Genomic DNA, 71612 nt, shown 5'->3' with positions numbered 1-71612 from the left:
CATCAAAAAGTGATTCTACCCTCCCAAAGCGTCTGCCACCAGCTGTAATAAGCATTGAATTGAATGTAAACTGGTTATTGCCCATCTGGTTCTGAATTACAAGGAGTAGAAATTGTGAATGAAATAACTGGATAATGTATGGAGATAATTAAAATGAAAATTAATTTAATAATTAAAGTTTATTTTTCTTTCACACTCAGGCCTCATCAGAAAAACACACCATCTGCACCATTAAGAAGAGAATGTTCCTATTGTTTTCCAAACACACAACTGGCCCATCATGAGAATTGAAATGCCCTTCATACAAGGGCTTTCTGGGTGGTTGTGATGAAGTGTGAGATGTATTTATTCATGTCTTTGCCACGCAAGAATGAAACAAATAAGCCATTGTTACTGAGACAATGATAGGCTATCCAGGCATTCAATAGAGAGACATGAATAGTGCTGGATAATACACGACAGGAGAATTTGGATATGACAATCTGCTGTAAGACAATCTGCTGTTCCTGGTAGGTTATAATGTAAACTGCTAAGGTATTAAAAATAGGTGTGTTTAGAATTTCTAGCGGTACTTCCTAAACTCCTAAACTTCCTAAACTAAACTATGGGGGTTTGCTTCTGTGGCAGAGGGATGAGGGTCTGTGTTCTAGGGCTTCCTAAAGTTTTTTAGTTTTCTGTAACATACTGGAAAAGGTAGGATGGCTTTTCTTGTGTACACCTTCTGAAATCCTCTCTCGTTACAGACATTCACACTGATAACAGTGTGTAGCCATCTGGGATAACAGAAGGCGTTTTCAAATCTAGAAACCAGATGTATTTGAAGTTCTTATCAGGAGAGAATTGTTTGAGCTGGGATGAAGAGAGAACCAGAGCTGTTCAATCCAGATTTATTTTGTCTTGCTGTTACAGAACATGTAATAGTACTCAGTATTTTACAGGATATAGTGGTCAGTACTGCAGAAGCATTGCTGGGTTATAATATCTTTTGGACAAAATTCCAAATCAGTTGCCTTCAGCAAGAAGGCAGGGTTTTCTTTGGTTGCAGATAAGCTAGAAACAAACTTGGTGCATAATGAATTGTGACATGTTAGCTTGATTTTTGCAATCTAGTTATTTTTAGGTGGAATATATCTACGAAGGCATTTGCCATTAATAATACAGAAAATGACACAAGCAGCACAGGCAGCATCGTCTGACGATGCATTGCACTGAGAATCAGGACATGCAGGCTCCATGGTGACTGCAGATAATGGCAGTGGTGTGAGGGGATGTCGTGTAATTTTTCAGGTGCTGTCACACCACTTGTGTGCAGGATAGTATGGCACTGCTCGTTAGATTAACCCTGCACTGCCATGGTACTAATGGTGTAGCAGAATCATGAAGACTACCCTGTGCTAATTTCCTCCCTTTAGTTATGGATGCATCTTGTATCAAATGATTCTGAATAGCTATGCCTTTTCATGGTAAAAGCAGTAAAAAAGCCAAAATTTTTCGCTTGAGACAGGAAGCGTCCAGAAGATAAAGGAACAAACATGTTCTTCATCTTTCAGAAGGGAGAAAGAAAATTCCCTTAACAAAGTCCACCAGGGTTGCTGCACAAACATCATTAGCAAAACCAGATTCCTGGCTATCAGTTAGACAGATTTGCTCTTTCTACAGTATTGTTTCTGTAATTGCAATGGAGTGGAGGGGTTGGGTTTGATTTTTAATATCAAGGTAAAAGAACATTAGATTTTTAAAATTAAATTTACAATTCAGTGTTGTACTTGAAGCAAACAGGAAATCTTATGAGAGAGGGATAGTGGCTTCATGCTTCTATGTGTAATGTCTGCATGCATGATGCACAAAGGCCGTTAATCTACTCAAGTGTCTTGGAGACTCATTTCTCCAGAACAAGCTCTCAGACTTTTTTCCCCTGGACATATGTGTGCTTCCCAAGTGTCAGGGTCACAGTCTGTGCTTATAAAGTCCTTAACAGCAAAAAAGTGAGTCCTTCAAGAGAGGGAAGTTATATAACTAAATATCTATAATTAAACTGAGCTATCACACCAACAATGATACTGCACGAAACATGAGCTGAAACTGTAAACTTGGCAAGAAAAGCATGGGGATGGCGTGGAATTTAGAATTTCTCCTCCCTGCATCTCTGGTTGAAACGTGGCTCAAGTCAGAGACAGCTAAAGGTTATTTTTAGCTCAGGAGTATTTGATGGATCTTTGGACATAAATACTTGTCCAGATCTTATTGTGGTCAGTAAGAGCTTTTCCATTTACTTCAACATCTTCAAATGATGCTACTGGTTGTTAGATGCACATGCAGCTCAATATGTCCCATACCAATTATCTCATTTACTGGCAGTTTAAGCAGAAAGGTTACAAAGGCTGCCCCTCTCACTTGCAGAATTACTTGTGCAATCACAGCTCAAGTGTAGTAACGTATTAAAACTTAACTTGTGGACCATTTTCATGCTTGTTCCATGAATAAATGCTTCATACTATGGACAGTCTCCAGACAAAGCTACAGCCCATCCCTATGTTCACCAAACTCCTGTTTTAATATTCACCTGCTCTGCAGTTTGTAGAGTTGCTGTCTAAACAGATAGGTCCTGCAGGGATAAAGGAAACGTGTTCATATCTGAGAATCCTGGCAGTTGGATCTATTTCATTCTGAAATCTCTTTGTGATCCTAATCTTTAATTAAACTTGTGAGAGGCAAAGGAGAACCAGTATGCTAGACGAAGGCAGAACGACAATAGTATTTGGAAAGTGGTTAGTGAGGCAGGATAGAAGTTTATGGGTTTGTTTACTTTAGATGTACCTGCTGTAATGGCATTTGCAAGGAGAGAGGTGCCAGGAGTTAAGTAACATCACAGGTAATCTCACCAGACAAGCCTCTTCATTATATTTTACTCATTAGCTTTTCTTCTCCCAAAAGCTGAAGTATATATAGATGAAGAATGACTTGCTTTAGTCAATTAAAAGTGTCTATGCAAAGTTGCAGGAACGTGTACGAAATGTACTACATCAGTGTCAGAAAATCCCCAAATACTCAGACTCCCAGTCTGTGATTTCTTTGCTGTAAGAGTGGTCTCCCTCCCACAGGAAAAGCCTGGGAGGGCAGCTGGACCCCACAGAATGACCTGCAGGTGACCAGAGCTGTGCTTCACTAGGCCACTTCGGGAAGTAAATTCTAGAGCAGGTTTGCTGTTGACATTCGCTTCTTCCCCTTTATGCTGGAACAACGATGTTTGTGATTGGAACTCCAGATCACAACTTGTCTGCTATGGCAGGTGGAGGGAGGTGGTATCTAAAGCAAAGAGTCTGAATCATTTAGTAACTTTTAACTTTTGCCATCCATGAAGTAGCACCCAACATAGTTTGCAAGGGATAGGTATAATGCAGGCTCTCCCTGAAACATTGCTCAAAACGCAGATACCTGAATATTGCCATTTGTCTTAAGGCATTATGGAGTACCAAACGTATTTTAATAATCCAGCTTATCTCTGGTGTGTGCGCAGACTCACACAGGTTAGACCCATATTGCATAAAATATTAATGTGCAAATGTCTTAATGAACCAAAATTCATAAGCCCAGAACTTAACCTCGGGGAAAAGGTGTGAGGCTGTATCTTAACTCAGAACCTAACTGAAAATTTAAAATTGGTAAATAGTTCTTGTCTTCACAATCCAATTATCAAAGTTTAAAAACTTAGTAAATTAATCCCCACATCCTAAAGTCTGTGTTTGAAATCTTATACCTTAAGCACAGATAAAACAACAGAATGACTCAACACAATAATTGTAGAGGCGCAGACTCTTTCCCCCTATAATAGTGTTTTAAGGGGAGGCAAAATAGCCCCATATAGCCAAATGCAAAATTATTTTTCCAAACCAGTGGTTTGAAAGCCTTACTCCCCAGAGGTACACAGCTGTTGTTTTCCAAAACAACTTGAATACACTTGTTTTAATCCCCTCTGCTAGAAGAGGAGAGAAGTTCTTCATGAGGGAAGAAACAGTAGTCTTGCAATGTTATTAGAATTATGCACACCCTCCTCTAGTATATTAATTTATACTACACAGTGAAGGAGAAGTATTGAACATTTTGCTCAGCTTTCTGATGTTTTTTTTGGCTGAGTAAAAGAAAAATGAAGCAGTTTGAAAAAAGTAATTGCAACCTGTGTCTCTATATACCCATTCCCCATCCTTGAGAACATGTTAGTGCTTCCATACAGTGAACCAGTTATTAACTGTTGCAAAAATCCTGAGTTTTACAGAGAGCAAACTCACAGATTGCAGCACTACAGAAATTAAGCTCATCCTTTTTTTTCTTTACAAGGCCATTTTTAATTGACATTGTTAAAGCTCAGGCCCCCAGAAGTAAAGCACTTTCTCAAAGGGGCTAAGCAAATTATTTAATAACCATTTACAATATGGTTACTTTCTCCTTTTCAGTTTACTTATATTAATTTTTTTGCTACGCTACTTTCCTCTTCATCCTGTTGCTGAACTTCATGGTAGATCACTTGGAGCCAGCCAACCAGCATCTTTGCAGCAGCAGCGTTGTGAAAAGAGCATCGGCCACCCAGCAGAAGTACTCCACAGCAGCATTTCCACAGCTGGATTTGGAGGAGAAGCCTGCAAAGCCTAACATTACCTCTAGCTGCTCTGCAGTCAGGGTCTAGGCACTGACAAGGAAGCAGTGTTGGGTTTTGTCCAGCGATGTTATTCTTTGTTCAGAAGACTTGGAAGGGAAGAAGGAAGAGGTTAGGGGATGGTTCTAGTCACAGTTCCTTGCCACTTCCACTCTCGGTTAAGACAACGTACCGGTGTTCCTCAGGGTTACAGTGCCTTGTTGCCATGTCTCTGCTAGAGAGTAAATTTTATCTCATAAGTAAACAAAACAGTTGAGGAAAAACCTGCATAAATACTCACCTTCTGAATTGCTAAGATGGAAAGACCTAGTAGTAAAAATGCCACTTTTATATATTTCATTTTGACAGTTCATGACCGTAGCCTGTTATTCCTGTCTGTTACTTTGGGGTAACATCCTTTGCCTGTTTGGGGTGAACAAATCAGCTGTGCAAATTTCTATGTCTTACGTAAAAAAAGAGTCAGGAAAGGACCCAAACTTTTGGTGTCCTCTATGCAGCTTCAGGCATCTGCTCCTGTGTATGCCTAAGACCTTAAAAAGCTCTCATATGCTTCTATGGACTGGACACTGCTGATACTTCATTGGATTGCTCCCTTGTAGATGTTAAGTCATTCAGGTATAAATCAAATTGCATCTATTTAAATTTCTGGCTTGTTTCTGTAGGTGCCTGTTCCAAAGCCAAAGGAAATAAATGGAAATCTTCTTACTGATACTGAAAGGCTCTGGGTCAGGCCTTGAAATATGCTTATCAGTGCAGTCACTTTATTTTGACAAGGATATGTCAAGAACTTAAAGTACTCCTGTATCTCTTACTATTGAAATTAACTTGTTACTTCATTCATACTGGGCCACCTGATTCCAGAGGGAAGCTGTGCTCTTTACTGGAATGAAGATAAACAGCAGGGGTTTGGTGCTGCTCCTGGTGCAGGAGCTAGGTGGTTTGTATCTCCTTAAGGAAGCAGGGGATGGCTGGCTGAGCCCACATGTATCTGGATTGAGTTGTTTTTCCACAGCAGCCAGTTCCTCATGATGTCAGGATGTTCACCCAGCAGCGAATTATAAGGGTGTGGGATCAGTGTGACTCCTGTCCTGCCTCTGGAGCAACAGCTTCTTCTAGATGCAAGAGCCGGATAAGCTAAATTTCACCTGGACGACAGAATAAACCTGAATCATTTCTGGGTCCAAACATCAAAAGGTCAAGTTGCTAAAATCCTCCCCCCAGTCGTGAGAGCTGTGGCAGCTAATTGTTCCATGGAGCTGAAGAAAATTCCTTCCATCTTTGCCATACTCAGCTGCAGAAAATTGCTGCTCATTCAGCTGCAAGTATCTGACAGGCAGGCAGACAGCACCTCAGGGACAGAAGGCTTTAAAGCAAAGTATAGCTATGTATCAATGGCACGTTCATGAGAAAATCCACACTCCAGATCTCCTAGTAGCATCACGTAGTCCACGTAATGTAAAAGCCCCAAATAAAAGGAGCCCCTGGGTATGAAAAAGTTTCTTTGGAGGAAGAGATTAAAATATTCCTGGATATAAACCTACTGGAGTCCAGCAAACAACACCCAATTCAGGGGGCAGTAATGGACGTGCCACAAATTCCCATTGACCCGAGAGGGTCTGTGATCCACAAGGTCAAATGCAGCAGGTACATTTTAAGTAGAAAAGGAGAGAAAATGTAAAGGCAAGTTCAAACTGTGTTTGAATTCAAACACAAAAGGACATAACAGCTAGTGAATTTCAACAGGATTTCTGTGACTGTAGCCTTTAGACTCCTTTGGAAGCCTGATGAATAACTATCCCCCAAAAGTGGGCTCACATGCAAGTAACTTGCTTAAGTAAATATCTTTAAATCAGGTCTGCTCAACTCTGTTCAGAAGGCACATGTTCAGTGGCAGAACGTTTCAGAACATAACTAACTATGCAGCTACGGAGGGTTTTTAATTAGAAACAGTACAATGCTGTCACATGGATGTTTTCTTTAAACCTTTCCAAGATGTTTCTCTTCCATATGCCTTGCAAGTATACCAGCTCAGGGCATAGGTGCTTATTTTAAGAGCCTGTTCATATAAGGTGGGTAGGGAATTGAGAAGTATAAGACAAAAAAAAAAAGATTGAAAAACACAGAACAAAACCAAGGGTATCTCACAAGTCTCTATCCTGTGAATCTGAAAGCACAGTGAGCATTTGTGATCTATCGGGATCTTTGGGAAGAAGTTCTCTGGTCCTGTGCTCCAACTGAGCAGTGCCCTTTCTATGTTAGGCAGCAGCAGACCCTGGGAAAGCATTGCAGGCTTCCGCTGCAGGCACAGCTCCTCCCGCAGCAGGCATTTCCAGTGCTAATTGTCATGAAGGACACACAAGTGTTTTTAACATACGAACCACAGCTTCGAGGTGAAGTGCTGCTGCCAATGAAATAAGTGGAGAAATGAGTTCTGCCATTCACTGTAACAGCAGTGGGATTTCTCCCAAGCCTTTAGTATCTCTTTGTAGCTATATATGTTCCTGTATATTATTGCTGCAATACCAGCATCTATTGTAATCCCTGATCTCCACTTAAAAAGCTTTCTTGAATGTTTTCCTTCAATACACGTTTCATCTAAATCTGGAAACATATCTGATAGAAATTCACAGGATGATATTTAAAACCATTTGAAGTTACTGGGGCTGACTAGTTTATTCCCAGAAAGAATGTCGAGCTAAGATTTTCTCCCCTTCATGAATACCACAGAAATTCACAATGAATTAAACTCAACCTCTGATATGCAGCACGACTTGAATGGCTTTGCCAAGGAAAGTGTTGTGCATGCTTTATATAAAATCAGTAGTAATTTTGAGGATAATTTAATGATAATCACTTGGTAACCACTAAGATTTTAGCTGAATTAAGGAAAGTTTAATCCTTCAGATGATACCACTATGAATTTGGGTAAGTTTTTTGCTACTGCTGTGGTCCTCCCTCTGACTTAAGATTTACATCCTCATGCTGTTTGCTGGAGTGGTTTGGAGGAATAAGAGTGGAAATATCTCCCTTGAGAGTCACCCAGCAAAATCCCCTAAAGCAGAATGAGGTGCCTCATCATTGACAACACAAAGGCAAAGAATATGCTGCTCCCTAAATCAGTGCTGGGGACATTCACCATCTACAGGATGCAAAAGAACACAAGGAAGATGACTTTTACATTGCCTTAAAATAGTTGGTAGCAAAGGCAATGCAGCTGAAGCAGCACCAGCCCTCAGCAAATACTGTGAGTGGCCTTTAGCATTTTAAAAACAAGATGGTGAAGGAAAATGTGCAGAAAAGTAAAACTCATTTGGTTCACTGTCTGTAGGGATAGAGCACCACTGCTTGAGGTGCTTCTGTGAATGACCAGGAATAAAAGGAGATTTAAACAGAAATGTTTTGCAGCTCTATCAAAGTTCTCCAGCCTACTCTTTTGTTCGTTATTTTCATTTTCTGCCTGTTGTGCGTGCATAATTCATATTCTAGCTTGCTCCTCAAAACCACTCCTATTCCTTCCTGGAGATCTCTCTCCCTCTTATCGCCCATCTTCTTTCACATACATAGTCATAGCACAGAGTACTAGAGAAGATTTCCTCAAAGACTTCAGAGATTTTTTTGCCTCTGACACAACTTTCTGTTCTTCTGCCTTTCTATTGTCCCAAAAAAGCTGTTTGCATCCTTTGGCAGAAGTAGGGAGGCTTGCACCTTTCTAGAAAACACCTAAGCATTGTCAAATAAAGCACCTAAGCTTTGAGCATCTTGTAGTGATGGGGAGAACACATTTTATATCAACATTCCTGTTTCTGGGTTCTGGGTGACTACCAAGGGTTGCAGTTGCACACTCTGCATTTCAGGGAACAGGCAGCCTGAAAGCAGAGCTCCTGTTGACTGAATTTTCCCCACCATATGGAACAGAAGGACAAAGGCAGGAGCAGCCTATGAATAGCTATCCACTCATCTTCCTGCTGAAAAAAGCTCCTGGCTGGATGTCTGAGGGGATGACATAGACAACAGAAGAAAGAAAACCCTTATCAGCAGGTCTCCAGCCAGCTGGTATTTCTGGTTTTGAACAACTGCCCCAAAGCGGCCAGAACAACCCTTCTATTTCAATGTTTCACGCTCCCCTGTGCGCATTTTGTATCTTGATGAAGTCCCACATCCCCAGCACAGCCATACACAGGCTGCAAGTCAGGACCGAAGCATCCTGGAAGTGTTCTCGATCTCAGAGTGGAAAGTGGTGGGAACATGGACAGACGGCAGTTGCAGGCATGGTGGCTCACAGCGGCCCAGAGGCTCTGCGACTCGTCCCCAGCCGGATTTGGTGGTTATCCTCTCTTGCTGCTGCTGCCAAAACCAGCTGCACAGGAGCGCTGCTGATGAGCTCAGCACAGCCGGGGAGGCAGGTACCAGCACCCCCAGCGCTCCCTGCACGCAGTGACGACACCAGCCCCACTCCAACTCCAGCAAAACACAAGCTGGAGGTGCACAAGAGCCAGTGTTCAAAGTACATTCCCTGTGGGTTAAAAGGAACTTGAGGGATGATGTTCCTTATGTGCGCACCTGGTTTGTTCCCAGCACTCGTTCTTCGCTTCCTCTGTGGTCTGGCAGTACTGAAGGATTCTGCTTTTTGAGTTCATCAACCTAATCAGCTCTGGGGGACTCGCATGATTTTCTGAATGTAGAGTGAACAGTTTTGGGGGTTGTTTGCTGTCGCTTAGAGGATTACCAAATATATTCAGGTTTATTCAGATGCTCAGGTCTTTGTCAAGGCTGTGAAGCCTTGTAACTTATCTGGAATTTCCAGAGGTCCCGCAGTACCCTGGAAAGGATTTCCAATGAGGTTGAGTGTTGTCTGGAAACCCCAACTGCATTTGCTGCATGTGCCAGTCAGCTCTCCGGGCAGGGCATGTGCAATTAAAACTCAGTCTCTGCAAGAGGTGCTGAATAAAACTATCATAATTCATTTCTCTTTTATTTTCAGGGACCTAAAGAAAACAAAGGGCTTAATTCAACTTTGGAAGGCAAAACATTCCATTGACTTTAGGGGGGAGCAGAGCTGGAATTAAAGTGGAATTTTTAAACTGCTGTGGACCAGATGTTTTGAGTTACAGCTACAATAGCTTCTGCAGGATAATATCTGCAAAGTCCTTTTGGGATCTTTTGCAATGAGAGATACTATATGCACACTGATACTAATTATCCTGCCATTGTGAGGGCATATCAATGTTTCAAAATTTCAGATGTCTCATGTTAACATCATGGCTCTTAAAAGGCGATTTACATTTAAAAACAAGTGGGTTTGGTTTCAGTCCTGAGAAGTACAGAGCAATAACTTCGCTTAAAAGGAGACCTACTGAAGCATCAGTCCAAGGAAAGAAAGCAGCTTGACGTAATCGTTGAACTAATCCTCACACATTCCTCACAGACCCTTTCCCTTGGGTCTGTGAACATGAAAGGTTTTCGTAACTCTGCCTGTACATAATTGCTTGCAGTGCTGTAAGCTTCTAAATGAAGTGGTGTCCCAAGCTTTTTCATCAAGTAGCGAGGTTTTATTCATAAATACTGTAATCACCTTGGGTTTTCTTCATTAGCTCTAAAGCTTCAGATAGTTTAAAAAAGTATGTCAGCACTAAATGCACTTTCCAGACTTGTAGTAACAGGCAAATTCTCTAAAATGTCTTTTACAGCAGACTTGGTTCCATTAGAGATCAATACTCCTCCCGTAAATCCAGCCTATTTTCCTAACTCTAAAGATCCCTTAAAATTTGGCATTCATGCTTGTGCAGGCGCTGGGTCAATATTTCACCTTCTTGCTGAAACCACATGTTTTACCACAGTGCCACCCGGTGGGGGTCCAGAAATGGCACCGGCCTTTTGGAGAAATGAGGATCACAGCGCTGCCTTCCGGGCAGGGAGGAACTGGGGGCGTTGAAGAGATTAGGTTTTTCAGTACTGCCTACAAGCTTAGCATATGGAAAAAGTAAACACATTATTGCAAAGAAAGCAGCAGAATGATGGCACAGGGAATACTTGAAAAATATTGTGCAGCCATTACAGGAAAGAGAAAGAAACGATACACAGGATACAGACAAACATTTACAAGTGTTACAGCTTAACATAATATCTCTATTCAATTAAGATGTGCATAAAACATCACATTTATATTGTGCTAACAGAAAGGGAAGTCAAGCATGCAAGCTTAAGTTATTACTTGTGACGCTCTGTACTCAGTGTCAGGTTCTGATGGGAGTAGGCTGGCCGTAGATACAGTGCCCATAGGGCTGCAGGCTGCCTGGAGTATCATTTGATTATTCCTGGTTCAGAGCTGGAACTCAAAAGCACAACTGAAATATGAATAGTAATAGGTGAGTAAAATCTCACTTTCATTCATCTTGAAGTTTGGATACAAAGCCTGCAATGGCATTGATGATTTCAGTTTTCAGCCCTAGGATGCTTCTTGTTTCTGACCACAGGATGAGTGCACCCATGTTTGCATTTTCATTCAAATCAGACCACCTCTGAACCAAGTTTCCCTGTCATTCTCACTTAATCCCTTCTGGTTTGCTTCACAGAGTAGTTTCTGAAAGGCAGTGGTGATTACTTTCCAATAAAATTAAACCAGAAGATGTGTTACAGAAACACCTCTTATGTGCTCCAGCTGCCAATTTATTAGTCCATAGAGGGTCTCCTAGATCTAGTCCATAGTGAAAAACCCCAAATATGTGTAATATGGATGTTGCAGTCTCAGCACCAGCCAGTAGAATTTGCAGTTCGACCCCAACTGCACTGCATTACTTTGTAACATAGAAATAATCTGGAGAACAGCACTGCCTTCTGCATTTCCAAACTCCAGTATTGCATCATGATAAACAAATAGCCTTGCTTGTTCTTGTGAATCACGACAGACACTTAGTTCATTACACCTACATTTGCAGCATGCCGGTGCCTGAATTTTCTCAGCTATGCTTTCAAGGGAAAAAGAATGATTTTGTCACATATTCAATAATGGAAGCTCCATATATCTGTCCCACCTCACACGACACTATTGTTCCTCTCATCTTCGCTATGAAAACTCATCTGTCAAGCAGATATATTCAAGTCTTTTTTCGTGCAATTCTGGGTCACACAACAACAAAAAAAAGTCAGTTCATAGGATATTTTCTCCCATTTGCTATTACTCCTTTCTGTAGAAGCCATACTGGGAAGCATTACCTAAGAATGAAAACATTAGTCTAATATTGAGGATATTGTGCTTCATTTTACAACCCTGTTGCAGATGTCTTGTGTAACTTGGCACTAATATGCTACTGTCTGCCTCAAATCAGTATGTGTAGAGTACTACTTGCATAGTAGTAAGAAGTGTAGAAGTACTAGTTGCATACCACTCCAGAATAAATCTGTTCATGATGGAGGTCTTAGAAGTATATCTGCAGCTGGTTTGAGAGATCACTTTGGTCCTTCCAAAGATCTTTCAGATAAAAGGAAAAAGCCAAGTTCATGCATTCAACTGGAGCACCTTTGTGATTTTGGGGATTAATATGATTTCTGTTTCTTTTCAACAGAACTCAGACTTACCAGGAGGTGCATCTGAGCACTAGTTGATTGATTTTTCTAGTTTCTGCTGCTATACAAAATAAAAGGGAAATTGTCATCTCGAATACAGACTCAGACCCAGCTGAATTCTCACATACCCATCCTAGGACCTGCCTGCAAAATTGTCCTTCTGTGCTAGAAAATCTGTGAGCAGTCTAAATAACGTGGGAACCCCCCTCTCTGAACAAACCTGCCAGCTCATTTTTCATTACTTCTGCTTACTGTCGTAGGTAGGAAAACTGGGATCAACTGCAGTTTCCTGCAACAATGTTAGTGTTTGTGGTCCAGAGAGCAAAGTCATTTTGGACTTAAATTGATGAAATTTAACAAATATCATCCCACTGTTGATTACTCATCTGAATATGGCTGTGCTTGCTCACAAAGATCATTATAAAGGCACATTAAATTGAATTTGGCTTCTCCAAATAAGCATGTTCCAGTGGAGTAATAAAAATATTCACACTTGTGCAATTTAGTTAAACAATCTGAGGATCTCTGTGTTAGAAGTATTTCTGAACTGTAAGAGCAGGTGAGTGGTAAATATGAAAGAAAAGAACCTAATTGTGCACAGATTGATTTTGTAAAAATCGCCTATTGTATCTCTGTCAGGTTCTTGCCTAAGGAGCAAGGAGGTATTCTGAGTAGCCACTTGAATAGGTGAAACATCTCAGCCTCCAGGCTGTAAATCACCCTCTAATTGTTGAAGACTAAGGAGGGAGTTTATGTAGAGACTACTTTAGTCTCAATTCTCTGTGAGTTTTCCTATTGATTTAAAAAGGATTCAGGTCAAGCTCTAGCTGCCTGCTCCAGGGTTTCCTCTATGAAACATGTGTTTGATTATTGCTGGGTAAAGAATAAAGAATTAATTTAGATAATGCCTAGGAGAAGGCATTGAAATGGGAGCAAGGAATAGGAACCAACAGATCCTGTCCTTAAGCTACCTGTTATTATCATTTAACATGTAGTGAGAATAAATAAATACAAAATACAACATTATTAGTAAGTCCTGCCTGTAAGGGGCTGCAGTCTAAGTAAGAGAGCTGCAGTGCATAAAAGCTGTATGGCAGGGCCAAGTTGGATGCCAACAGTGCATCGCCTGCTGACAGCAGAAGCAGCCCTGTGGTTCCTCCCCTGGGGAGATGCAGTGTGCCAATGGAGAGCTGCAAGGCTCTGTCTCTGCCCCTGCCCCTTCCTTTTGAAATGGTGACTGATGTGAAAAGGAAGACATGTGAAGGATGGAAGGTGGGAGCTCACTGAAGGAGAACCTCCTCTCAGAGCTGCCCTGGAGATAATACCTTAATTTAATGGCTCCCTGAAGGTAAGACGAGACTAAGCAAGAACCAAGAGCTAGGTCTGAATGCTCATCCTGGGCATTCAGTCTCCTTTTGGAATATAGAGTGTTTGATTCCTGCCTTAGCATAGCATCAGTGCAGTATCTGACCCCCTCCCAGGGACTCTTGTGACTCAAGCCTATACCCCAAAGTCTTGCTGCACAGCAGCAAGCTTCTAGTGCAGCCAAAAACCTCCGCTGCCTCTCCTGCTACATGTCAGCCTTTCATCTGGCCCATGCTGCTCAAACGGGGATGTCCTTCTCCAGCCTTCGGTTACAATGAGCATAAAGAGCCAAAATACTTGTTTGGATGCCCTGGGGCCTTGTTTTATAGATTTGCCATACTCTTGAGCATGCAACAGAGTGTCAGTATGGCTGTGCTTTTGCTGTGACAGCTAATTCCTCAAATTTAGGGCTGGCTGTTGTGTATAAGAGCAGACATAAGACCCAAGCACTGGAGCAATCACCACTCACTGCCTTGCAGGAAGAGGCTCCGATCTTCTTATTCACACCCTTAACATGTCTCACATTAGTCAGAACATATTCTAATGTGAGAGAGATTGGTCCTGTCAATAGTTAATTATTAATAGATTAATTCAATAGAAAGTTTTAATAAATGATAAAACTAACTCAATTCAGGTATTCCAAACGTAAATATCACCGCTACATTATTTTGGCTGGCCCTTAAAGCATCTCTTTCATGCCTATTGCTGTATATCTGAATAATCCATCATACCTTTGCTCCTGCACTCTTCGTCCTACTACTTGGACATTAACTCTTTTAGAAAGTTCTGGGGACACTAATGCTTTGCCATATCCCTGTTTTTACACTTGTACGCTTCTCTGAGGAGCAAGGACATTCCAAGTTGCGGCATCAGAGTGAGATTCATGTGCCATGCAAGAAAAGGCATTTACATGAGGCAGAACTTCATCTGCTGACTGAGGGGGGTAACACCACTCCCCTGTGAAGGGCAGCAGGACAGGCCAGGGCTGAAGCCAGCTTCAGCCAAGAGCCAGTATTATCATAGGCCCTGGCACAGGGGCTGCTGAAGGCGGAGATAAGCCAGTCCCTGTCCCTAATAGCCTGCTGCCTGTGTGGCACAGGGAAACTTCTTGTTTTTCATAACAGCTAGATTTTGGTCCAGTTTGTCTCCATGGCATTACAGACAGCTTTCAGTTTGAATCCCTTAACCACTGCTTGTACCTATTAACAGCTTTTCAAAACCGAACCAGTAGAGTCCACTAGTCAGCAGAACAAATACTATAAACAGATCAGAAAGATTTTATAGTCACTGTTTTTTCCCCTTTTTCTTCTGTAATTACTGTTTTTATGCTGGAGACTAATATTAGCTTTTCCACTGCTGTACAGAGAAGCTAATTTTGTTCGTTGGGAGTATATTGGCCACTTCTCTTCTTGACCTAGAAAATCACATGTCAAGAAAACACAAATTAATAGTACTAATAAAAATAAAGTGACACAAAGATGTTAATAACTGCATAAATTTCAGTGAAAGGCCAAATAAGCCACAAATCCTAGAATTACTGATGCCACTTTACTTTTACAGGTGACGTTGAGAAAGTCTGAAGTAAATGTGTTTGCTTTTCAAAGAAATATTGAAAAAAAGGTTTCCAGTGTCAGTATCATCCTTCCTTCTGCTGTTCCTTCCTTCCTTCCCTTAAACGTTTCAAGCTCTAAATTTGTTCAGCAATTTGGAAAGTACTTGTAAAACCCATTTAATATTTACAGATGTTTAGTGGCAAGAATAGCAACTTCCTTTTACATTTCTCAGCGGATGCCTCATGCTTCATATTTCCCTGAGCCTGTCACAGTGAGTTACATCACTCTGGGAAACCGAAATAAAGATGAATCATTTGTGAAGCTCCTGTATCTCCTTTTGGTCAGCTTTTCCGATCGCATCAGAGGAAACTGATAAAGAAGCAGCAGGTTTCCCTCATCATGAACAGATAAGGTTTCAGATGTACTTCTGATGGGCCATTGTGCTGAGAAAAAGGGCTGGCAAGGGACTTATATCCAGGAATTACATCCTCATCCCCGCTGCCTTCCATGTCACTGTTTCTGCAGCAGCGGCAACCCATCCTGCCCAGGTGAGCACCTCCTATGACTGACTGCCTGGCACAGCGTGTGCAGGGATGCTGGAGGGCACAGGGGCAGCTAGCGTGTGGCAAGTGGTATGCGGCAGATGGCACATGGCAGGACTGGTGCCAGCCCCAGCTGGGAGCCTCAGCACCCTCACAAGGACCCAGCTCCACTGGCCACTGACCTCAGGCACAGACAAGGGCCACCTTCTCGCCTGGAGGATGCTGACGGTAGCATTGTGCTTTCCTGACCAGCTCTTGCTGAGCTCCTGCTGAGCTCAACATCTAGTGAGGCAAAGAAAGCAAGTTTTTCCCCCCATTTGACAGTCTGCTCAGGGCTGCATATCTGTCCAGAATCTCCTGCCACAGAGAGGTGTGAATCCGTGTGAACCAGGTCAGCATTAGCTGGAGGGGAAGCAGTGCTGCAATGAATGCTGCAGAGTTGAGCTGCAAGAAGGTAATAACCTGCCCACTACCACCAGTGGCACAAGTAGGAGTTTCCGTTCATAACTCTTCAGCCCTAGGTCACAGCCTTGACCAAAGCAATCCCTCTGTGTCTCCAGATATATGTTTGTACATGACACAAACTTTTCCAGGACTATCTTACATCAATAAAGCTTCAATCATATTCAAACCATTATGTTTTATTTCCTTCCTGTTCTCCTCAGAAATACTTGGCTCCTGTCTAAAATGGCTTTTAGCAGGAAAATGTTTGGTATCGTCCCAGCTCCACAGCTCCAGAGCTCATTGTTGCCCTTCCAGCTCCTGTGGTCCCACTGTTGCTTCTCATCTGGTAGCCTAGTCTTTGATGCGCTGTGCTCTATAGAGCAAGAAAATATTAAGCTTCTCACCCACAGTGCTGTGGATTTAGATTATTGACTTTTTGGATCCAAAGATAGTTTTAGGTGATAATATCAGAGGACCTGCTGAATAGAAATAAGGCTGAGGTTTGATCCCGAAGGTATGGTGCAGCAGCAGCAGCTGGGAATATGTGTTCACAGTGAGTGTCAGCAGTTTAATGTTTCAGAAATGAATGTCAGGTTTATAATTTATTGTGCTGAATGTTGTTCTTTGCTGTTTGTGTAAAGAACTGTCTGACATCCAGCACATACAGGAGGTGGGTAATAAGTAAAAATCCCAGATGTGAACCCACCAGTGTTTTGTTGTATCATGGCTAACCCTTCCTTTAACTTTTTACCTCGGCATGTCTGAACTGAGAATCTCCTGGTTGTCTCTGCAGCACTATAATCACAGGTTGTTGGTGGGGTTTTCTTCCTACAGCTGGCACTACCTCATTCTTTACGGTTGCTCTGACAGGTCACAGAGTGGCAGTGCATTATTTATATTGCCCTCCCATGTCTGCACATCAGGATGCACACACTGCATCCCTGCAAAGCTGCGCTTGGTGTTGGCACAAGCTGTCTTGATGGCCCCATGTGTCGCTCTTCATAGCAGAGAACAAAACATTTCAGCTGTACTTGCTTCACCAGCCAGCTCCTGCCTAATCAGCCCCTCATGTATTGGCCCATAGCCCCCTGCCCCAAAATAAGTCCAAATAATTTATTTTTCAGTACAAAATCCAAAATTCTTTTCATTCCAGAGATGAGTCTTTAAAAAAAACCAAACAACTGAATTTTCTCGGATCAGAGTTAAAAATGTACTTTATTCAAAGAAAATAGTTACATTTTTGTTCTCCATAACACAGATGGCTTGTTTTGTTTTCCTTTTAGGTTTGTTTTACTTTGGAAGTAGCATGTAATTAATCATGGATAAGCATGAGTTGCTGACTTCTATCAAGACACTTGATTTATTTTGTTGCTTTCTTAAAGGCAAATACTCTTTTATACCTAATTATAGAAAAGGCTTATCCTAGAAAGTATTCAAAATAACTATATAAATCTGCAAAATTAGTACTATATGTGCCATGTTTTGACATTGCCAACTTACAGCTTGAGGTAATTTCTGCTGAAGTTAGTGGACACTTTACCCACTGAAATCAATAGAAGAATTACTGCAGCCTCCACTGGACCAAGTGAAAACCCACTTCTGGAATACGAGATAACCCCTGCATAATCAGGGATATCACAAACTGGTGTATAACTGAAGCAATTATATGGAAAGAATTCTCGATCAGGATGTGGAAGGCACAGGTCAGAAAGGGGAGGAAGTCTGCTTCCAGCTGGAGCTCTGCTCTGGGAACATTTCTTCCATTTCTCTGCTGTCTTCTGCTTTTAGGGGATAGAGATTGTTCTCTAAGGAGTGAACAAGAAATATGTAAAGAATCACCCAGGCTCACTTATGGGATGTTTTTTCATTACTATCTCAGGAGAGGTCTCTGTGTCATGTTGTTAGATAGTCAGATTTTCCATTTTCAGAGCCAAACCTTTCAGTACTTTCTCAATCAACATTCCAATTGATCTGTCATTGCTCATTTTAACGAAGTAGATACAATAGGATTAGGGCCAAGTTTGAGTATTAATAAAAGCTCTTTGGAAGATGAGCTATTTCACATAGAATTACTGCTGCTCAGGTTTTACTGAAGAAATGCTCTTGCTGCTGGCAAATCTGCTTTTTGGAACAGTTGGCCAAGCATCCACTCCAAGTGCTTTAGCGGGGGGAAGAGGAGATTTAAGGCCCCCCAGCCTGAGGCTGATGGGACATCCATTCCCACAAGAAATGCAACAGTGCAGGCACTTGGTACCTTGGGGCTGCATCCATTGTCATCCACTACTGTCACTGCTTCCTTGAATCCCTGTGTTGCTCTGGTACAAGCCTTGGCAGTTTTCTGGCCTTCTCCATAGTCTTTGACTCTTTCTAAAATTAGGGCAACACAAGCTCACACAAATTCTCCTCCAGAAAACGTAATTTGTTTTGACACCCATGGCATGACAGGGCAGTGTAAAACCTTCACATCCCTGCAGAGCTGTCAGTTCTCTTCGACCTGCAATTATTTCTATGCAGTTTATTTTAATATACATACCCCAAATGCTAACAGATCTCCTGCAAGCAGCACTTGATGGAAGTGTGTCCAGCTGCAGGACTCACATCCTCCGGACACGTTACCTGTTCACCTCTGTTCCTGGCACTTCCCCTTAATCTGGCTTCTGTTCTGTGTAACTGAAATTAAAGATGTACAAGGAGCAGCCCTGGCATGATGGTTTATCACTAGTACTTCATCCTCAGAAACATGCTGCAAATCCCTTTGAGCCCTGGCTGCTTCAAAGAATAAGAGAGGATTAGGGAGAGACTTGCTCAGCTGATTTTATTTTTACTGGAGCGAAGTTCCCCACTGGCTGCCGGCAGCTGGGAAGCACACACCGCATTTACATATACAGTCTTCCACAGGGACAAATCTATGATATTGCAGCACAAAGTCTTAATGAGCCAGATGGTATTTATTCCTGAGTGCACCGGCTATGCTGCTGGTTAAGGATTCCATCAGTGTGTCAGCGATGAGGGAACAGCAGTGCGGGTACCTGCCCAGTCCTGACTGCAAAGCCCTGCTCAGCTCTTTGGCTTCACTGGGGTTTGCTCCTTGCAGCCCAGGAGGATTATTCAGGTCACAATTTGGGGTGAGCCCACAGCCCCAGGGCTCCTCCAAGCAGCCTGCCCCCTGGCCAAGCTCCCACCGTGAGCCCAATGGCTTTACAAGAGAGGATGTCAGGGTGCCAGAGCCCTCACAGAAGTATTCCTACTAAAACAGAGAAAAGGGCACTGGTGTTCTGACCTGAAGGCCAAATGCAACCAGTAAGCCCTCATTGCCCAGAGCCAGTATATTGACTCGGATCTGTATGAGAGCTCTGCCTTGCCTTCAGGAGCCAGGGACTTCATCTGCAGGAGACAGTGGTAAAGGTTGTATCTTTTAAATAAGACCTTTTATTTTTTCAATAGACACAGAGCTCAGAGAAATCTGGCAAAGGCTCTGATAAAAATAACCCTGCGTGTGTTTCTGGCATCTCTACAGAAGCATCAAACACACTTGATCTCAGTAAAGCCATGAAAAATATTATTGTCTAATATCTCCATGTTCTTGATCAAGGGATTATGGATTCAGATTTTGAACTAAAAGAAGTCTAGAAGATTCAATACAGAAGTAGAGCCACTTATTAACTCATCATTCATTTAATGCAGAGAAGTCAACATCTCCAACATAATGGACTAAAAAGTCAATGTAGGAAGATTCTCACAAGAAATTGTAAATAAAAATTAAAAATATTTAAAAATGCATCTGGTAAGAGACAACATTTAACCCAGAACGTTACTGGGAAAACAGAGGTAGGGAAGAGCACTCTCCAGATGCATTGGAGAAACCAGGCAGGAACTCTGCAGGCTCCTTCAGAGCTGCTGGTGGCCAGAGCTTCAAGCAGCTGCGAGTGGGAGCAGATAGGTACCTTGACCTCAATACAGCAATGGCAGGACGTGTCACAGAGAAAGAAAAGGAAGCCCACAGAAAGAAACAGTATTCCAGAAACCACAAAATCTGAGGTTTATGCGAAGCTCTGGAGTTGTTACATGGACAGCCAGGGTCAGGTGAGCCTGCTGACAGCAGGACCCAAGAACAGGCATTGCAGATGTACAGAGCTCTCTCTGCCACCAGCTTTGCCTCCAACCTCCCATTCAGGGGGCTAGCTTCTGGGGCTAGGCAGTGGAAAAGCAGTGAGAAGAAAGACTCAGTACCAGCTGGCATCTCCCATAGGCTACAGACATCTAGTATCCAGAGAGCAAAAGGTTTTCTCTTCCCCCTCATTCACAAGGTTTCTAGGCAGCCTGCTTTCTCTTCATTGTGCCTCCAAACTTAAACCAGTAATAGAGTAAGAATACAAGAGGTAAACCCAAAATATTTGGCTAGCTGGTTTCATATTTGCTCAGGGGTATTTTATATCCACTTCTCATGAATATTTAGCAATTTACCGGGACATTTTTGTAATCAATTTTAGCCAAGTGGGGAATATTTCCATAAAACCTATTTTGAACTTGCAAATGCAAGTGATCATGCTGGAAGTCTCATTAGAAGAATTACAAGTAATATTCCATTAATGTGTCCAACAAAAAGAAATTAATTCTGAAGATGAACTACAAATGAACTTCAGATCAAGAATTGTCTGCAGAAATTACTTTGTGATGAACTGAATAATGAATACTGGCAATTTGTGACAAGAAAACGAGGCAGAATTTATTGGAAAATTACTTGTGTTTTTGCTGTAGTGGTGGTTGAGAGATTGTTGGGCCAAGTCTACCATTAGGACTTGTGCTTTTACTGTAGGAATAAACTCTTTGTTTTCATTTCTTGACCTGGCATTTTCAGTGATGACTGGTTTATTTTTCAAGATGGTGAGAAATGGACAGAGATAGATGGGGGAAAAGAGAGCAACATCAGGTTAAAAGCAGCAAGCAAAAGCAAAGATTCTTAACCAAAAAATAAGATCCAGCAGTGTGTCTTTTGCAGCCCCAGAGGTGCACCTTGCTCAGGTGAGGTGGGACAGTGCCTGCCCTGACAGATGTGCATGCATGCAATGCATGCAGTGCCCGTGCATTTGGGTTGGTACCCGTTCCTTATTCAAAGACTTCATGTGACAGCGAGTCTACATCCTTGTTGCTTTGCTGTGTGAGTAAGTAAGGGATTTTTAATTGAAACGATTAAAAACTAAGACAACATGTGTGCATTGCTCCATTAGAAAAAGGAGACAGAACCAAAGCAGTGATCTCTGGTGGCTTCCAGTGTACCACTCTCCATGCACCTTGTACTGCTGTGTGGACATCACTGGCAATATGTAGACACACATCCTGTTCTGTAGTATGCACTAGTGCAGTTTTATTCTCTTTCAACGTTGCAACAACATTATTTGCCATGAAGACAAGATCGAGCTCATGAGCCCACTCTGCTGCCCCATTCTGGTGAGTTTTTTGGGGGAGGAAGGGTGGCATCACTTCCTCGGTGATGGACCATCAGCACAGAGATCAGGTTGCCTCATGAGGTGCGGGAGCACAGGAAAGGTCAAAATGCATATGACCTGTCTACACCTAAGAGGAAAAGTTTACAATTTTAATCACTGAAGTGTTTCCCTGCATTTCTTGCATGACTCTCTAGGTGGCGGATGCTACCTTGCTTAATGGAGTTATTAGTCAATATTTTCTTAATATTTGGGTGTGCGCTTCTTGATTCTAATGTACACTTAAAGGTTGAGTATGAGCATACAGCTAGATGTTGTCATTTAGCCCACGGAGGAGTATATCACCATTCAATATTTCATCTCCCATTGAGAGCACTCCTTCAAGGAAGAGGCACTCCCCAAGCCAGAGTATGGATTGCACAGCCAGGTCCAAGAATGGTGTCGGAGCCCACGGGCTCTCTGGGACACTGCTGAGCCTGGGCAAGTCTGCATGATCATCCGAAGGAGTCCCTGACCATAGGATTATGTCACATCACTGCCAAGTTTACTCTTCTGTATCTGGGGAATTCTTTGCACTACAAATAAGTAACCAGGTGTTGGCCTTTCAATTACACAGAAAAGAAGCTTTTGTTCAATAAGAAAAATGGTGAATAACAGGTCTAGCTAAAGTATGCTTTACTTAGAGGAGTTCTCCAGTCTACAAGTAGTTTCATAGATTTCAGTAATGCTCAATTTGCATATGATGAGCATTACTCCAATTTCTGTTTTCTCAAGATTTATAGAAAACCAGTACTTCTGAAATACCGAATCAAACCAGATAAATGGCTCTCAACAGGCTTGTGGCCAAACCACAGAAGGCATTGCTACAGTTTGTACTAAAAGCCCACCTTTTTGACAATCTCAGCAGAATTATTCAGGGATGAGGGAACTGTACATCCATGGTTGGACTCACAGATTTACAGTCAGTGCCTTCAAGTGATGGAGGAGTACAGGGACATGCATAGCATTACTGGGACTTTTTCTGAATCAAATGTCAGCTTTTTTTACTGAAGACTATCTCCTCGTACTGTCTCCTTTCATTCGGCATGACACAGACATGTCTGTGACATTCATAAATGTCACATCAATGAAGAATAAGGTTCAGTTAAAAAAATGAATATAGTAGTTTCAGATCTGGAGTAAATCAGTGTAGCTTCAGTAGAGTCAGCAAGGAGATGCTGATTTACAGACACCGAGGAGCTGGTGCTAAGATTACAAACAGTTTAAGTGAATTGTTACTGCAGTGCCAGTTTAAGGATCTGGTGATTATACAAAAAAGGAGTGTGTGATTCATTGCAATATATGAGCTTTCCCAGCACATGAAAATGCAGTGCCTGGAAATGGGCAATAGAATTAAAACACATTTTTTATTTTTTTAAAAGTTGTACATGATAATGCACGTTTGAGACTACCTGATTAAATGCACTCAAAGATTGCAAGAGTAACAAACTAATAACTACCTTGTCCCATGCCCTCTGAAATTTCATAATATATAACAGTTTACCTTTCTGTATCTTAATCAAGGGCAGCCAGCCTTCCTACAGCATTCTGTGATTCTGTGTTTGTGGGCTAAGAGATCTGTGTGCTTGGGTATGTTAAAGACCAGGGGAAGTTGCTACCAGCAACTAGACAATAGGGAAATGTGAAATGGTCAAGAACATTTTTCAGCCTTTCCACTTTTCCCAAAAAAGAATCTCAGCCTGTGTTCTTGTGACTGAAAATATAAACTGAGATTTATCTCAAAAAAGCCTTAGTTTACGTGTGACCATTTCACGTTGTTCTGAGTACAACCTGTGCTTTGGCTTTCTTCGAGAGATCCTGATTTGGGAGTGGCTCTCATGTTCTTTTCTTAGCCTATAAAATACTTCAAAAATAACCATTTAATATATAGTTTAAAATTATGGACTGCCTTTGTATTTCTTATCTCTGAGTTTACTTAGCACTAAGACTACCAAAATAAAATCACCCATTATACTTGAGATTTTTATTAGCTCCTAATCTAAGAGCTGATAAGAGAAATTGGAGGTTACTTCAAGCAGTGGGATCTGCAAGTGTACGAAGCAGCACTGGGGTGAGGCTCAGTGCATTCCACATCGGTGAGAACTCACGGGTGCATTTCCTGACTACAGCAAGTACTCTTCTCCCTTAGATTCTGGAATAAAACAGGTAGGTGATAGCTGGAAAATTACGGGAAACATTTATGACCCAAGAGACTCTTTCCACTGAGCTGTGCAGAGGGTCACCAGTGTCCAGCACTGACACTGAAGACTTTCACTAATGCTCACTATTGCGTGTATTTTCTTCCACAGGGGCCCAACACCTTTGCACCCTGTGAGTCAATGCTCACGATCACCATGCCCCACACAGAATCACAGAATTAATGCAGTTGGAAAAGACCTTTAAGACCATCTAGTCCAACTGTAAAGCTAACACTGCCAGGTCCACCACTAAACCATGTCTCTCACATGACAGGGAGATGCTCAGGGAAGAAAATTCCCACAACAAAATCACCCCAAACCACCTGTCCCTTAAAGGCATCTGGGCCTTGTTTTGTGCCATGCAGGATTTCAGTTTCAAGCTGAATTAAATCCTCACCAGAAGTGATAAAATATCAGACGTATAATGCAATTGCTTAGAAACAGAGCTGGGAAGCTTTATAAAATATATTTATTGCGGTTATTATATGTGTTATTCTCAGGCGACAGGGGACTTAAAAGTAGCAGCTAGTAAAATATCTCAGCTTGCAGATTATCACTGGAGATCACAACCAGCATACCGCTTGTTTTTGCCTTTTTATAGTTCAGCGCTCAGTTCAAAGTGGAACTGGACATCAGGGTGTATGAAAGGATTTACCAACATGTCATTCGGGCAGGTACCTGAGCTCTGTTCTCCTGCATTGCTCACAGCCTTTTGTCTTGCTTGCTTTTTTTTTTTTTTTTTTTCTTTTGTACTGACTTGTTTTCCTTACCTTGATCAAGAGTTTTAAACCTTACACAACCCTACATACAATCATTTTAATTAAGATCAGCAGTGCACTTTGAAATCATCAGATAAAAGGCATTCTTTAAGTGCAACAAATTAAATATCCAAGAGGAGTTAGGCAAGATAAGAAAAGTTCCAATCTCCACATTTGCATTTTCAGGAAATTTGAAGAATGTGGGACCTAAGCATATTCTAGAATATTTTTAGACCTAGGCATTTTACTGTCATTATTCAGGTCAAAACAACACTCAATGTACCCTTCACCTTTGAGGTATTTTGTTTCTACTTTTTGACTTCATGCTTTACAAGCTTGTTTCATAATTTAGGTGATTAGTTGGGTAGTGTGCAGATATGTGTCCAAATATATACATGGTTTTATGTCTAGTTCAACTTTAGAGATAGTTTCCAATGCTGCAAACTTCCATATGCTCTTAAACATGCATAATTCATGCCATGGAGATTACTGAAGGAAACCAAAACGCATTTCTGAAGATGATGGGTCTATTCATTTAGATTACCAAAGCAAGACTAAATGGAGATGTTTGTCGCATAAACGATCAGCTGAGAAACTCCCAAGTAAGTAAACTCAGAGTAAAAATTGCTACTTTTTAGCAGTGTCCATTTTGCTTTCAGTAGAGGTTTGTTTATGGGATTTTTCAGTCATTCTGCAATAGTCAGAGGCACGGGGCAAAGTAAATGGCATGAAATAAACACAGGTTCCTGTGATTCCTGTGTCAAAACCCTTTTTGGGTGGAACTCTGAAAATCTGGGATGTCCTAATAGACACACACACACCAAGGTCCTTTGAGCGGCTGCTGTAGCCTTGTAGTGCTTGTTGTCTGCAAACAAGTACATTAATATTGCAGTGATTTATCTACTGGAGAATGAGGTTCTTGCTGGATTGCAAAATGCATCTGGACCAGCCTAATGAGCACATTCTTCACCATCAGAGAGACTGTGGAGGGCCTGCAAATATTTTAGACATGATTCACAGAGCCAAAAGGTCTTGTTTACTGATATGCTATTTATACCTTGCTCAATTAAAGCTCTTTGGAAAAAAAAAAATCAAGGATGCCAACACTGGCAGTGCTGTTGGAAGTGAGTGTCTCCTCATTAAAGAGGTTAGAAAAACACTATTAATAATTTTGATAGATTCTTTCGGGTGTATTTATGCCCTAGTCTTTGTCCAGCTACATCAAGTATTTTATATGGTGCGATTCTGGCAGCAGAGAGGGAGTTTAAGTGTGTCGCGGTGGCAGCCAGTCCCAGGTGCCGCATCCTTGGGAATGAGCTTTGCCCCTGTCACCCCAGTGTCATGATGCCAGGAGCTGAGCTGCCCGCAGTGCCCGGTCCACCATGCATCAGCCCTGCAGGGCAAGCACAACGGGCTCTGGGGCAGCCACCCCTGAGGCAGGACAATCTCCTGAAACCAAAGACCTGCAGCTCCCTCCTGTGAGCAATACTCTCATGTCAAGGTGTGTCCTGAAATACTTCTGCTTGGTCTGGCTTCATATGAGCACCTGGTAAAAAAATAATTGCTAATTCTCAGTGCTCAGTAGTTACAAAGCCTTCAGGGATGGAGACAGAGAATAGGGTGGCATGACCTGCGAGGCATGTGGCAAAGGCATGAAGAAGGGAGACAGAAGGATGTGCAGGCAGCAAGCAGGTCAGATCAGTTCCTGCAGGTCCTGACTTCATGAGCTAGAAAAAAGGTAAATTGCCAGAAGGTTCCATTCTTTGTGTTAGTTGCAGGCTTAGAGAGATGCCTGTTTGAAGGAGAAAGCTAAAGAATGATTCATACCATCTGAATCCCAGTTTCTTGGAACTCCAGGTATTTCAAACCTGATGGTTAAAAAAATCAGTGCTGTGGGCATGAAGTTGAATGTACAGCAAAGTGTTCTTTCCTGGAGTGTTCACGGTGGAATTAAATATCTTGCCTTGAAATTCACATTAATGTAAGTACATGAACCAGCTGGAGCTTTCGAACATGTCTCCTTGCACAGTGTAGCTATACCTTACTTAACTCCTTGATCAAGAGCAAGAAGCCTGTGAGGTAAGCATGAATGCTCATGTGGCAGTGAGCACTAGGAGCATTAACATAAAATATTGAGACTTAAATTAGTGGTGGAAAGTAAGCACAGAATCCTTTATATAACACTTTATAAAGATGTACCCATTAAATAACAAAAATTTTGTTCCCTTAATCCACTATTAATAAATTTCAAACCATCATACCTTTTAAAAAATGTACTTCAGTCAAGTGGAAAGCAGACTAATGTGGATTTAGAAAGAGGTTGGGAGTGCAACAAATTATGAATGCTTTCTACTTTATCAGCATTACAGAGTACTATTAATTTTAAAAATAGCTTTTAAAAACATACATGGCATACCATAATGGAGATGGCCATGTTTCAATACATCATCCTGAAGACTCTTTCCACAGCCATGAGTTATGCAGACGTGCCAAGCTCTGTTTTGCAAATATGGAATGTACCATGCTGCAGCTGGAAGTTGAAAAAAGCAATTTTGTCTTTTGATTCAGGATTGGGCTCTGCTGAGGCTTCCGAGTGAGAGTGCTTACGGATGTGCTCTGTGTGTGCATCAAAGACTGGGATGCTCCCTTCCAAATGTGGATCTCTCAAGGAAGCACCATCCCCGAAAAATTTCCGTTGTTCATTATCCCCATAGAGAGTTAGAATCAGACCACTAATGCACGTTTTGAATGATTAAACCCAAAGACGTTAATGGAAAATGCTAATGTAAATGAGTAGCTCCATTAGAATCCATTGTCTATAAAAGTTTTCAGCGCTAATTGTCATGAGCATCCTTAGAATGGTGGGTTATGTCTGTCTAAATGATGAAGGAGATCGTTGCCATAGCAAGGACTGTTTTTATTGACTGCTTAAAGGAAAGAGACACATAAAACCGTAACCGAGGCCAGAAAATGAATTACAAAAATCTCTGGGTAGCTCTAACTTACTCTCGAGATTGTTTGCTTGCCTTTTTTATTTTTTCTTTTCCCTTCGACTCCACAGTTCTTCATTCCTCATAAAACAGCAATTACAAATATGGCAGAGGTCAGCGACCCGTCCCAACAGCTCTCAAAGGCTCGGGTAAAGCTCTGCCTTCTCGCAGGCTGCAAGGGCCCCACAGTCCCCAGAACTGATGTCCCCAGGCTTCGTGCTCAGCCTTTACCATGCCCCAGGTGACTGGCAGCCACCAGCCCCTTGCAATGGCTTAGGAACTGGTCCAAGAGGAACACCAAAGCTATCCCTGTGACTGTGCCATCTCTGTCAACCAGTTCCTCATCCCTTCTCCCAGCAGGAATTTTTTCATCTATTTGCCGGTTTCAGCTGAATTGCCCAAAACCTCCCGAGTCCTCAGCATAGTGCTTGCAGTGGTGCGGGGCTGGGAGGGATCTTGCTGCTGCTGGGAGAAGGGCTTCAATACCAAGTCAGGCTGGACACGTGAAGATCCACAGAGAAGCCCTCTGCTGTGAACATGACTTGACCATGAGAACAGAGGCAGGGGTTGTATCATTTAAGGGATCTGGAATATGAGCTTGAGTTTCTCTCTCAAGTGGCCTCTTTTGTATGCACTAAGACATGAACCCCAGTTCAAGCTTTCACTTCGGCTCTGTCATTCCTGACTTTGCCTCCTCAGTATTTATGAGCAGAACTGTATCACCACTTTCCTTGCAGATAAGAATACTACTTACAAAGCCTGTACCTGCTGCATTAATGTGTTCCCTAGCTCATTTTATTTTATTTAGTAGCACAAGAATATCTCTAACTTAATCACCATTTACTCATCACCTAATTCAACCCAAAAGACCAGAATTCACTAAAAGGCAGAAGATTTCTTCTCTAAAAGCATAATGATCAGACGCTAGCCCAAGCTGTAACAATAAGGTCAGCAAAGTCATTTATTACGTTATCACTTATAAAACATAAATTTGCCCACCTAGAATATGGCAAATTCTGTTTACCTGTGTACTGGTCTGTTCAACATCCTTTCTTCAGGCATTCACTCTTGCCTTCCTACCAGCATATGTCTACTGAGCTGATTAGCTTTTGTTGCCTGTTGGGGAATACAGTAATTGAATCTGTCTTTGTGCTCTTTTATGCCAATGTCCAGTTACACGATTTGGAGCTGCATTATCATATTCCTAGTCAAATGAATAGCAGATGCAAAAGCATCTCTCTTCATAATGCTTATGTAGCACTCTGTTTCCTGTATTGTTGATGTGATTATACAGATAAATAATTCTGCTGGAACCATGCTGTATAAAATCTTTACAATGACAAGTACAAAGAAATTCCCTTGCCCAGATTTACTTCCACATGCTGCTATGCAACTAGGAGCTGTAAATCTGGCTTTGTCTGCAGCTGATAGCCACATTCCAAAACCATGTGGTGAATGTGTGTGCATGTCAGTCTGTGATGGATGGATGGATACACACACCATGATCACAATCGAGCATCATCAGCAATTCACTTTCTTTCTTTCTTTCTCAGATATTGGGAACTTCATATGTAAGTTGAATATCCAACAGCACCCTCTCCAGATTATAACTCAGACCATCATGTGATGCTTCTGTAGGAACAGCTACTAGGGTCTAGGAGGTCTAAAGATGTTTTTACAGGTCTTATGGAAGGCCACAGACTTTGTGTTATTGGTCATGGAGCCCTGCCTGGAGAGCAGATTAAGTCTGTTTGTGTAGGATTCAGATATGCTGCAAGCTGTAACATCATTCCCTCATTTTTCTTATTATGTTATGATCAACCACTATTATCCAAGAGTATTTCAGCTCTATTCATGATGCATACACAGAAAAATGTTCCACACCACCATTCTGAAAGTAAGCTATCTAGCTTAAATGAAACATGATCATTTTTGCTTCAAGCAAATGAGAATAGACTTTCTATTTTGCACATCACTGAGTTCTACATGTTGGCATTGTTTATTTTACTGAGCCTACATTACTGAATTGAAATATTAATATATTGGTGTTAGTTAGATGGTAACTTGAGTATGTCTCTTACTTATATGGATTTCCCAGAAGGGAGATGTTTCAAAGACCAAATCAGGGAACAGATACAACTTTATCTTTCCAAATCATGAAACATTCTCTCCCTTATTCCCAATTACAGGTATCAGCACTGTATCCCTAAGAAATCACAACAATGTACTCATCACACGCCAGCCATCCCATGTCCCCTGTTTAGCACTTCTGGCCATATGTCTCAGCTCCATTTCTAGTTTCCCAGATCAACATGCCTGCCTTTCCCCATCTCTGGGCTCTTTTTCCATTACCTTCCTGGCACTCGAAGAGAGGGTGCATGGGCTTTAGGATGCAGACTTGTTTGAGTGGGCTTGTTAGGAAACGCTCTGCTGGGACAGACCCAAAGGTGATTAATAGAGATCTCAAAAGCAGTTGACATTTCCTGGAGCATGTGAAACTGCTCTGCTCAGTGAGCAGCATTTGCTAGCTTCCAGTGTGTGCCTATGCTCTGGCCACATATTGGGAATTACCCAATCTAGACAGAGGGAAACGAATGTGTCGATGGGAAATAATGGTTTTACAGTGTCCCCACATCTCAAATGGGGACTGGAAAATCTCAGGTCTCACTTTCCCCCTCCTGCAGTTTTCTGAGTTCTTGTGTCCCCTGGTACAAGAACAGGGCAGGAGTGTCTGACCCTGGTGTTTGTACCTCCCTGCAGCAGCGAGTGGACCAAACTTGACTAAAAACATGAGGGTTTTTGTTGTGAAGTGTCATTTTCAAATGTGCTTCTCTCCCATCCTGATTCTTTGGACAGAGATGTGTTTTAATAACCCCTCCATCTCGATGCTGATTCAGACTGTGAGCTCCTTAAAGCAGCCCTGAGCTAAAGGAGGGCATATTTCCAGTGACAGGTCGGAAGAGTTACAGCCCCTTAAATCAAATTAGCAGACAGCATCTGAGTGGGAGCCTCTGCAAGATGAATGAGGTTTTGAAGACTAAAAAAGAGGTAATAAACAAGATTAACACAAAAGTAATGGAGGAATGGAGATAAATAAGGGAATGTCCATGTAATGTCAGAGGGGCTTGGATGCCAGACTTCTGGCAATGTGTTTGAGACAGGAGTAGGTAACTCATACCTACTAAATCACAGCCATAAATCCTACACTGTGTTAACAGAAAATGAATGATCTGAACTGAAGTGAAAGGGAAAAAGAAAGGAAATTCACTGTTCGCGGTAAAAAGAGCTGCTAGTCTAAGCTGCTCCTTTTTGCTTGAGCCAGGTTTGGAAAGGCGCTTCAGCTGCCTGATGATGCAGGTAGGTGTACACATGGCATTCAGCCCCCAGCTTTATAAAGTTCCCCCTTCATAAAGTTCACCCCCGTGTGCTCAGGGTGCCACAAAAATGACTCCTATAGCTGCTACTTTGAAAAAAAGAGGAAATTCATACTGACAAGTTGATTCTGAATTACACACCAGGACCAAGAGGAGATGGAAACAGCCTATTTCTTCCTTCCAGTCAGAGCAGATCCCTTTCATAAGCTAAGATTGACTAAACCAACCCATAAACCTGCATCGTGGGTTGACACAGAGATTACTGTGCATCAGATTTCTAGGTACGGCCTGAAGTCTTAGTCATTTTTGGTTAAACATTAATTAAACAAAGGACTTTATTGGTTAATAGGTGGACTTCTTACGGACTGAAGTACAAAAGCCTCTCGAAAGCAAAAAGATCATTTTGTGGCTACAGCACAAGTATGACGGCTCTGTTTGTGTAAGCGGGTCTTGTGAAGTTCCTTGTCCTTCAAACTTATTTGGACAAAATCTGAGTAAGGTAAGGAATACTATCTTTTATTATATGACTTGATATACCTGGAAAATGGAGCCAGACTTTTGAACTGACAGACTTCATCAGACCCCAACTCTACCCACTCCACAGGTTCCAGTTCTATCAGTGGGTCTGGAGAGGTTTACCCTCTCCCTGCAAACCTTCCTGCCTCCTGTCCTCAAACCATCCAAGTGTAACAAGAGGATTATTTGCCTGAATCTTTGGAGCTGTTGAGTGTGACTGTGCAAACACGTAGTTACAGTCCAGCACATTTTTACAGTTGAGTACATTTTTATTGGCATCCACACCTGGACAACAAGAAGAAGAGATAATAACAGGGGCTCGAAGGGCTGTGAAGTGGAGAAAAGCCTCTAGTGCAGTGGTCTGAGCTCTGCCTGAGGCTGGGAGAGCTGCCAGAGCTCACGCCACTGCACAAATGCAGTAATCAGCAATGTGGGGGCAGAGCTGTATGCAGAGCACATTATATGGGGCCATTCTAGTGAACAGGCTTGTGAAAGTCTCATTGCAAGGCAGAGTTAGCATTTTGAAGCTGGGCTCATGTTTTAGGCATGTACGCTCATACTTGGATTGGAATCCTTTGGCGTTGTTTGGTGCCCTTACAACCATTTCATTAAATAATGGAAACTATTACATTTGTGATTTTGCCTGCCACTGCTCAGAAACAGCCCGTATGGTACAGAGATGCCTTTCATTTTTTAAGTGCTGCGTGGTCTCAGCTTGCAAGAACATTTGATAAACTGTAGCTAAACTATAGGGAAATAAACACTTTCTTTTAAATCCATAGTTGTTTTTTGAACTTGGGGGCAACCAGTTAAGCTAGATGGATTTTGAAAGGCCCTACAGTGTTTTTCTGTTGAAATACCAACTGACAAACACCATTTTTCTTGTGTCCCTTCAGAAACAAGACAGCCCAGGGTAACATAAAATTTTCTTTTACTTCCTTCCAACAATGGCACATTTCTTCTTTTAGAGGCTGATTAATATTTATTACTGTAGTAAATGGCAACTTAAATACATGCTAGCAGTTCTGCAGTATATCATTAATTTAAGAAAACAGGACACCTACTATCAAACTACAATGGGTCCTTCTACAGTGAATAATGGTGGTGATATGGCAACCTTTTGAAAGGAGTTACTGAAGCATCGTGGTAGTGATTTAAATGGCAACACGTTACCATGCAGGAGCAGATCGTTCCTACTGGTACCTATGATTACATGGGCAGTCAATGAGTGAGGCACCTTCGGATTTGCACTGTGAGTGGCAAGACAAAAATAAAGTGGGAAAACAGTCACAATCTGAACATGAAAATTAGTGTTCTCCTTATAAAGGATATTGAGAGAAGTCCTCATCCTTTGTCCACCCTAGGGGTGCAGGGATGCATTTGGTGGGGCTGGCAGGCATTATTGCATGTTTTGTGAAAGGCTGGTCTTAAATTCTTCCAAAAGAGGGTTTGAAGTTGGAGCTGGGAGAGACACTTTTGAGGCTGTGTTTCAATTAAGGAGGTACTTTGCAGAGGAGGAATCTTTGGTTTTGAATATTTTTCTTTCTGAGATTCCTGAGTTGTTTTCAGATGTGCCTCTTGGAAAGTTGAAAGAGGACTCTTAGTGTCATATTGAAAATCTATTTAATCCATAAAACTACTCTTCTTTAGAAGCATTAGATAAGATTAGTTCTACTTTGTTAATGGTTCTATTTTTTAACTACAATGATCTGCAAAATTACTTCTGTATTCATGCACTTCTAAGATTTCTCACTCAGGAGAGGGTCTTAATGCCCTAACATTTCAGTCCTCAAGTAAAGACAACTCCAACAGCCTGATACAGATGCAGATAGGGAGGGTGACACAGATACTTGGTGCAGGACCAAACCAGAAGGCAACTACTTTATTTACCTGTACTTATAACACACAATAAGGAACTGGGGTTGCTGGATCAGGAGATCTCTGCCATTTGTAGGCTAAAAGATCTGAACCAAACTGTTCCTGCTCCAGGATGGCTTCACCATGGCTCAGGCATCACGACTGGCTCCCATGGTCATTCCAAAGCTGGCCTTTATCTGCCCTACCACCCCTATCATCTCCAGCGCCTTGGCTGACCAGTGCTCTCCAGATCCATCTGCTGACCTTCTACAGCCACATACGTCAGCTAAACACAGTCCTTCGCCCTGAAACATCCTTTCTGGGACATTTCTTAGTTTCTTCGTGTACACCCACAGCTTTCTCAAGAGGTTTTGCCTCATTCAGTTTCCTCCATTCCCAGATTTGTCTTCCTACCAGGTGGACAAAGCCATTCCCTCTGTGGCAGCATGGCCGCTGGGCCAAGGGATGCTAATGGGTCTTGAGCTCATTGTGCCGGGCAGCCACCTCCCGACAGGTCCATCCACATGGGAACAACTTCCTCTGAGCAGCATGGCCAAGGTAAAAGTGGAAAACAAGTCCTTGAGTCAAAATAAAAGGGCAAAAAGTGTGATTCATTTTCTTCATAAACACTCTATGTAATTTCTTACTTTATAGATAGACTCACAGGATTCAGAGACTCAGACCGATACATGATTTTAAGAGCTTTACTCACTACAGATAATCCTTTGATGATGAAACTAACTGCGTAAAGCTTTGGAAGAAAGACTTTTCATGAATATAGCCAAATTAGGCAACCCATATCGTAACAGCTGTGTTCATAACCACATGTATTGCCGGTTTATTTTTTTAATCTACATTACTGGATCTATTTTTTACTACAAGCAAGATGACTCATTTGATCACATCCAGTGAAGAAAACATAGCATGTTGCCACAAACTATTTCTTAGAGTTGATGCAGTATAATTTTTTTCTTGCCACTGCAATCATATATCTCTTTAAAACCAACTATGGGCAAAATCAGCCCATAGAGGAATTTGGCTTGTTTTATTCAATAATCGATAGAAAAGGAGCTGCCTGGATTTAATTGTCATTTGTCTGCCTTTTTGATTTGTTTCTTCCATTTATTTTTCCATCATTTTGCTTTGACTGCTCTGCACTGATTGAGAGTCCAGGAGATGAAAATTTCTTCAGAAATATTTCAACCAAATCTGTAGTTTTACTACTACTACATTCATGGAAGAGGGGCAAAAACTTAACCAAAAGCAGCTGTGGAGCAGTATTTTCTACTTCATTTATCCCTTTATGTTTGTACAAAAGAGAAAAATTGAAAAATAGCCAAGAATGTAATACCACAAATTCTCTCACCAGAAAACACAGCATAGTTTGCAGTAATCCCTTTCACCGTAGCATTAGCTGCTTGATCTGCAGCACACAGACCCTGCCCTCAAAGAGGTGAAAGGCTTTGTCAGCTCACACAGCCCCTTGCGTAGCTGGGGCTGTGGTGGTCCACACCAGCATGCCAGTGTGTGCTCTCTGGGGCTTCAACTAGCTCATGGCATCAGAAACATCTATAGTTGTTGGCCATTTCTGTTGCCTCTGGGCCAAATTTTCACTTGCATCAGCCAAGGAACAGGTCAAGCAGCTCTTTTAAATTCGCAGTAAAAGTGTGGGCCCACCCTGGGCAGAGCAGAGCCAGGGCCGTGTGAAGCTGGGGTCAGCTCAGCGGCCTCAGCCTTCTGGTTATCAGCAAAACTCATTTTCAGCTCCAAGGTTTCATCTCACTTTCTGCAGCAGTGCCTTTTATTTCTTGAGAACAAAGCAGCTCAGCATCAGTTCCAGGCAGAAATTTGGCCCTTTCCTCCATGTGGGATTCCTGAAGGAATCAAGAAATTCCTAACAAGAACTTTGTGCTCCTCCAGCACTGCCTTTCTCCTGCAGCGGGACTTCAGCCTTGTCCATCTGCTCTGTCTCCTAAACCCCAAGCCCGCAGCCTGACCCCAACTCCCCAGCCAGGCAGCTTCAAGCTGACCTTACTCCATGCCAACCCTCCACCTCCCCTGGGACTCATCCCGTTGCCCTGAGGCACCTGAGCAGGGAGACAATGCCTGTCTACACCTCAGCACCTGATGGGCTCCTCTCCTTTTTCATTCTCTTCTTCCCATCTTTTGGTGGGTCTCTGCTGCATGAGGATAAAACCTTGAGCTAGGCTTGCCAGCTTGAGGCGCAGCCCTGATGCACACACTGGAGACCCAGGCTTGGCGACCTGCTCCTCTCTGCTGAGTGGAGCATCTGGTGAGAGCGTGTGGGGTTTGGGAAGGGGCAGGGAGGACATGGCTTCCATCCCTCAAATTCAAAAGTCAGAAGGGCTGGAAAGCTGCTTTCTCCATTCTTCAAAGCCATGGCTGAAACAATACAAGTGGCAGGAATATAAATGAGGAATAAAGCTGCAAACTCAACTGAAATAGACCTTGCAAAATCTATCTTAGAAAGTACAAATTCTGACCTGAGAAATGGGTATTGCTCAGGTCACTTTAAATCACAGAGAGTGATGCCCTAGGAGAGACAGCCCTCCACAGATAACCTAATACATCTTTTCCTCCCCTGTTCTCAGTGACTCCAATAAACTCCTGACCTTGCAGGCCAATAAAGGCCAACTCAAAAGAGACAGGAAGTCTGGATTCACCCTCAGCATCTTGTCAGGAGAAGCGAGGAGCTCTGGTTCAGAAATTATTACTAATGCCAGCCTTTTACTGCCATTATATCAGCTAGCAACTATTTTTTTGCCCATGGTACAAGGCTTCTGCCTTCAGAGCTCATCTGACCGCTGACTGCACTTCAGGATGCAATAGTCTGGTGACACCTCAGTGGGGGTAGTTTTGCCCTGGTAAAAGTGGCTGGTGAATCAACAGGAAGCTGAAATCTCTGTTTCTCATAATTGAGCATCTTTCCCCTTTGTCCATTTGTTGGCAATTTATGGGGAATGACTACTGCAGAGATTTAGCTGTGTTTAGTCATAGGATGATTTTGTCTCTTCCTAGCAAAGAGCTAAGTATAGCGCAGACTCATTATTCAGAGGCCGTCAGTGATAACTGGTGCTGGCATCCTTCCTGAGGCACAGTGTGAGAGGCTGGGTCCTCCTCAGAGCTGACTTCAACTTGCCTTCACCTCTCCCTGACTGCACGTTGCTCTGCTTCGCAACCTGCTGTGGTGGCGGAGCGGATCTCCTTCTCAAAGACAACATCTACAGTTGTTTATTCCTGATGACAGGCTGAGTCGTACTGAAACCTATAAACTAAAATAGTCACCATCCGGCTTGGCTGAGTTTCTCAACTCCGAGAGCAACCACCATCAGGAGCTTCTCAAGGGGGTTCTAAACATGAGAAATAATCTGCCCTTGATTTAGCTTTTCAGTCTGGTTATGCTTAGCTATCGCTTGTTATGATTTAATTGTGTTATCATAAATTACAACAATTCCAGATGTAAATATAAGCATCTAGGGTGTTTTTAAATCTTATTCTGATCTTGGTTTTGTTATCTTCCAATATTAAGAAATGACAGAGCCTAATGGGACTTTTTACAAGGGTGTGTAGTGATAGAACAAGGGAGAATGGCTTTAGACTGAAAGAGGGGAGATTTAGATTAGATAAAAGGAAGAAGCTCTTCCCTGTGAGAGTGGTGAGGCACTGGAACGGGTTGCCCAGGGAAGCTGTGGAAGCTCCATTGCTGGAAGTGTTCAAGGCCAGGTTGGATGGGGCTTGGAGCAACCTGGTCTAGTGGAAGGCATCCCTGCCCATGGCAGGGGGTTGGAACTGGATGAGCTTTAAGGTCCCTTCCAACACATTCTATGATTCTAATCACACACTGCGTCAAGTATTGTTTCCATACTGACGAAAAGCCTTTGCTACATGGGGAGAGCCTGGTCACTGCCCTGGCACCCGAAGCCTGCTGGTGCACAGCTTTACAGCTGCTATTTAAAACTAAAACCAAGAAACAAAAAATCCCCAAACCCAGCACTTTGACATGTAATATCTCCCTACAACACAATTTTGCCTCCCACAAACGGATCACTTTGCCTCCATGCTGGTCGGACTGTGTCTCCGAGCTGTGAATGAGGACAGGAGCTGATGGGGACCTGCAGCAGCTCTTGCTGGGGCTGCGCAGCAGCGGGGCAATGCCAGCACTCCCTGTGGTGTGCTGGCCTGTCACCCTGTGCCTCGTGGCTCCCAGAAATCCCTTTGTAGCTTCTTGCCTATTTCCCAGGTTGCTGTGTGCATTGGGAAAGGGAGATAATGTCACCTCATTGCCATTTCAAATGTTTCCTGGGGCTGCCAAGGTTTGAAAAGCGGCATGGGTTTGAAAAATAATATCCCTGGTGCTGTTCCCTCTGCTCGCTCCCAAAATGCCTCTGGAAGGTCAGGTTCAAACACCCTCCCCAGAGGGATTTATCGCTCCAGAATTTCTTTTCTGCGTTTGCTTTTTAACCCAGATTTTTTAAGGATGTTAAAATGCTTCTAAAAAAGCCACAGACATCCTCACTGTGTGTCAGGGCACATTCCCACTCCTGGGGGTTGCCAGCCCCTCATGCCTTTGGCCTGCTCGCTCTGTCAGGCCAGTATCTCCTACACGGCTCCATCCCAATTGCTTCTCTTGAACGGAGTGAATCCCTTTGCCCTGGGCTGGATGCTGGGAGGCATAAACCACTCGGTCCTGTGCCAGAGTGAGCAAGCACCCAGCACTGTGCATGGCTGTGGAGGAGAGCCCCATGCTCACCAGCTGTGGAATGGTGCTGCCACTGTCCTGGGTGGGTTTGAGGCAGGCCTGGAGAATTCAGGGACTCAGCTCCCCCTGAGGCAGGTTTACCCCTCTCTGGATGGACCCAAACAACCCATCCCATGGCTGGAAGCAGCAGAAAGCCCTTTTCTTCTTCTGCAGTCTGAGGAATGGTGTAGGAAGCAAGGCAGAGGGTGGCTGGAGCATGAGACAGGAAATGCAGGCACCTGCATGGCGTTCCCATCTCCTCCAGTGAGGTACCAGCTTTTGCTGCCGTTCACTCATTTTCCTTTCCACAAGACTGCTGTAAATTGTATTCCTTCATTTTGTCCCTGCCTGTGGCAGGCGGGTTGGGACTAGATGATCCTTATGGTCCCTCTTCCAACCCAAACCAGTCTGTGACTCTGTGATTTTGGAAAAGCATATCCAGGTGCTGGGGACAAAATGCAATGTGAGTGCTAGTAAATCCTGCCAGGGTCACACGAGTGACAATGAGTGAAAGGGATGTAATTAATTGTGAAGTTGTCTCAGAAAATGAATACAGAAGGAGCCTGGGATATCCGTTTCCTTTCTCTGCAGGAACGTATGCAAGAAATCTTGGAAAAACATACTGACATGTGAGATATTAAATCAAAACAAGAGTTCAGGATTTCTTTTTGTTTCTTCAAATTACAGTTGTAACCAGACAGTTCAGTCCTGGGCTCTGGTTGTGTTCCTGCTCCTGGTAGCTCTGTGTTGATCACAGAACATAAGCAGGCAGCTGGATCCTGAGTTCTGCTCTTTCAGCATGGGTTTTTCCTGGACTCAGGCATGAAGAGGAAGGAGAACGGCAGGGGACAGCAGAAAGGGAGGAACTGGGGAAGAGAGCTGGGAGCTGGAGCACACAGAGCCCTCTCACCCTCTCACCCTCACCTGCACAAAGAGGCTTTGTGCTGGGCCTCCTGGCCAAGGCAGGAATGTCTGTTGAAAGCTGTAAAAAAGACTTTGTTGTTTCATGTAAAAACAAAACCCCTAAAAGCAATAATAGATCGTCGTTCAACGCTGGGCATATTGAAATAACATAAGGAACATGGTTTTGGAGAGTTTCTTTTGCTAAAACATTCCTAATCTGTCTTCTGTGATAAACTGCCCCAGCATATTCCTGTCTGATTCGGGAAACCCATTTCACTGTGCTTGGTGTCACAGCCTGGAACGGTGGGACAGAGAGACAGCAGGACAGAAATACGGCAGGACAGAGGGACAGCCCCAGCCCCGCCACGAAAAGTGACTTGCCTTGAGAGATGCCAGCTCCCTGTACCCGGCCAGACCCGCACACCGCCAGGGCATCCCCAGACCCCGGCCCCATCCGCTCTCCTCCGCACATCCCTCCCCCCACCTCTTCCCGGCACCGCCGCTTCGGGCGGAACCGCTTAAAAACACTTTTCTTTTGTTTTTTCTCCTCTTGGCTCTCTTTTTATTAATTAAGCCCGGGGCACTGCGTTGAGGGGAATGGGGAGGCTATGCTGTGGGATAGGGGGCGCGGAGGGGAGCGGCCGCGCACACTTGCGCGCGTTAGTCAGCGCACCCTGCCCCGCCGCACGCCATTGGGCAGAAAAGTTTGTCGCCGGCAGCGGATTGGCTGAGGGCGGCTCGGGGCCGCCGCAGCCGCCAATGAAAGGCGGCGGTCGGGCAGCACGCCCAAGGCGAGCGGCGGATGCGGCGCGGGATGGAGCTGAGCCCCGCAGTGCAGAAGGTGGGTCCGCGCTGGTGGGCGATCAGACCCATAGACAGATCGGGGCGACTCGAGGGGTGCTCCTTCCCCTTCCTCCTCTTCGTTGGGGCGCGGTGCCGGGGGGCGGCTGCGTGCTCGGGTAAGGCGCGGCAGGGCTGTCCGGTTTCACCTGCTCCGCTTCTCCCCTTATCCCCCGTCTCCAGTCATCTCCTGTGCGGTACCAGCGGCGGCGATGGGCGAGGAGGAGCGGGCAAAGCACGCCCGGGGTGAGGAGTGGATAAAACCCATCTCTGGGTCTGTCCAGCCACCCTGCGTCTGGGTTTGTTTCTCTTGCTATAGCAGAAATCAACTTCAACAAAGCTCTTGCTGGGAAAGCAACTGTTTGTTATCTAAACTAACTTGTATGAGGCTCTGACCACTGGTCTTCTGAGCCTGTGTCCTTGGAGGGACTTGCTGGTCTCCCTTTAGATCCTTTGGAAAGCCTTTGGTCCTTATGCTCTGGCTGGCAGAGGCTTGCTTTCCCTGGGAGATCCTGGGTCTTGGCCACAGTGTCTTTTGATGAGTAAAAGAACCAGAATAACTGAAAGGCCCCCTTGGCATGTCTGAATGGGAGGGATTTTAATTGCTAAATAAAAATCTGTGTGGAATGGGTTGTCAGGGAGCAGCTGCTGCTGTGACCTTACTTGCTGTACCTTTGTCACTGCATAATTAGGAGATGAGTTAAACACCTAATGTCAGCACTTCTTGGTTTCAACATTGTTGTAATCCCATCTGTGATGCCAGATGGCCCTGACCCGGTAGTGCCATGTACCGTGCTCTGGGACTGGCCTCTGTGGCTCTGCTGGGACCTTCCTGGTGCTGGATGGCATTATGTGCTGGGAACTTATTGAGACGTTTCTTGCCAATGCTGTCTTGGGAGTTCCCTCGCTGACTGTCACGATGGGAAGCTCAGCCTATCTGCTGTTGAGGTGTAGCTCCCTCTATCCTCTAAGGTTTGAGCTGTGCCAGTGCTGGATCCAAAGAAAAACTACTTGTGGAGTTTCGTGGAAAACTGGATGCTCCTTGTAGGCTGTCCTGGGCAAATGTTGGTGTCTGGCAGCAGGGCTTGTTGGTACTGCAATCTGGGTGGCTGGGGCTATGCAATGCCTCTACGCTGTCATGCTCCTGCTCTCCATGTGTCCTGCCTGAAATACCTGGTCCTGTGATGTGGGATTGAGGAGGTCCTTCTTCCTTCCTTCCCTCCCTCCCTCCTTCCTGTGCCCAGCTCTGTCCATCTCCCCTGTCCCTGCTTGGTGAGGACCAGCTGGGGAGATCTCATCTGGTGTGCCATCCCTAGAGACTGAGCAATGTGTCCTCTGCCAGCGGGTCCCTGTGGCTGGCAACCCTTGGGCATGTCCATAGGGTGCTGTTTGCTGCAGCTTCTATGGGGAGGGCATCTTCGGATGCCCCTTGGAGGCTCTCACGAGGCTCTGGGTGGAGATCGATCCTGCAAGAGTGAAAACTGATCCTTTCTCATGGGCAACTGCCACTGTGTGCTGGTCAGTCTAGTTTTGTCAGACAGCAGCCCAGTTCCTGCCTTGCCCAGAGTGCTGCTTATGGGGTTTAGGGGGTTGCAGTAGGGTAAAGCCCTGCCAGCAGCCCCAGGGTGGGGGTACCTTGTGAGAGAGCAGGGCTAGACATGGGTAGCAAGGAGGGCTGAGCAAATCTGTGCTGTGGAGCTTAACTATACCCCAGCAAAGCTGCCACTGCACTGGACCTGTCTGCCAGGAGCTTCTTGAGCATCACCTGCAGGGGATGGAGCAGTGAAGCTGCACAGCGGTGCATCAGGCGCTTACAGCACACCCTGAGAGACTTGTGAATGCAGAAACCACTGGAGCCTTTGTGAAACATGCAGTAGGATACTTAGGTCCCCTTGGTGGAAGGGCAAAGGACAAGGATGTCACCTTTAATTTCACTTAAATCTGTGCAGCACAGATGCTCTGCAGGAGAAGGGTGTAGTTCTGTTGTGAGATCTGCCCATGGGCTAGCAGTGTGGGGCGAGGGAGCGCGATGCCCTCTATCCACATAATCCTTCTGTTGAGCTGCCTGTCTCCTGTCACCTGAGCTGGAACTGAGCATGGTAGTGTAAAAAAGGAAAAGTCCCAGCTAGATTGTCCTTCGAAAGGGATATGAATGATATAATAAAAAAGAAAAAATAGAGGCCCTGGATCATTGTCTGAATAATGCATGTCCAAAGACAAATGGGTGTCTTTGCAGTAGATGGCTGTTTAATTTCCTGAATCATGAGAAGGGCACTTTTTCTGGGCATGGGGTGGAATGCTGTCAGATTTTAATTTGGCTTGGCAGTGCCGTGCAACCAGTTTGAGCAAGTTGGGGAAGGCAAGTCTGGAACTCATTAGGGCTTGTTGCAAGGCCCTGAAAATTTGATTTTCAATCACTGTTGGGTTTAATTATTGTTGATGTCTTGCCTAGCGTATTATGGGATTCTTTCTGAGGAAATTAAAACAGCATGAGCAGGCCAGCATTCTGTTTGGCAAATGGGTTGTTTAGATTAAATTCTAAATGGAGAGTTAAAACGCGAAACAAAGATAAAGCGTGATGGCTGGCATTTCGTGTGTTACTGGAGCTGGTTCAGCTGGACCGTGCAGGCAGTGGGATTTGTGTACTGTTCTCACTAAATTCAGTCCATTTTTGTCAGGAGAGGAAAATAACCCACTAAGCTAAAAACACTGCTCAAAGCCAAGATAAAGTTTACTCAGTTAATACAAATTTTGGTTCTTTAACTTTTTCTTTCTGCGGTTCTTTAGCAATGGGTTTTTGCAGATATCTGAAGCAGACTGTAGGACAGGAAAAAGGCATTGCTGCTGGTGTGATAAATTGGTCCCAGTGCATGCAGGAGTCTGGGTGATGTGGGGGGAGGCAGAAGCCTCCCTTCTCCATCAGCAAAGTATCTGGGCACTTGAAGACTCCTCTGCATGTATCTGCAGATGTGAATGGGAACACTATTAAAATCAGGAACTTACCCTTTCTAGAATCCAAAAATTTAGAGCTTTTTTAAAAAACTTGAGCAATACATTGGAGACTCAGCTTCTTCACTCATTTCTTCTCAGAAACTGTGTCCTTGATCAAGGTGTACAGGGTGTTTGGCCTGAATCCCTACCTGTGACTTCCCCTCGGCATGGTGAGACCTCGGGCAGATGGCTGGCTTCATGGGGAAAGGTAGCCCCAAATAATGGGGGCTATGCCCTTCTGCAGGACACATTTGTGAGCGGTCCAAAACCACTTCTAAGCCATGCAGGCACACAGTGATAAGGATAGCAAGCGCTGTTAACTACAGCGAGTGCCTGCAAAGCCATTTTGTTATTTGTTTAGATGTGCTAGTGCTTGTTTGTATAAATGCTGTCAGTAACACTACAAGCAGTTTCACCTCTGCTGTTGAAAGTTGGACCTCATAATTAGTGGTTAGACCACTGAATGTTGTTTATCCCTTGTAGACTTCTTTCATGTTCATGATTTCTGGTTATAGTCTCCACTAGCAGAAGCCCAGGGGTTCATTATGAAAAGGTGGTGCCTTCCCTGCAAATCCTCATCTTGATGGACAAAGGGTTTGGTCCCTGTACTGGGTTTTACCTGGCTGATGGCTGTATCACCCGGTGTGCCCTCTGGGAGCTGGTCTGTGCTGTGGGACTGAAACCCTGCCCAAGAACAATGCCCTTGTGTTGGAGCCCAAGGGAGGAAGTGCTGCTGCAGCTGTCGTGGGGAAACAGATGTTTATCTTAATGAAGAAACCTGCTTAGCACTGAACAAGTATTTATAGATATGAAATCATAAAGCAGCACATAGGTTAAAGAGCTTATTTTGGGACTTGGACTCAGAGCTAAGTTCAGCCCCATAAAATACAATTTACAAGTTACAAAATCCCTCTTGTCCTGCAGGGGAGCACTGTCTGGAGTACTTGTTTAGGTTGAGAACTTTTTATTATTTTCAAAGGAAATATTGTATTTCAGGCGTTCAGGAAAAGAGGTATTAAGATGTCCTAGCTTGATGCCCCATATAAAGATGGGGCTCAGAGAAAGGGAAAGATTTCAGGGCAGCTATTTGCAGTTTTTAGCAGAAGAAGTTTCCTGATGCTGGTTACCAGCCTGATTCCTCATACTTTTAACATCTCACCTACGCTGAACCTTTTGACTCCTATCACTTCAGTTACTGAAAGCCTCTGAGCTGCTCCAGAGCTGTTACTTCCCTCTGCAGTGGGGACGCATTCTCCTTTCTGGGTGTGTTGGCTTTGGACTCCCCTGCAGGCTGGTGTCCCTGCTCCTGAGTTAATGCAAAGTGCATTAAAAGCAGTTGATACAACTGAAACAAATAGTAGGTTTCACTTAATTGCTGGCAGATAAGGCATTGTAAATTGTTAATGTTTAGCTCACCAGATGCAGTATCTCAAACCTGTTCAGGAACGGCTCTTCTGATGGCTCTTTAGAATTGATCAGAGGGGCAAGGGGAAGGAAAGCTGTCTCTTCCTCATCCCAAGGGGCTGGGTGATCCCAGTGAATTAAAACAGGCTCGTAGTGGACAGGAGTGTGCGCTGGCTGGCTTGCTTGATAGTCAAATGGTGCAAATAAAAACACTTGGTAAACGGAAGGGATGGTTGAGTAGTACAAAATAAGGAAGATGGAAGATGTTTTTCTGTTAGTACTTAATTGTGGATGCTGTTAGCTGTAGCTTTCAGACAAGCAACAATACATGCTTCTAGGAAAGTAGCTTCTGCTTGTGCCTGCAATGTTAAAGCTGCATTTAAGAGAAACACTGAAGCATTAAAGCAGCTGGGTGACTGTTTTAAACAACCTGCTGTGCAAATATCATTATTAATTTCTCGCACAGTTGTGTATATCTGTTGGAAGCTTTAAGTGTTGGAGGTTTATTGCCTTACCTACTAAGAAAACAGGATAAATTCTGTTATTTTACATAATCCTTGAAAATTATTCCAGATAGTGTTTCAATGGGAAGGGACCTGTCATAGGATGAAAAATCTGTTTTATCAGAGGAACATAGGGAAGCAAATTTGCCCAGAAGTGTTATGGCTGGTTGCCTATCCCCTAGCAGTATTTAAGGTGGCATAGCCCTTCAGCGTTTGCACTAGGGTTCAGGGCATCAGCAGCCATAAAATTAACTTCATTTGATTTTTCTGAAGACCTGGAAATGTGTCACTCAGAACCACCTCACTTTATTCCCTCTCTATAAGAAGGCAACTTCTGTCAAAATTACAAAGCTTTAGGGGGGGAAGAAAGTATCCCCTGTGTTCCCATCACATGTGCTGCCAAGTCTGTTTGGACTACTAAAGAGCATCTGCAAGTGCCAGCTACAGCAGGGAGTCTGCAGAAGGGCAGCTAGCTGGCTCCTGTCAGTCATGTGTCTTAATCCAGAGCATCAGGATATAGTAACTGATCAGTATTTCTCCTAGCTTTTAAAGTACCTGTCCTGGATCTGGACATTTAGAGTGGAAACACAGACTTACGGCCCCAGAGGCTGGTGTGAACTTCTCAGTAGCTGTCAGAGCTGGTAATTTACTATACCTTCCCTATTAAGTGCTTCATGCTCAAGCCATTTTTTTTTGTCATTCTTGTATAGCTGGGTGGGCCTTTTGATATTTTGGAATGGTTTATGATAGTGACCAGACCCTATAGAAACCCTGAAGCTGATACAGTGAGGCTGCAGTGCAGGAAGGATGGGGTGGAGGAGAGAGATGGGTGGTCCAAGCATGCTTCTGCCCTTTGCTCTGCTGTGAAATGCCTTTGTGCCCTTGGCATGTCTTCAGCTCTCTTGTGTCTTGATCTCAGCTGTGAAATGTGAATAGTAGAGCTGAGAAGGTATGTAGGAGAACTAAATCAGTCATGTCATACAGAAACTTCACAGAAGCAGGTTCTGAAGTGCAACATGTGAGCGTACTGACAGACCCCCATTCCTGGTGGAAGTTCAGCATCTTCTCCTAGTGCTGGGGGTGGGAAGGACAAAGTGAAGGTAATTGGGGATTACAATGAGACACTTACCAGAGCACTCTGGAACTCAGCGCAACTACTGTTTAATTAAATTTGGGTGGGTTCTTCCCATTCCATACACCTACTCACAGCTTGGCTTGGTTTTATAATTAAGACCAAGTGTCTGAAACACTGTTTTGCTTGTGGGAGAATCTATTCATCTTATTTTTCAGTTTGCCCTTCTCTTATCATTAATTCACACATTGTTAGTGGAGAAAGGAATGCTGCCAACTATGCGCTCTTGGAAGAGTGAGTTATTTGCAGAGGCTCTGGTTCTGTTGTATCTCTGTCATCCTGTAGGTTGAGATCTGGCAGCTCCATTGAAATAGTTTTCTCAGAAACTGGTGCCTTTTCCTCGTCTTTATGTTGCTAAAAAGGCAACAAACTTCTCACTCTGCAAAGTTTAATATCAGTAAGTGCTTCCAGTATTCTGGATGATACCAACTCAGTCACTGGTGACTTACATCCTATGGGGAGAATTTGAGATGAAAGACAGTCTTTTGTAAGTGATTTTTTTTTTTTTTCTGTGAGTGTTGTAGTTTGGATAATGGCTTGCTCAGAATCTGGCATGGAAATGAATTTCTTTCAGGTCATGATTACAATAGATGTTTTCTGTCTATGAAAATGAGAAGAAAAAACAATCCTTCACTGTTCTCAGTCAAAATTATAGTAGCAAGCATGTGTATTAAGAGTAGTTGTTTGCCCTTGCACAAAACTATTCCACTTGCAGATGCTGTCAAGGAGCCCCTTCTAAAATCCAGTAAAGTTTGTCTAGCACAGCTCGGAGTCTCCCCCTCGAGGTAAGCCCTCCTGCCTGCCCTTCTGCTGGTCCAAGGTATGTTTTGGACAGTGTTCTTCTGTGCTAGTACTGGGAGTTGGCTCCTGAGCACACCTGAACCTCACTGGGCATCAAGTATTGTCAAAGAGGATATTTGGTCATCAGCAGAAGTGGAAAACTAGTGTAATACCCAATATGTAAAACTGTTGAACAAGGTCAGTGTGTTCTAGGAGCAGCAGTTCTGCTGCTGTGGCTCTTCTGCTCTCTTGTATCAGTGTCCTTAGTGCTGACACTGACAAAGTGGAAAGAAAAATCCACTTCCCCAGGAGCACCTCCAGAGCTGATGATTTTGCACATTAGTTTGTCCAATTTTGGACCATTGTTTAGGTTACACCTGAATGAGGTTTGACTCTTGACATGTTCTTCATTTGTACCTTGTGAATGCAGAGCTCAGCCTTCATCACTGCAGGTCAGTGATTCATAGATACCCTAAGGAGTGCTAGCGATAACTGCCCTTGCACCTAAATGTATATACAAATGCTAGCCAAATGATTGGAATTAAAGGGCCTCATTTAACCAAGCACCTGTGAGTTCAGATTTGTTGGACTGACGTAAACCTTTTGCCAGCATAGGAACCACTGAAAGGAAAACAGTCTTGGTAACTTGGCCAGATAACTGAGAAGCTTAATTGTAGTGCATCTGGTTTTCTGCTTGAATTAGGAAATTAAAATAGGACTGACGCTATTTGAGATGGGTTTCTTGTTAATTCAGAGTGAATATTACTTAGATGCTCCTTTACTTTATATAGGTATTTGAAACATCTATACCTTATTTAAGATTCCCAGTATACCCAATTAAGATTCCCATACTGTAAGAACAGGATGGGCTCAAAACTATAGTAGTTCTAGTTAATAGAAGATTTGTGGGGAGCAGCAGAAGACTTCTTCATTGCTAGCACAAGTGTCCTGCTGTGCCTTAAATTTAGGGCAACCTCATAATGGGCATGCCCCAGGCTTGGTCTTGGTGATGGCTCTGTCCGTGCTGCTGATGCCCTGTGGATTTGCAGAGACAAGTCTTTCAAATGAAGTACTCTAAAGGAAGCTTTGGTCACAGCCAGGGCAGTGCCCCAGGTCTCTGGGGGGCTCCATGGGATGACCAGCCCCAGGTTGTCTGGCAGCAGATGGGCTTGTCAGCTCTCTGTGCTGGGGACGCTCATGCCACCGCGTCCATGGCCATGCCATAGAAGCTTTTTCTGGCCAGTAGCTGGTGTTACACGTGAGGAGAGTGTTGAAAGTCCCTTGCTTTGGTCAAACACACTGCGAAGTAGCTCACCCTTCCTAGAGGAGAGGCAATTGCATGTATGCCCAGAAGGGGCAGTTGGGTGCAACACATGGTTGTGTATTATAACACAATTACAGCAAATTTGCCCTGCTGGACCCACAACAGGAAGGCAAGTGCAACCAAAGAGGCTTTTTGTATGCACAGAGCCTGGTTTTATTCCTGCTTTTAACTGAAACACAGCCCCTTAGATGTGTTAAATGAGCTAAGCCCAATAGCAAAATATTTTCTCCTGCAGCCCAGGTAAATACTGCTTAGCTTTAACTGATAGTGGTGTACTTTTCCAGAGCTTGAAGTGTTCCTCTTACACCCTCCAGTTACTGAAAATCCTTAAGGAAGTTCAAGATAGTTCCCTATTATTGTGCAAGCTTAGCTCTATTATAGTCAAATAATGATGACAAATTAATTGCTATCTATCCGTATCCCTAAACTCCCCAACAATTGTGCTGAGCAAACTGGTCCCACCCATGTGAATCTTGTATGACTTTTCCCTTTTTCTTTGTTCAAGGGACTTTCTCAGAGTTAGAGTTGTTAATCTCCAAAATGTGTTGCAACTGGAGGAACCCCACCCAAAGTGTTCATGTGGTCCCTTTGCTTCACTTAAGCTCTCTTCTGTCCTGGCTGTGATTTATTGAGGTAGGTTATCCAACACCGAGACTGCATGATGGTCTTCCAGAGGCTGCACAGAAAGGCTTATATAGAGCTTGCCATGGGTGCTGGGGAGCACTCAGGAGAGGTGAAATGAGGACGTCTGCTCTAAAGGGCTGTTGTGAAGTTGTAGTGACTTTTTGGAAACCAGCTTTTCCTCTCTCCTCCCTAAAAAGGAGGAGAAAACATACTTAAGGTAGTTACGTGACTCCATTGCCGTTTCTGGTCTCCAAATAAGGTGCTGTGCAATAAGTGCGTTTGGGATCCAGAAACCTCCACAGAGGCAGGAGAGCCCTGTTCCACCAACCCCTTCTGGAGTGGTGGCTGCAGCAGCTGGTCCCAAAAGCCCTTTCAGAGGCTGGAGAGCAGCGGGTGACACACTGCAGTGCCAGGGAAGAATAAGGCTCTTGTAGGGTTACCCTTCATCCCACTCATGGATCTGCTCCAATGGTACTTGTCCTCTCTGCTGGCACGGAGCACGGTGAGCCGGAGCAAGCAGAGTCCTGCCTCATGTCCCATCACCGTGTGTGAAATGAACTCTTGCATGAGAGTGTATGTTCTTTGAGTCTTTGGCAGCCCGTGGTTAATAACCACATTGATCAAACTTGCCGCAACTCTGAAACCTATTTCAGGCTTGTTCTGAGGATGCAACTCCAAATTAAACTGCCAGCTGGGCTTGTGACCCTTGTGACAGGTCCACACCTCCACCCACAGCAGCATGGTGGGCAGTGTTGCTGCTGGCCAAATGGCTGTCCTCTTCTGGCTGAAGCTGCCCTGCACTTTTTTGTGGTATGTGGTGTATGTGCTGCTAATGGCAAAACCGTCCTGTGAGGAGATACCTTGGTGTTTATGGGTGTTTGTGTTCCTAGGGAGTATGGTCCAAGCATCCCTGATCTGATAAGGATCTCCTACTTCAGTTATCCTTTTGTTACAGTGACTGATTTAGCTGGAGCTGGATCCACTTTCCTGTTTCCACCTTGTTTGTCACTTAACCAAGTCTCTGGTTTGTTCCGTATTCTCATGACATTGCAACATGCTTCTGCTGGAGATCAAAACTAACTTATCAAGTTATTTGTGGCCTAGAAGCTTGACCTTCTTGTCTGTAGCGTTAACCTGGTTGTTTCTAGAGGAGCCTTTGTTGGGAAACACCTAAGCTTAATCTGAAGTCTCCTCTTGGATGTATTAAATCTCTGGCACTGAACTGGCTGTGAGTGTGAGAAGCTTCCACTTGTTGGAAGGATTTTCAAGTCATGTGGATGTAAACCCCAGCATTTTCTCCATGTGCCATTGAGGACAGTCCTCTCATACCAAACTCTATTGTCAAATTAGCTTCAGTACACCCTCTGGCCAGGGGTCATTAGCCAAGGTGTGCTGGGCTGGTCAGGGTGTGATGATACACAGAAAGAACCTTCTGGAGTCTCAGCTGAGCTGCAAATGGAACAGGCTGGTGGAATGGGACTCCGACTTGCTTATAACTTCTAACCAGGGGTCCATCCTGCTAGACCTGCCTTGAAAGCTCAGTGCTCCTTTCCAAAGGAGTCTTCAAACTGCAAACCAAGGTGGCCCCATGCTTTTCCTTGTCACTTGTCATATTAGACTCTGTTTAATAACAACTGAGTGACCTTACCAGTGTCTAGGATGGCCCTGTCTTTGGCCAGTGTAATAGTGAACCATGGTATTACTGGCATATTCCTGAGATTGTTCAGAGATGTTTTTGTGGGTAGAATGGCCTCAATTTCCTATCATTTCACTACCGAAGAATTTCCTCTGCACTGGTTTGCTTTCTCGCTTTTAACAGCAAGAATGCTATAAGACACAAAGCCAAATCAGAAATCTCAAAATGCATTGTATATCTAGTCATGGTGAGCAGAATTTGCTTTTCTTCCAAGTGGTTTGTTGACATAGGCCTTTTTTTAAAGGCATTACAAATGTCTTCAAATTCTTAAACTTCAGTATTGCCTTGTTTAACACTGCTGTTCCCAAATGGGTTTGGGCATAGGTGGAGTCTGAGATAGTCAAGGGAGCATTTGTTTCACATTATCTTACTGGATTTGGGTTTTTTTGCAGTGTCTTGTGTCTGTTTTTTTAAAGAAATCTCCTTTTATGCATATTTGAGGAGCCGGAGCAGAGCTGTGAGGAGAAGCTCCATATCTGGGCAGGAAGTCCTGCTGACCAGGCAGCCCAAAAAACAGGCAGCGGCGCCTGTTGTGTTTGGCCCCTGCACAGAGATGGAAATGAGTGGCTCAAACCTCCCTCCGCTTCTGAGGGAGCAAAGGATAATGCTGTCCTCCAAATAGAGACGTGGCTGTGCTTTGGGCTGTCATGAGGAGATGCTGCCCACAGGACCCTGAGCTTGTGGGGCAAGGCAGAGCAGCAGCCGGTGGTTGTGTGCCCTGTCCCCATGTGGAGGGGCTGTGCCACCCTTTGGCTTGGAACCACTTGTTGGACTTGTCCATTGGTCTGTGAGCTGGCTGTTCAGCCCACAGTGGCATAGGGCACCACCCGTCTGATTCCAGCTCTGCCAGCTGGCTGGCTTTGGGATGCTCACCCTGTTCTTGGCAATGGACAGTCATCACCAAGCCATTGCATGGCGGTGTTTGGAGTTGGGTAGATGTCTAAAACAGATCCAACAGCTTGAAGGCAGCGATCCTCCAGCTAACTGAGGTGATGGGTAGTGCCAGCCTGCTCTGGAGAGCTGGCACTAGGGTGTTCTGGGAGCACTGATTCAGTAGATAGTTCCATGGGTTAGACTGAGTAAACATCAGTTACCCTCAATTACGCTTGGACCTAGGACATGAACCAGAAGTCATGGTTGGACAAGTAGAATGAATTACCAAGACAGGAGCTTGGTAATTTGCGCAGAATTGAAGGAAGAGAGTGAAACACTGGGTATACATATCAATGTGGAGGTCACAGGCTTGTAGTCACCCCAAATAGCTGTGAGCTCCTGAACAGGCACTTACTTGGACTGTGAAGTATCAGGCTGATTATGGGGGTTTCATGTGCTGATGCTTGCTACTGATAAGGCTTTTCTCTTTGCTGTTCCTCTTGTGTGTAATGAAGCTTTGCCAAATGAGTTTATTTAATCCAGATGTTTGTATTTTAAATAAAAAAAACATTCACAGTCACTTGCCTACACTCAGCGTCTGCCTCATTAAGATCAGAGTCAGTTAAAAAAACCCATCAGTTAGTGGGCATTGAGCACATGATTCCAGAACTGGCAAGATTGTGTGGTCTGTGGGAATCTTCAACATCTATCCCTTCTGGAGAGCTGGCACACAGCTGGAGAATCAAATGGCCTGTTTTTCTGGATATGAGGAGCAGGGTGGGGAGTGTCTGTGCATGTTAAGGCTGTTTTTAAGATGTGTTTTTATGAATTCCCAGAGTAAGAGGTCTTTTCACTGGCTTCGAAGTATCTAGAAAAACTGCAGATGAAAAGAGGTGATGACTATAGGTGAAAGCAGAGGCACAAATGAAATAACAATCTCCTGAGTGAAGTGAGCTGAAATGGGCCATTTCATACCCTTTGGGCTGTGTTTCTCAAGGATGAGCAGCCTTGTGTGCAGGCTTGATAGTTCTGTGCAAAAACAACCATGTAAAGGCTTGTTGTTTACCTTAAAATTGGCAAACCAGCACCCAGCTCTTTCCAGAACCATCTGTTCATAAAAGCTTTGTCCTTATTAGCAACACTGGGTTTTCCAAGAAAATTAAATGCCTTTCCTAACAGAGTGCCATAAACCAACCTTTTTCTCTTGAAAAGTGGCATATGAGTTTGAATGTTGGAGAAGACCTTCGGGCACTCCACATCCATGTAGGAGCTTTGAAGAGCCCAGGAGCTGGCGCTGGAAGTGGGATGGGTGGATCTGGGTGGGATCAGGAGGAAAGAGCAGCTGCCAATGTCATCACCAGCTTCGCATCCCAGTGGAGCTGTGAAGCCCAGTGCTGCTGGGAAGAGCTTAGGGCTGGTCACCAGCTACACTTCTGCCTGCAGTGCCCAGCTGCCTGTGCAGGATCCCTGCAGAGCCTCCTCAAAGTGGGATTTAACCACCCCCAGCACTGCAGAGTGAAGGAGCAAGCACATTGCCCAGTGCACACTTTAAAAATAACTTCTGTTGTTTTACTGCTATTGATCCCTCCTGTGGAAAATGGTCTTTGGCAAAGACTGCCTCTGCCCATCCCCATGTCAAGCTGTGGAAGCCTCTGCCCTTGCTGGGGAAGGAGGCAGCGTGCATAGACAAGGGCTGTGGGCTGCTGAGTGGGGAGAGGAGCTGGGGCTGGATGAGGAAGATGAGGAGCTGGGGCTGGAGGAGGTTTAAATAGTCTTTCATTACAAGATCATATGCTGTCATAACACAGAAGTGCATATGGACTAGCTTAATACTGCATAGGCAGGCAACAGCCTCTCCAGCATTAGAAACCTCTGCAGCCTTAACTGTTCTTCTGATGGGCCTCTGTAGAAAGACCAAGGAGGTCCAAGCTGCAGTAAAGCAAGTTTAGCATCAGGTTATGGCAGCACACCTCTATGTCCCACTGGATGAGATTTCACTTGCACAGATTCATTAGCAAAATATAAGCTGAATCAAAATGACATTTTAATGAGACCTGGGGCCTCTGTGTGCATGTTCACTGTGTTTGTGTTGTCCCCCCTACACATGCCGTCTTCCCTCGCTTTAAGGTAAAAACCTTCATCCCAAGCATCCTTAAATAAACTTGTAGCAGGTCTGCATGTACAGTGGTCAAATGGCCTTTGGGAGGTTTGAGGTTTCACAGGACAAAAGGCATGGCTGAAGAAATCATTTGAAGGACAAAACACACTATTAGTATGCTAGTCTCAGATAATCTTTGAGGATAAAGCATTTCCAACTCCAGTGTCCTGTTCTTTTCCAGATGTCGGTGAGCCAGCCGCAGTCAGGAAGAGGTGTGCCTTGTTTACGCTGCAGAGGGATGTGCACGGGCTTTGAGCCACATTCTTGGAGGTAATGTCCTGGCCCTGATGGGCCCTGCCCTGACACTGTCCCTTTGGTCCTGTTGATGTTCAGACTCCAGTGACTGCATGCAAAGAACTGCAGAGCACTTGAGGTGTGTTGGGAGGTGCAGAGGACACAGTCTCTGGCTAGGACAGCTGCTCAGTTGGGGAGATGCTCATGCTCCCTGCTCTCCATCCCTCTTCCCTCACTGGTCCTGCTTAAACCAAGCTGGGGCTCTCATGCCTGTGGTTTGGGGTTGTGTTTTCTACTTCTGCTACCATTGCCCGCTCCCTGGGAGTTGACTGTATCTGGTAGGTTGGGCACAGGTCTTGGCAGTGAGCTGTGGCATGGGAACAGGAGAAAGCTGGGCGAGAGATGGCCTAGCTTGCAGAAGGATCTCACCAGACTTGGGACTATCCCTGGCACAGCTCTGCATGGCTGGTGCTGTTCAGTGGGATGTTGGGAAGGGGGTATGGTGCTGAAGCTTCTGCACATAGCTCTGCACAAGCCACTTGATGCCCTGCACAGTGTGTGTTTTGGAGCACGGATTCCCTGTGCACAGAATCTTCCTCATGCCACATGCTGCCTTCCCAGCCTGTAAGATTGCTTGGAAATCAGTTTGTGAAAACAAGTATGTCCATGCTTGTTTTGGAGGCAGGGAAATGCTGACCAAAAGGACAATCCTGTCCTGTTGGCAGGAGTTGTGCCAAGTGCCTGGCTGTCACCACTGCCCATGAGGGCGAGTGTGGGCACAGAGCTGGCACAGTGAAACAAAGCCCTCGGTGGGGGCTCAGTGCTGTGTTCTGCTTGGCAGCACCATGGTGGCTGTTGCTGATGGCCATCCTGAGCATCCAGACGGCTGAAGTGCCAGAAGTATCTTGTTATTTGACACTCTATTTTCTGTTTTTCCACTTAAAAACATTAATTTAAGTAAATAGCCACCAATATCAGTAGCTAGTGGGGCCTGACCATACTGGGTGTTTGGCTCTGGGCAGGGGCAGCAGGCTCCTGCCCTATCTGCTTGCAACCCAAATGGGAGAAACAAAGAGGTCTTTGAAATGGAAAGGAGCTATCCAGATGTCATTAATTAAAAAAGAATGAGTGCCATCTGAGTCTGTCTTGCAAAACACTAGACTCTTCTGTGAGCCTGGAGAGTTCCTGTCTGCTGTGGGCCATGCAACCGGGTCCTGTCACAGCGGTGCTGCTGGCAAGCTTCAGTACGCTCCACCATGGGCACCATGCAGTAGTGTCCTGCAGCCTTCAGTTCCCAAGATCAATGCCTCAGCTGTGTGGAAATCCGAACTTTAAAGAACATTTGGTTGAATCATTACTACTTTTTTAATTAACTTAAAGGCTGGTTTGAATACTGCTTGTTCCAGGATCCTGCTGAAATACTTGCGGTTGTATCAGAGTTACTTTGTCCTTTTTGCTGTTAGTATTTGGTTGAAAAGCTGGCCAGCAGGGAGTGGCCATATAGACTTAGCTATAAATCATAAAGATTCGATAATTTAAATTGTAGACGCTTAAGTATCAGTTCCTTTTAGCAGTCACTTTTTTTAATGGTATGTAAAGCTTTATAAGAGGCAGTGTTAGTGCTTGGCTGTTGGAGATTGGTGAGGGTGGGAGATACAGTGATGCTTGAAGGCGTCTTCAAAGTTCACGGAAAGTGGCAGCTCCCAATGGTGAGTGGGAGGCAGCGTTGCATCAGCACTGCTGCAGCTGCTTTTGCTTGGAGATGGCATTGGTAGCTTAGGGGATTGTAGCTTTCTGCTCCGTGCCACTGCCAGTCCCTCTGGAAGGAAAAGCTGGACATGAGCTGACAACACATACTTGCAGCCCAGAAAGCCAACCATATCTGTGTCCAGCTCTGGGGCCCCCAACACAAGGAGGACATGGACCTGTTGGAGCCCATATGCCACAGGTCTTATGCCATAACCCTGGTCTGTGTTTAACCTTTGGAAGAGGCTGATGGTCTGTGGCTGAGCCATCCCATGATCATGTGCCTCCCAGGGCGCAGCTCTCATCAGAAGTATGATCTTGCTTGTTACCCGCAGGAAGATCTGCAAGTCATGCAAATGCAGCCAGGAGGATCACAGCCTGAGCTCGGATCTGGAGGATGATCGGAAGATTGGGCGCTTGCTGTCAGACTCCAAGTACGCCACACTCACTGCCCGGGTGAAAGGAGGTGACGGCATTCGCATCTACAAAAGGAACCGCATGATCATCACCAACCCGATTGTCTCTCGGAAAGACCCCACCTTTGACACCATCACGTATGAGTGGGCTCCACCAGGGCTTACCCAGAAGCTGGTAAGATAATCCGTGGTGTGTTTGGTGGGTAGTTGTTGTTTAATGGAGATCATAATGCAGCTCTGGACTAAAGTTATCAGGGAAAAATAATACAACATACAACTTGCCTCAGAGCAAAAATGTTCGTAACACTGTATTTTGGAAAACCATGTAAATAACTGGGGTACATAAGAGAGGAGAATGGATTGCCTTTGGGTTTTTATAGCTTTGCTTACATTTCTAGGAGAAGTCTTAATGGGTTTTACAACTAGAATGCTCACTACTTTGATAAAGCTCATGTCCAGTAAAAACATTGCTGAGGAGAGATCCCATCTCTGCTGTCCTGCCAGCTGTACACCACCTGCACAGCCCATGCAGGCGTGTGCCTGCTCCAGAGCCCTGGGCTGGATGTGGGAGCAATTCTTCCAGGCTTTCTTGGGGTGTCAGGGCTGGGGTTTGATCCTCTCCCTAAACACCCCCAGGAGGGCACCAAGGAGGCAGAAAGCTGTGCAGGCGTGGGATGCACGCAAGGACAACAAGTTAATTCCAGAGACCAATCTCCATGCTTCTACACTAATGTGGGTCTGGACTGGGCTTCTGGGAGGAGCAGTGGAGACAAGCTATTCGGGTTGCTTATTGGGCAGAACAGCTTTCCTGGGCTTTGACATCCTTGTTGGAGTGGGAGGTCCTGCCTTCTTTGACTTTAATCTCTTGCAAATCTGGTGTAAGCCTGTCCCAGGACCAGCCAGCACAGGTGGAGGTAGCTGGAACACTTCCACTAACCTGGAGGCCTTTTCAGCAAATGCTTCAGGAAGTGATGCTTCAGTCTGCCTCAAAAGCAAAGAAAATAAATCAATATGAAAAGAAGTAATGCTGCATCTAAATCCAGTGCTGTGTTTGTAAATTATCCTGTTACAGAAATGGGCTTTAATTATAATGGCAAAATAACTGTTGTCTTTAAAATAGAAGATAATTATTGTTTCTTTGCTTGATGAGGTAGTTATTAAAATCTTGGACTTAAAATAGACCTGGCATCTCAAGTTTGTTAACTAGGAGTGCAACTAGTGCCCACTTGTGCTGCTGTAAATCACAGAACAGCCCTAACTCCCCCGCCCCCCGAATGCAGCCTTGTTTCCTGTTGAATGTGTATCACCTCAGCCCTGAACCGGTGTCTGTAGGAACACTGAAATAGCCAAACCAGCATGCTGACAGCACTCGATTCATGGCTTAACTGATTTGTAATGCTGTTCTCTTTAATTTCAGCTCAGATTTGTTAGGCAAGCAGAGGAGTGGGAGAGGAGGTTTAACTTGTGGTGGTGGGCAGTTGGGTGGTTGTTCCTTGGGGCTCTCCATGTCCTGCTCCCAGAAGAGCATCACTTCAGTAGAAAACATCCTCCTGCAGAAGCACAGGCTGAGTGGAGCACTGGACTCTCCAACAGCAGCCTGTCCCTATTCCCAGCAGACTCATGGAGCTTCCTTCTCTGTGGAGCAGGAGCATGGAAGCTTATGCTGCCAAGGTGTGATAGCTTGGAGAAAAGCGAAGCTGAGCTCTGTGGCTGAGAGCATCCTGCCCACAGCTCCTGCTGGTGTGGGCATGAACCCTACCCATTGCTGCTTCTGAGGAACCTCTCCCAGATTCAGCATTGAGCTGGGATCTTTTTCCTTAGAGCTAAACATAGTCTGGTCCAAATAAAACAAAACATTTGCGTTCAGGTTTTATAAAGAGAACTTGAGGTAAGAAGGGGTGAGAAGGGGAGATGAGGAGTGTGGCCCTATGCTGAGGGTTGGATCTGAAAACAAGCCTCCCAGCCCCACCCTCTCTCCTGCACCCAGCTTCCATCCAGGCGAGTAATATTGCTGTGTGGAAGTGTTTTTTGCTGTGTGGAAGTGTTAGCCATCAGAGCACTTCTTCAGAGAAAGCATTTAACTCTGTTGTGGTACTAAAAACATTATATATTACACTGTCATTAGTGGACAGCTTTTGCTCTTCAAATTAAATAGTTTAAAGCTGCTGTAAATTGCACACAGATTTTTAAAGAATTGGGGAAACAAATGTGAAATTGCAGCTGTCGACCCAAGAGGCAGACTGGTTATTTCTTCTTAACTCAGTTGCCCTCACCCCTTTGGAAAGGCCAAATGGGGGTGGCATGAAGTCTGTACTGGGAATGCAGTTGGGACCTGTGGTGCTCATTGGAGCAGACCATTGGGCTTCAATGAGGGACTGAGACCCCCATGCATCTGACTGCCTGGCTGTTTAATTGTTATGCTGCTGCTCTCAGCCTCCTTCCCTTCCCTCCCCTTTGGCAGGAGCTTGCCCAGCAGGAATGTTTGTTTAACCAGTATTTGCCTTCCGCAAGTCACAGGAGGAATCAAGGAGCTCATGAGGGATAAGGAGAACAATGATGGCAGTCTTCCCATCCAGCCTGATCATTGAGCCTGCTGCCCAGCCTCGGATTTGTCAGAAACCTGGGTTTCACAGCTCTGAGCTGGCTGCAGTGCTGTGCTGCCAGCTCCTTGGGGCAGGGTCAGCTCCTTGCTGTGAAGGATGCCCAAACTCTGCAGCTCCTCGTCTGCTTTCTTCTTCTATGGATCTGAACCCCAACCATAACCATAACATTGTGGGTGCATGTTTGGGATGATCCCTGTGCAATGGGGGCACTAAGGGAGCCTGGCAGCTCCCCCACGCACTGGGGCCAACTCCCTCCCCATGGATGCTGGTAAAGGGGCAGCTTAGAGGGTACATGCTTCATGAAAGCCTTTGACATCTTCATATTGCCTGAATGGACTAGAAGATATCTTAGTTCAAGTAAACAACATCCAGGAGCTTTGTAGATAACTTTGTATTTTGGTCTGAAAATTTGACAAACTTTCAGGAGAGGTGCTGGATGTCAGCTATTCTCAGGATAGTTTAAAAGGGATTTGGGCCAAAAAGCTTTTAGTGCATAACTGACTCGCTCCAGTGGCTTCCTTCTGAAGGCAGGCTGGAAACTTGGGATTGTTTTTAATATTGTTGTCCTGAAGTAGATGCTCCAATAATAGGAGGAAGTTCAGAGTGTGTTTTCATTAAGCCATGCCTGGAGAAGTTATGAAGTAGATAATTCAGGGTCCTTGGGGAAAGTGAAAAGAACAGATCATAAAATATCTGATGTGCAGTAGTTAGTAGTTGGTTTTGAGGAAGAACATTTTAGATTTTCACTGTTATCTTCACTAAGGCAACAGAGTAAAGCATTTGACCATAACAATACATGGTAGCAGCAGAAGAAACAACTTTTCCTCATCGTGCATGGCAGGTTTTGGTACCAGGTTGAATTTTTTTTTCCCCCTGATGTATTCCGTGGATGTTTCATGACATCTGCAATTATAACCTTAAGCATTCTGTTGACCAGTGAGTGAAATCCCACCATGTGGCTGGGCAAATATTGGAACCTGCCACTGAGCACTCCAGCTGTACTTTTAAGAAAGGCTCGAGACTTTGCTTTTCTCTCTTGCTTTCAGCACAGATGTTTTGTACTGGCAATGGAGAGTCTGGTGCCAGAGTGGAATGAGGTGCTTCAGATGCATGTGCTGGCATGGTGCTTTCTCATGGTGCTGCTATAAGTGTTCATTAGTCTTGGCACGTTTGTAGTGGATTAAGAATTTCTTCCATTAAGATCCTACCGTGCTACTACTCTGTTAGTGCTCTTGCTGCAGCTGCATCTAGCCAGTGCAGACTGTGCAGCATTTGCTGTCCTAAAGTTCGATGTTGTACAGCATGGAGGCTTTGGTTGCTTTTCTTTCCACTTGTTGGATACTACCAGCAGTATCCTTACTTTGTAGGGCAGTGCCTGTGAGAGGCCTGGGAGGAGCTGTCGGGAATTCTTGTCTCTTGCTTCTGTAGTTCCTATCAGGATTTCTCACTTCTGTGAAAGCCATCTGTGCACTGGATCACTTCTACAGCATCCTGTAGCTCTCTAACCAGCTATTCCCGAGCAGCACCTTCTCCCATGTGCTTCTTCCTCCCTTGGTAGGGAAGGGGGGATATCAATCCTGCCAGTGCACAGAGGCATGATGTACTGAGTGTGGATGTCTAACACATTGTGCAGCAATGTTAACATGCACCCCAAGAAATAGGGAAGAAGCCTTGCCTCCATTAAATAATTTATCTACTGCCATTGTGAATCTTCAGGCAGGAATCTTGCCCTGTAACATTTCTATCTGGCTGAAAGTAGCTGAGGTGGAAGCTGACTTTGAGGTTCTTACAGATGCGATGAGCTGTTTGGTGCTGTGCAGATGTTTCTGTATTTAAAAGGCCGTACTGACCTGATCCATGTACAGTAAACAGTTAATCGCTTCTCTACATTTTGTAAAATTCAGATTTCAAATGCTGACCAAGTAAGAAACAAATCTAATGCAGATGGATGCTGGTCTTTAAAGTGGAATGGCAGAGTGCCAACTGGCTGCCCCTTAGCTCTTCACACTACAATAGGAAAAATGCCTTGAGTGGGAACCTCCCTTCCCCTCAGTACCAGGCCAGCAGAAGTTAACTGTACAGACCCCGCTGTCCTGCAAGTGCTAATTCAGTGTGGGACCAACCTCTCACAAGATCACAGTTCAATCTGCTTTGAAGATAGTGGCTAGTGGCCAGTTGAGTAGGAGGCTTTATTTTGGATAGCTTCTTGGCATTTGCTTTCCATCTTGCAGTGCATCAATGACCAAACACCTTCGTTTTACTGCAGAATCAATAGCTGTGTAGCCTTGGCAGCTGTCAGCGTTACATACAGACTCGGCTGCTGACTGCTTTTTTCCATTATTAAGATTCTTTCTTTAATTGATAAAAGGGGATCTTTTACTGCAAACTGTGCAGCATGCAGCACATCACGGCTATGGGGTGTCTTGGTGCAGGCTCTGACCTGCTCCTTGGAGCTCTCCCTGTCCTGGCACAAGGCAGTAGGAAGCTGCCTGGTCTTGGGTTTTGATGTTTATAGATTTCTGGTCTTTTCAGCATCCTGGGATGGTGGCATGCTGATGCCAGTGAGGGATGGTGGGTTGGGATCTGGGTGCAAACTAATGAAGCAAGTCTTTGTTGTTTCCTGGGGAGCCCTGGGGGTTTTGTCTTGTTTAAAAAAAGAAAATACACACAACCAAAAAACCCAAAAATAAACAAAAAATGAACACCTAACCCCCCCCAAACAAATCCAAACCCTATCCAACCTGTTTTCTGAGGGTGAAACGATTAACAGTAGCCTGGCTACTACTTGCATCTGAGTGAGTTGAGCCCTTCATTTCTGAAATGTGGGGAGAACTCAAAGGGAGAAGGGAAGGACCATGTTTTCTGCCATTGCTCCATGCATCACTGTGATGAGCGCTTGCGCTTCCCTGCCAAAGGCAGCTCGGTAACTGTTGGTGCTCTCCCCATCCCAGGCCATACAGTACATGGAGCTGATCCCGAAGGAGATGCAGCCGGTGGCAGGAACGGAGGGGGCCTACTACCGCCGGCGGCAGCTGATGAGACAACTCCCGCTGTACGACCAGGATCCATCCCAGTGCCGCGGCCTCACCGAGGGCGAGCTGAAGCTGATGGAAGACTTTGTGAAGAAGTACAAAGCTGAGGCGCTGGGCGTTGGGGAGGTGGCTCTGCCAGGCCAGGGCGGCGCCGGGAAGGAGGAGGGGAAGCAGCAGGACAAGAGCATTGCAGCCAGCAAACCCCCCGAGTCCACCAATGGGGCCCTGGAGAACGTGCCTGCAGGAGGGCGCTATGTGAGTGTCGTGCCCCATGGTGGTGGGATGGGCTGGATGGGGTGTCCTGGCTCTGCTTGGAGCTTGGGGAGCTTTCAGGGAATAACTTTGGTCTCAACTAGAGGGGGGAAAAAGATTGCATCAGCCAGGGACATCTGTTCCTTGTTCACAATACTCCTCCTGTGGGCTTCTCCAAGGCTGCTGCAGTGCTTTTTCAAGCAGCTGAAGCACTGCTGCAATACCCAGTTGTGCTGTGGTGTGCTTTTGTAGAGCCCTATGAAAGACCCCAGTGGGGCATGCATGCTCCTCCCGATCTTGCTGTGAATACAAGTGTCTGTCTAACAGGGGTGGTTATCATCTCTTCACCGTCACCCTCCCTCCACAGCAAAAGCTGAGCTGAACCGCCAGGGTGAGTAAACCCTCTGCTAGCTGCATGAGCAATGATTTCGGCTTTGGATTCTTGGCAGCCCTGAAAGATTGGGCATGACATGGCCCCGGGTGTTTGTGAGTCAATAAGGTACTCAAGACATTTCACTGAGAGTCAGTGAGTGTTTCCAGCTAGGCATCCAGACCAGAGCAAGTGGAAAGACTGCAAGTGACAAGAGGTGGTGGCTCGCTCTAATTAATGCAGAGCTGTGAACATGGAGATAGTGCTTCCAGGGCTGTAATCGCTTGGAGGAACTTTGAACAGATGTCCCTGGGCATAAAAATACATTTACACAGGGAAATGATTGAGATTCCCTAACACCCTTTCAGATTTATATTCTCCCAGCACTGTCTGGAGTGGCCATTGTGCTTGCTGAACAAATGCTTATCATAAAATATGGAGAGTGAAAATATATCAAACTGCCCCTTGTGAGGGTGACTTGCAGCAGAGGTTTTAAAGCTGTAAAAGAAAAATGGTGTCTGAGGGTTTATAAGGCAAGATTTTTCTTGCCATTACTGCACTGAGATTGTAACATGTTCAGAGCAGTTTTCATTTTCATTCCATATTGGGTAATGTATCCCCTCTGCTATGGCCTTTTCTATTAACATGCATCTGACTTTCAGAGTCCAGTGATACAATAAAGGTTTCTCACCATTGCAACAAAATACTGAATTGGGCAAAGAATTTTAATCTAAAAAAGTAGGCAAGAAAGGAAGGTTTCTATTAAACATTTGTTAATAAAAGTCAACTTAGCAATGAGAGTTTACTTAGACTGCAAGTTTGTCCTTCCAGAGTTACATAGCTGTGATGTTATTGTCCTTAGTTTAAAGCATCATTTTTCTCAAGGCACTAGCTGAAAAATCAAACCACTTCAAAAGTTGTAGAAGATCCACTTTGACCAACACACTGTGCAGCTCAGCTTACAGCAGCCCCATGGAGTGCTGTGGGTTTTTGCTGTACTAACACAGACCTCCTGTTTCCCCCTCTAACAAAACACTGCCCACTGTAATAAGATCTCCTGTGCAGGAATTAATGCAGCTAACCTGATAGGAATGGACTGTGTCCCAAGGTCTGAAATGTGCTTATCTTCCAGAAGGTCTGCTGGCTTTCACAAAACTGCAGTGGGAAAGTTCTGTCATAGAAAAATGAGATATAGCACTTTACTTTGCAATATGTGTGAGGCTGAAAGTAGATGTGAGCAAAATGAACTATATGAAGACTGAGAATGGACGTGAAGGGACTGAGAAATGAAGTGCATAAAGCCAGTGATACTGGAGGCTCTAATGTTCTCGCTGTATTCAGGGTCGAAATGTACATCAGCACACTCCAAAACAAAAACAACATTACCTTTGCTCTAGAAGAGAATGAACTCAGAAAGCACCAAAGCTGAACCAGGAAATAAGCTGGAATTTCCTTGGGTGTTTGTGTGGTCCCTGTGCTAAAGTTGTTAAACCTCTTATTGCACACTCAGGCCAGCTGTGTTGAAATTGGTGTGTAAAGGAAAACATACAGGGCCAATGTAAATCACCCTGAGAGAGGCATCTGAGCTCAAAAAGCTTTTTGGACTCATCTCGGCTGCAGAGAGGGGCCCCATCACTGCAATAAGCCTGTCCTATGAGCTGAGTGTTCTCCACTGAGCATAAAATCATCTTTAACCCCCTCAGAACTGGAAAGTCTTCTGGTGTTATAAGCCACTGTGTTGGAATCAAATCAAATCTGAAGCAGTTGATCAAAATTAGCCATTGTCCCAAAAAGCTTAAGGCTAGCAATGTAGGAAGTGCTCTGGGGAAGCCTTGTGGTATCTGGGGCACTCCTGTGGGAGCTGTGATTGCAAAGTAGCAGCCAGCAGAGAGGGTGAGTTTGGAAAAGCTTAGGAGAAAGGGACACTTTCTTGGCCAACACCTCTGGTAACTCTGCTAATAAAGTCTTCACTCCTCTCCTTACATGATGGAGATGTAAAGTAAGTACCAAGCTGTAATCCCATCTTAAATTTGAAGAGACACTTTAGCATAAATGGCAGGGCGGTGGAAGTTATATGATGTTTAGGAAAAGCCCTGTGGATAACTGCCATGGAAAGAAACAGCAAAATAAGTTGTTTTTCTAACAGTTCTTGTTGGCAAGAAACTTGAACTCAGAGTTGGAAAGCTGCTCGTGTTTGTTCTCGCTGTTAGATCTTGCAAGATAAGTGGGGCTGGGATGGATGGCTCTGGTGGTTTCTCCATACTGTCACCCCCAGAGGCAGCTGCAGGGTTGGGCTCTGCTGCCCTGACTCACCCAAATCTGGTGCTCTGGGGAGGTGTCAGGGGTGTAGGGAAAATATGGCCTCAGTCCCATACACTGGGTGCAGAATCTGCCGGTGCCCATCTGCTCCCGCTGCCAGCGAGGCTGGTGTCCAGGAGTAGTGCTCCACAGCAAGCGTGGCAGCTTCATGTACTTGTTTTCTTGTTCGTACAGACCAGAAATAGCACGTCTTCTGCGCCACTGAGCTTACTCCTTCATTGGCATGGGTCTTGGGAGTACTTAGAAATGTGTGTGAAGCCCTTTGCAGTAGAAGGAGCGGTGTAAGCAGACATATCCCCTTTCAGACTCTCAGAAAAGCCAAGCCAGGAAACATTTTGTCTCTCTTCTATTGCTGCCTTCACTAGTCATACTGGATTTCCTGGTAAATAGGAGATGCCCGTCAGCATGGTGGAACCACTCCAAGGACTGTGGGGCAGCTAATGAAAATTCAGACTGAACCAAGGAGGAGGCAATAGCAAGGCATGCTAGAAATAACAGCAACAAAACAAAGAAAAGCCACTTGGTGGGTGTAGATAGGCCTGTAGCCTTCTGCTGTGTAAAGGGCAAAATGAGTTTAAGAAAACTCCCTAGATGCAAAGAACGATCTCTTTGGCAGTCAGGCCATGAACTAGCAAAAGGGGCTGGATGTGGTGGGAAGCTTGCCCTTGGTTTGACATGTGCAGAGCTCACAGAGAAGCCCCACTCCCTCTGTGCCCCAGAGAAGCTGTTTCTGCTGCTGCTATACTGGGGTTGTATCAGGGAGGATCATAGCGGGTGAGTTTCTCAGGCTGTTGTGGCATCAGGGTGGTGTTCCTCAGGTTGTGGACCACAGCTGCCCTGTGGGATGTCCCCCTCTTCTCTTCCTGCCCTGTCCCTGATGTTCTCCTTCAGCTCAGGAAGTGTTATTTACCTTCTGCTGAGAAATTTTGGTTTTGTGTTTCTTCCACCCACCTTTTAGAAGTTTGTTGGCTTAAATCAGAGCATTTGTAAGCAAATTCATCATCTGAATGCAGGGAAACTCCCAACCCTGTGCTGCCTGGAGTATGCTGGAGGGGGAACAAGGCCATGCAAATAGTCTGGTTGGGCACAGCAGCAGAAACCACAACAGATGCGACACGAAAGCTGCTTTACACTGCATCTTGGTTTCATAAAAGCCTCCTCCAGACTGCTAGTAGAAGTCTGGCCTTGCAGCCAAGGGCTCTGCTGGAAGAGACTCCAGCCGCTACTTAAGAGTGTTTTGTTTAGGGAGTGACAAAGCACAGGCTCCAAGTTGTTAGCCTGACCTGGACTATCCAGACTTAAATGGGAATTTAAATAACAGCTCATCAGCTGTCAGCCTCAGAGAGGAGAGCTTTAAAGCTTTCTCTAACCTAATCACAGGATCACTCTGCAGGCACAGATAAAGAGTAAAGCCAGTTGGCCTTGTGTGTAATGTGCATAAATGTTAATTAATCTTCAGATTAGCCAAGTCTAATAATTGGCCTGTTATAAATTGAAAGCACTGTGCTGAAAGTGACATCTGTCTTATGCATAGATGTATATTTTAAAACACAGCGAGAAAAGAACCAAGTCTCTAATCTCTATGCAAAATAACATCTTTGGCACACTGCACTTCAGCACTATAGGATGTCTTATTAACTCAGAGCACCTTTGCATTTTAGTGATTTTGGTTTTAGTCTGGGGGGGTGGGTCGCAAAGGCCAGACACGTAGCTGATGGTGGGCAGTGCTATTCTTACCTGCCTGGATCTAGCTGTGGACAAAAGTAAACAGTATTCCAGGGGAAGACTAGCCAATATATATTTATAATGACTTTTAATTATTTTGCATCTTGACAGTCTGTCCATACATAGCACTGGTCCAAATGTTTGCACAGGATGTGAAGTGGTAGCCTGAAAGGTGTTGGTTCTGTTGGCTGTGGGTGCCCTGTGATGCTCTGTGTTGTCTGAGTTCTACTGCACAATTGAGATGTTTTCCCAGCACTTTTCTTGAGCTGCAACCTTTGCTTTCTCTTCAGTTTAGCATTTCCTTGCTCTTCCGCCTCGCTGCACTGTTTCTATAGCCTCATTTCAGACTGGTGATACAGCTGTGAAGTCCGGCTCCGGTATTCTCAAGATTCCTTTCACAGAACAAGAGCTTAAATGAAAGCAACCTAAGTCACACAGCTTAGCAGTCCTGGAATTAAATGTCTTATTTCCACTGTCCTCCTTGGTGCTATGGAATGTTGAGCAGGGACACAGCAGGTCCCCCAGGCTATGTACAAGTGGGAAGCACTGAGGATGTGCTTGGAGATTATGGTGTTGTGTTTTGCTAACTGTGCTTTTAACCAGCTGTGTGGTTAAGCACAGTGCATGCCCGTGCTCACGCCGCTGTCTCTGTTGCAGCGCTGCGAGACCTGCAAGCAGGCAGTGCCCGAGGACTGCCCGGTGGTGTATGCCGACAGGGCGGGCTACTCCCGGCAGTGGCACCCGGCGTGCTTCGTGTGCTGCCGGTGCTCCGAGCCCCTTGTTGACCTCATCTACTTCTGGAAGAGCGGGGCCGCCTGGTGCGGGCGCCACTACTGCGAGAGCCTCCGGCCGCGCTGCGCCGGCTGCGATGAGGTGAGGACCAGCCGCTCCTTGACTGCGTTGGGGTCTTGGTGCAGGCTAATTCAGGGCTGCTTAACCTGCTGCTTAACCTGCCTGCCTAGCTGTGCCTCCTGAGATGCCCTCTGGGAGCGGCATCCTTCTGGTTCTGATCACCAGGGCTGCAGCTCTGCGGAACTGGAGGTGCCTAAAGAAAATGGGGTGAAACAGCATGGTGTTAATGACAGTCTCAGCTGGCGATGCTGTATCTATCTCAGAGCAACAATCCAGCTCTAGCTGTATTTAAAACCTGATGGTTTTATAGTGCTTAATTGCAGCCCATGACTCAGTTGCTCAGGAGGTCCTGTGCCTTTTAATTACCCCTTCCTGAAGCCTTGCTTCCATGGCCGTCGGCTTGGTGGGAGGCGTGGGGTGGGCTCTCCCTGTTCCTGCCATGCTCCAGCTTGGTGAGCCAGTGGAAATAAGCAATTGTGTGTCTGTCCCGTAGATCATCTTCTCGGAAGACTACCAGCAGGCAGAAGGGATGGCCTGGCACAAGAAGCACTTTGCCTGCCTGGAGTGCGAGACACTGCTGAGTGGCAAACCCTTCACTCTGGACAACACCAGCCTCCTGTGCACGACCTGCAGCAAAAGCAAACACCTCTGAGCAGAAAGTGGCCTGGTGCAAAGTGGGGTCCCCGAGGTCCCAGAACTGGGGTCATTTGACAAGTACATGAGAAGGGGAAGGTTAAAAAACAATTAAGAGCCTGGCTATTCACTTGCAAGCAACTAAGTGCCCCCTTGCATCCAATACAGCTTGCAGGAGATCATTTCCTTGGGGAGGAAGCAAAAGGAACTCATGTGCCTGTGGGTGGGAGGTACATGGTGTATCTGACTAGGAGGGACTGAAAGGAGGTTCTGTGTTGTGCTGGTTTTCTTATAAAGTCTCTTCAAGCTTCTTACGACTATGATTTTGCAATAGGCTTTTGGAAATAACACATCTCAAAAGTCACTTTTGGCATACTAAACCTATGGCCATGGTCAAAACCAAGGGTTATTCATATTTTTGGAAATCCATACTGGAAGTTTAGACCAACAGGCTGCTGACAGCTGTACTAAAGCAATGGGTTTGAAGAATTTGATTAACCTGGGTGATCACTTTCTGAAAGCAAATGATATGAAATTGCAGCAACATGTAGCTGTAGCTTTCTCCTCCTTAGCATAAAATAATGTAAAAATAAGTTGGCACACAGGGAGATTGGTTTAACTCTGGAGAGACGGGAAGGGAGCAGCTCTGCCCCAGGGCAGTGACTGCTCATTGCTTGTGAGCTTTAGCCCTGAAATGGGGAGCCTGATTTTGTGTTCCCAGCCTCTCGCCTGCCTCCACTGCCTGTTGCTGCAGGTGAGCATGTTTCCACAGAGCAGCATTGTGTTCTACTGCAGTGCTGGAGATCGTTAAGCATTTAAAATGTGAGCCCTTTATTTCAGCTGGGTTTGACCAGGAATTTTATAGAAAGCAGCTTTCCTAAGCTGTCTTGGGGGAGGATTGTGCCTGAAACGCTGCAGTGCCAGGTTTTCCCTGTAATATGTCAATGACCCCCTCCAAGCACCAGGGAACTGCACCTTCTCCTTGGAGCTGGCAGCACCCTTGCCCTGGGCTCTGCACTGCTCCTTGTCCCACAGCTCTCCCATCCCTGGGGAAGGTCCCTGTGACCTCCTGGATCTGATAGGGGTGACACCATCCCAGGACCTGGCACTGAGTCTCTGTCATTAGTATTTGTTCCCTACATCAAGCAATGCTTCTGGTAGTCACTGAAAATATCAGCTAGTCCAGGCTGGCAGATGTCTGTGTGCTTGGTCTTTTTTCTTATATTAAATGTACATTATTTGCCAGAGAACTGGAATATTTTTTGCAGAGGTGAATGTGCAAGGAGCTTGCAATCGCTGGGTTTTCTTTCTGCTACGGAAGATGCTGGTTTCTCTTTAAAGCATGCTCCATGCTGTGGATGTTTGCTTGCTTATGATAAAATAACTTGCAAATGAGAGTTGGGGGGAACTGTACCAGGTGCAGGGTTGGAGCATTTGAGCTGTGGGCCAGGCTGTGCCCCTCTGCCATGTGTGTTGGGGGTGTAAAAACATACCTGCATGTGGGGCACGAGTGCTTCTTAAGCCTTGTCCAGCCCTATGCTGCTGCACGGTTGATATTCCTGGAAATGCTGGGGTATTTGAAGGGAGTAAATGCAAAGGAGTGGAAACACCCCAAGGTGGCAGCCACAGCAGTAGCTGTGGGGTGATGGACGTGTGTTGCAGTGTGTAGTGGTACTTGTGCTCCTGGGGTTGTTTGTCCATCTCGGGTTAATGAATGGATGTGCTGAGTGCCAAGGTTGGATGCTTCAAGTCAAGAGAGGATGTGTAGACCTCAAGCAGTGCTAGGAATAGTAAAGCTCCCTTGGATCGGCCTTGGGTACAGGCACGTTGGTTGTAAGTAAAGTGGGAATGAAAAATAAAGCCCTGTGCTTATTAGCTTTATTGCTGCTTCTTCATTTTGTTTCAAGGAAAATGTTTTTATGTCTTTGTAAATTTTTTTTTTAAGACACATTCTAAACCCTGTGATGTTAAAGCAGACAGAAGTGCATACACTCAGTGTAAGCAGTGATGGGAATAGTGTGAATCACCTATGAGAGGCTCTTTCAGCACAGGCATTAACATCCGAAACAGCATTCCCTCATGGAAAGGCAGTGTCCATTTGCAACACAGCTGGTTACCTCTTAAGATGATCGCCTACAAGGTAGGTGCATGGCCATTGCACAGGTGTCTGCAAGGAAATTAAATGGAAAAAATAAAATCAACAAAACATCAAGTTTGTCAACGTGAAAGACTATTAACTGAACGACTGCCATCACAGCATGCTGCAGTCTGCTCCCTGGGTGGTTTTTGTTTGTTCTGGCGCAGCTGGCTGCATAGTCCTTGCAGGGATTGTGATGGAATGAGCCCCTTCCACTGCAGCCAGGGTTAACAAACCAATCGAGACTCAAAGGGAGGAGGTGGAGAAGAGATGGCTCTTGTGTTCTCTGCTGAAGAAGAATGTGCGTGGTGGGAGCTGGGGTAAAGGTCAGAGCAGAAGCATGGGGAGAGAAGGGGAGTCTGGGGAGGAGCGCTGGCACTCCAGTGCAGCAGTGGGGCAGGAGGTGTAATGCCAGGACTAAAGCCTGCCTCCGTGTCCAGCACTGTGTTGCTGTCCACCCTGAGGGTGGGGAACCCTCCACTGTCCCCAGCCATCGATCTGGGGTGGTGAGGGCAGCGCTGGGTCATCCCACCACCCTCCCTGCAGTGGGATGGTCACTGAATGAGATGGTCTGTCTTATGTACAAGGATTGTTCTCAATGGTATTACCTTGGTTGTGTTTATCTTGCTGTACTATGACTGCAGTCTACACATAGCATCAACTTCTTGCACAGTCTATCTCCATGAACACAATCCTCTATCACTAACACCTTTATTTGGCTACTTGGAAAGAAGATGCCGCTGTAGCATGTTCTGGTTTGGGTTTTGATTTTTTGATCTATAAACTGTAAATCTTCTCTGAAGTCCCTGTTTCAGCATACACGCTTGCTTCAGGCTTCTTGGGCTGCTGGCATCCACTCAAACCTTTCAGGTATTTCTGCAGCTTGTAAAATACTGTCTGCTAGAAAAATCACTGCAATTAAACAGCTTAACAAAATCCTGGACCTCTCAAGTGTTAGGAGCAAAAGCTTGAAATTAATGCATCTAATAGCTCAAAATGTATGTGATTCTTCACTTTTGATATTAAAATTGAAACTCAGCTTAACCATGAGAAGATATTCGTGCCAAGTACAGACATTACACTGTGTTTTGCTATGGATTATCATCTAGAATGAAGGAAGCTGCTGCAGGTGCCTTCTGTAGGTCCTGATCTCTGGTTTTCAAGGAAGTTACATTTACAGGGGCATGCTGGCCTGTCTAATATGGAACCATCAGTGAGCATGTTGGGGTCTGTCCAGAAAAGGAATAAAATCAGAGGTGTTTCACAGGGTTACATCATACGAGAGGATAGACTAAGGGCAAAGACTGTTGTGTGACTATCTGAAAAGCATCTTGTACCACAGCTGTGTCCAGACATGGATGCTGCTCACTTCAAATGCTGCTGTGTGGCATAAAGGATGGCACAAGGCCCCGGTGTGTGCCGGTTGGAGCAGTCCATGAGAGCTGAATGGGTGAGCTGAACATCTCACATGGTGGATTTTTAATATCCATCTAATACTTTCATGAAAGCATAGGGATAAAATGTCCAACGGTCAATTTAGCACCATGTATTTCAGTAACTAATACCGATATTTTAACTTGTGAATCTGCAAAGGACAAACATATTTATTTCTGTCTGTCAATGGCCAAAGATGATGAGCACAAAGCCTTTGTGCCTCCTACACGAACGTTTAGCTCCAATTCAAACTCAAATGTTCTGTATAATTGTTCTTCTAAGTATGGCTGACAGTACATGAAAATGTGCCTGAAACTGCAATTTAAACTCTTTCTAGATATGAAAGTCTCCCAAGTCTTGCTTCAGTTCCCGTCCCAGTCTAAGGGCAGGCGTGCTGCCCAAGGGAAGGGCAGCAGTGTGGGAGCTGCAGTGGGGCAAGGAAGGAAGATCGGAGATGCTGTTGTCCATCACAAGTGAGAGCACGCTGCTATCCCCATGGCTTAGATGCTGGCTTGTGTTGGTAAAATGGGCTGTGGCAGAGCCAAAACAGAGACTGGAACAGCAGCGCAGGGGCCAGA

The 71612-nt window shown here is 44.8% G+C and overlaps 1 protein-coding gene across 2 annotated transcripts; it reads left to right on the top strand.

Annotated features, from left to right (window-relative positions):
- The first annotated feature begins 39699 nt into the window (after nt 1-39699).
- LMCD1 (LIM and cysteine rich domains 1) lies at nt 39700-69344 on the top strand. 2 transcript variants are annotated; one of them, XM_030501851.1, is made up of 6 exons: nt 39700-39797; nt 53463-53551; nt 55597-55852; nt 61232-61567; nt 66636-66851; nt 67324-69344. In XM_030501851.1, the coding sequence occupies exons 1-6, from the start codon at nt 39759-39761 to the stop codon at nt 67480-67482; spliced, it is 1095 nt and encodes a 364-aa protein (XP_030357711.1). In that variant the 5' UTR covers nt 39700-39758; the 3' UTR covers nt 67483-69344. The 2 variants fall into 2 exon arrangements, with proteins under 2 accessions (XP_030357711.1, XP_030357712.1); XM_030501852.1 differs by lacking the exon at nt 39700-39797 and adding an exon at nt 39834-39915.
- Nucleotides 69345-71612: the final 2268 nt, after the last annotated feature.

This window comes from Strigops habroptila, chromosome 11 (genome assembly GCF_004027225.2).
Source record: "Strigops habroptila isolate Jane chromosome 11, bStrHab1.2.pri, whole genome shotgun sequence".
NCBI lineage: Eukaryota > Metazoa > Chordata > Aves > Psittaciformes > Psittacidae > Strigops > Strigops habroptila.
This window is presented reverse-complemented; position numbering and strand designations above follow the sequence as displayed.

Bases quoted from the DNA above. Each gene is read 5' to 3' on its own strand.
- LMCD1 (XM_030501851.1), top strand. From the start codon at position 39,759: ATGCGGCGCGGGATGGAGCTGAGCCCCGCAGTGCAGAAG. The intron at 53,552-55,596 runs GTAATGTCCTGG...TGTTACCCGCAG, and splicing joins TTTGAGCCACATTCTTGGAG to GAAGATCTGCAAGTCATGCA. The intron at 61,568-66,635 runs GTGAGTGTCGTG...TCTCTGTTGCAG, and splicing joins TGCCTGCAGGAGGGCGCTAT to CGCTGCGAGACCTGCAAGCA.